The sequence below is a fragment of the Haemaphysalis longicornis genome, unplaced genomic scaffold (assembly GCF_048455015.1).
Source record: "Haemaphysalis longicornis isolate Haplotype H1 unplaced genomic scaffold, Haemaphysalis longicornis Haplotype H1 scaffold_13, whole genome shotgun sequence".
Lineage (NCBI taxonomy): Eukaryota > Metazoa > Arthropoda > Arachnida > Ixodida > Ixodidae > Haemaphysalis > Haemaphysalis longicornis.
This window is the reverse complement of record NW_027526233.1, coordinates 12,850,700-12,922,556: the sequence shown is the minus strand read 5'-3', so window position 1 is coordinate 12,922,556 and position 71,857 is coordinate 12,850,700. Positions and strand designations below refer to the sequence as shown.

The following is a 71,857-nucleotide window of genomic DNA, read 5'->3' as shown; positions in this document are numbered from 1 at the left end:
CTCCGCAGATGACACCGTTCGAGTTTGTCTACGGAAGACAGCCGACTACGATGCTTGAAGCCATGTTTCCCAGCGTGGAAGACGACGACCTCAACGCCAACGTCCAAGGATACCTTCAGCGTGCGGAGGAGGCCCGCCAGCTCGCTCGAGTTTGCAAATCGGACCAGAAGCTCGTGGATGCCGGCCGCTACGACCTCTCACGCCGAGACGCCGAGTACCACCCAGGGGATCGTGGGGGGGTTTGGACTCCCGTCCGACAATATGGATTGAGTGAGAAACTTCTACGAAGGTATTTAGGACCCTACCGGATTCTACAATGTGTTGGCCACCTTACCTACGAGGTTATCCGCGATGGTGATTCCGGAACATCCCGACGACGCACGCGGCCCGAGGTCGTCCACGTGTTTCGCTTAAAACCTTTCTACGCACGATGACGACTTCTATTTTTTATCTGTTCAGACTGTCGCTTGTGTTAGCATAGGGTTGATGCACTCTTAGAGGGGGGAGGTAATGCCGCGAACCATGCATTTGGTTTGTATATTTGTTTTGCTTTTACCGTCCGGCTGGGCCGGTCTGTGTTATCTGTGTGCCAAGGGAAGCGCGTGTTTCATTATTTCTTTCTATGCCGCATGTGTTATCTCTTCTGATAGGGAGAGCGTTCCGAACTAAAGTGAACAGCGTAGTTGATCTGCAGTGTTCTGGATATAATTCGACTATTCGAGAAAATTTCCGCAGAGCAGATGCCACGGCATCCGCATTGTCGACGCTCACCTTCGCACGTCACATGGTTGACTGCCACTTTACCGCCTGAATGCTTTGAGTTGTTAGGGGAGCACAAGTTCGCTACAATAATTTTGATTTCCTTGAAGACAACTGCGTCATCTTTGGCTTCGTCACACTATATTGTGTAAGGTCTTTCGGGGTTTGGACTCTTGGAAGGGGTTTTTTGACCTTCTCTAATGACCTGGACGTCGCAGCCCGTGCCTTTCGCTGTGGTGCACGCCGGAGCGGCTCGACGTTCATGTCGTCATCTGCAGGCAAGGGGGTTCACAGCGGACTGGGCCCCCTGGACTTGATACCCTTTCGGGTGTCCTTTGCCTGCGCTGCCAGTGCCGAGGCCGTGGGGAGCACCACAGGCAGCACTGTCAGCGAGGTGGAGGAGGAGGTCGCTGCGGCTGCCTCCATCTCCATCTCCTCCGTGCCCTCGCGTATGCTTTGGGCCAGTGGAGAGAAGGCCGTGTATGCAGCGGAATCCCCAACCAACGTGCTTGCCACCATAGCCGCAGCTGGCTCAGCGAGTGGTGCGGAGGCCGGTTGGGCTGCCCGACGCAGCCCGCTAGGGGGTGGGGGCGGGACCAAGTCCGACTCGCGGTACTGGGTCACCGCCGATACCAGACGCCGCTCTGCCGCCCGGAGAGCAGTGTCAGCGTACCTTCCCAGAGGGAAAGAGGCGAACCTCTTCCGCGCCTCTGGGTAGGTGATGTTCTCGGTGATCATAACATTGATTATCTGCTTCGCCTCTTTGAAGTTTTCACATTTTCGCGGGTACGCTGCATGGGGTCCCTGGCAGTTGGCCCAGGTGAAATTTTCGGATTCACAGTTTTCTGAAGGATGGTCATGTTGGCCGCACTTCGCGCAGGTGTGTTGGCCACGGCCATGCCATGCCTGAACCGTTGGCACTTGAAGCAGCACCGTGGGTTCGCGATGTACGGGCGGATAGAACAATGTATAAAACAGGCAATTATAGATTATGGAAAGGTGGATCGATCGAAGGTCCGAATAATGTTTAGTTGCTATTTTTTTGTCATCGCGGCGTATGAATATGCGCTTTACAGCCGTGACGCCCTGATGCCTTAAGCCTTCCAAAAGGTCAGCATCCGTTCCGGAAATGAGATCTGCCTCAGAGATCACACCCTGAGAGCTGTTGAGGCTGTGATGGGGTGTGACCCTGATCTCCAGATCTGCCATGCGGGTTTGTTTCAGGAGGATTGTGGATTGCGGCTGAGTTTTCACTTCAACTAGCACTTCACAAGTTCTGAGCTTTTTGGCGTCGTAGGTTTTGCTGATACCATCATGGAATTTCGAAAGAATACGGATTGAGAGGAAACCGGCTTCGATTTGTACACAGATTAAATGATCAAAAAACAACGGTAGTTATCTGTCTTTGGGAGCGAGATAGAAGGAACAGCAGGAAAAGAAACTTCGGTGCGGCCCCTTTTCAGGCACCGATCTCGTTTGGGGGGCGGATTTGTAAATACCATATGCTATAGTATAAAAGCAGGAGACGGGGGTACTTCCTTCGCTCGGGTTTCCCTGATACCGAGAGGGGTCCCCGAGCTCCCTGCCTGGTAAACAGACAGGGAGTCCATCCACCGGAGCTTGACCTGGGCTCCGACGGCCACCGTTCCTGATTTCTCACCCTCCACCTATAAACACTTCGCCACGGTTGAATACAGCTTATGTTTGGGGGCTCGGGGTCCGCGGTATCGCCAATACTGTCACCAACATTACTCAAGGTGCCCCATGCGGGGTCGTTTCGGTGTTAAGGCAGTACCACTGGCTGCGCCATTTTCCGCTCTTTCCAAGTGGGCGGCTCCTCCGTCGCGAAGGCGATTTGGAGTGATAGACACGGCAAATGTTGGGCTGCCTTGTGACAAATATATTTTTCCGGAGTGTCCTCAGTTCCCAAGGGAGTTTGCAGACAGCAAGTATACATCATGACGTTCATTAGCAGAACTTTCGCTTTAAATGTGCAGTTGCCTATTTAGTTTAGAGTAACAGGGAGACAAAATACAACTTTGGCGCACTTTCCCCTTTGTGCCGATGATGATGAGGCCATTTTTATCGCCAACTTTGAACCAATAATCGAGATGTTGTCCACGTGTGAAGGCCAGATGTCCAGATGACAAAATTAACAAAAGTGCAGTGGCAACTCCAAAGCCACTTGCCGGCAATTTTTCTCAGAAGTAACAAAATCTTGTTGGTTCTGTAGTCGGACGCCGACATAAGCCACTTCGAAGAAAAATGTCAGAGGGAGAGTGTAATAGGGCCTCTCGCTTTTTTTATTGTGCAACTCATTAGGGAGCGTGTCATTAACGAAACTTACAAAATGTTGTTGATTCCTCTTCCATATATGGAAGAGGAATCAACAACATTTACCGGTTCATAGGAACCGGTAAAACACGAAAGTGACATGTGTGTTCCCAGGAGCACATGAATGTTTATTATGCATAGATATCAACTTGCACATTGATATTTATGTTTCATCGGTATGCCACCATAAGATGCATCAACATTAGACACTGGATTACACGCGCTGGAGCATTGCGTAAACCCAAGGCGATCGCAAACCGTGTTACCGAAACCGAACGGGTTGTCAGCGAGTCGTTTGGTGAAGTCACAGTTCGCTATAGCGAAAGGAGCGCGACTTGCGGCTCGGCAGCAGTCTTGTTGGTGTGGTCGGCGAGCGACGTTCTGCTCGTGTCGTTCCACAAGCTGAGCGGCGTTCCTCATAGGCGGCGGAAGGATAAACATAGCAGCTTCCGCTGCTATACGCTGCCCTATCGAGGCGCCGACTATCGGCACTCATTAGCGTCGTGACGCACTACTTCGCTTCATCTCTCATAGATGGCAGCACCATATGAATGGAGAAATTATAGGGAAAGGTATAAGGTGCGTTAGTACAGCTATCGGGGCATGACTACATGGCTCAGTTGCCGCAGCGCTACACACCTCCCGGTCGGCCTGACTGATCGTGGGAGGGACTCCCAGCGATGCCGCGTCAATAGAACTTTTTCTAGTGATGTCATTTTCGTAACGGATATGACGTCGGCGAGGAATGTACACCCCGGCGTAAAACACATTCGTGTTAAATTGTTTTATTGCCAGAGTACTATTGGCCTGGTCCAGGGAGTTTTGCCGTGTGAAAGATTTTGACCTTCGAGTCATACCATTTGACACACTGTAGCCGCAGCGCCGGGAACCAGCAACACCGGCCGACAACTTTACAAGGAAGACGAGCGACTGGTTCGAGTGGTGGAAAGGTACGTCACATGAGGACGAATGTTTGAGGCGTAAAGACGCGCTTGCCGACTTCTGATAATGCGATCTGCTTCCTTCCCTGGCAAATCCTGTTTTCCGCCGCTGCACCGACAGCCGCCTTGGTGCGTTGGACCAATCTGCAGATATCGCTATGCTGGCTGATGAGTTAAAGCGAAAACGCGAGCCCGAGTGCGCCGAGCAGCAGGTTGGAACGAGTGAACAACGGGAACTTCAGCGAGCCAAGCAAGCGTCGGGGGAATGATGGACGAAAAATATATCTACGAACTTTAGAGGCGCTAATGCACGCCTCACCCACGACTTTGACGACGGCTTCGGAAACTGGAAAATCGACGCAAGTGAGGGATCGCTGTGCGCAATGTTATCATATACACATCGTTCGGATGGCAGACTGTGCTTCGGCTGCTCTTGCTAGCATATCCGTCCTAGCCTAGCTAAGCCGCTGCCATTTTTATAAAGGGATCATCCAGACAAAATAAAAGATTGTTTTAATCGTAAGCTTTCGTGTTTAACAGTGCCCTGAGCGCTACTCTGGTAGAAAACGGCGCCTTATTCACTGAAAAATAAAACATATAAGCCAAAATTCGGCATCCCTTTTTGCTTTGTGTGTTTCATGACGTCGGCAATGTCCGACTCAGGAACGTACGTAAAAAATGTATGATGCTGACTAAGGCTGACCCGGGTATTTTGTAACGTCGGCAATGTCTTATTCAGGGCACATACTTAAAAGGAATTGCTCTACACTGACCACGGCTACTGACAACGATAAAAAATATCTTTTATTAGCCTGGTTACCATATGCCTTCAATGATGGTGCGGCCATAGCGCTCGACGACCGCTGTCCGCTCATGGTATTTCCGTAGTGGACTTGTATATGGCTTAGTATTGTTAGGGTTGATAGCCATCGTGTCGTGAAACAGTGGGTAGGAACTGACAGGCAGGGTCACGTAGGGGCGGTGCCACTTGTGCCCATTGCGCAGTGTCGCGACCGGCAAATGGGCCTACTGCTGTGCGGCGTCGGCGGCATAGCGCGTGCCGTTCACATTAGCGCTTCTTAGTTGATATCTTCGTTCGTGAGCTCCGCTGTTTATCATATATTGCTATAAAAAGAAGGTACATTTAATTTAAGTACGCATAGCTCTCATAATCCGTTTGACTTGCGTTCTATTTCATGGGCCTCAACCAATGGCAACAACTTGCCCACAATAGCTTATGAGCCAACTGCAGAAAAGTCGCGAGTTATTCGCAGTACTTTTCGGTGTTTTCTCATTATACAGACTATGTGAGTGAAGTCTGCGTAGTTGTGACAAATCACTCGTTTCACATAATCAAACTGCATTTTGTCTTTCGAAAAAGAGGTGTCAGCGTGTTTCTAGCGAGTCAACCTTTCGAAAAAAGCAAACTTAATGAATGTGCACTAAATATAACCGAAAATGCAAGCTTTTAATGCCTGCTTGTTTTTCCGTAGGATTTTCTTGGCTCAGCTAATCGCAAAAATACTGCTCACTATAGGTTACGAGCTCACTGCACAAAAGACGGATATTAGTCACATGGCTTTTCGACATTTTCACAATTATACAGACTCTTTGAATAAAGTTAGAGTTGTAAATGCTGTTAGTGAGGTTCTAACGAGTCAATATATCCACTAAATTTAAGATATAAGGTATATATAGCTAAGTTATATACACAGTTATGTTAAAATATATCGCTACATTATATATAAGCTATACGTTTCATGTAATCACTGATTACAGGTACGTTTGTTGGCGGAAGGCTAGCACGTGGACGTCAAAACAGCCGAATAAGACCTATCTGAGGCCTTCATTGATCGAGCGGATTCTGCTGTGTGTTACGTAAACTGTAGGATGCCTACGATGCGGGAGGGATACAGACAGTCCAATGTTTGCTGGCTAGAATACAGATCAAATGCGTCCAAGTTACATTGAGGAAAACGGCTGGTATGTATGCTTCATCGTAAATTACAAAGAAGCGCGGTTTGTTTAGTGCAGTCCATCGACTGTTTCCATCTTAGTCAGATGGAAAGCCATTGATGTTTCAATCACCGGAAAGCCGGTGATGTTTCAATTATAGTAAGATATTTGCTGTAGCAAGATCCAAGGACTGCACAAAAGAGTAAACACCTCGGGACTATAAAATACGTCGGTCTGGGTGCCGTTAAAAATAGAAATAAGGGGTTGTCAATACCAATGACCCTTGTTGTACTGTGTATTCGCCGAACTACAACAAAATTTTCTAACGCCCTTCAATATAATGCAACTGAAGTTAGCTGCAAGCAAAGGTTTCGTTTCAACTCAAGGAAACAACGCAAAATTTAAGAAAAGACTTTGTGTGAACTCAACTGAAACAACAGGAAATAAAGTAAAGATTTTGTTTAGACTCAAGTGAAACAAAGGGAAATTCAAGAAAATATTTTGTTTGAACTCAAGTGAAACAAAGGGAAATTAAATGTATCAAGTCGCTGCACAAAAGCGACACTGCTTCCTCGTACACACGAGGATTTGTTGGCGAAAATATCAAAGTGGATTCTACAATTTTAGTTGACCACAAAAGCCCACGCTTATTCCGGTCACAACGCTTACACTACAAGACACAAGTCTCGTAATAGCATTTGTTCAACATTCAATGCTAACGGCGATGCTTGCACATCGACTAGTCAGCATTCCAAGAACACATGTGCATGAAAGCATCATCCACGTGATATCTATGTTATTCTCGGTGAAGGTTGTGAAATTTCTTGCAGCACTCAATCTCTTGAGTAGAGATTTCCGGACATTCAAGATTTCCAGTGCGATCTAGACTAGTTACTCCTTCTTAAATAACAAGCGATAGGGGAACTTGAGAGCTTGCTCGAGTTTGTACTCCATTGCATTAATGCTAACTGCACGAACAATTACACGAAGGCCGAAAAAGAGTGGCTACACCGGCAAGCGCTTGTGCGTGTAGCCATTCTCTGCAGTACTTCGTCTAACTGTTCGCGCTGTTAGCATTTTTCGATGGAGAACTCGACATTTGGTTTATTGGGGAATCTCGTCTTGGTCGAGTTTTCGGACCTACGTACCATGAATATAAAAGCAAAACACGTTGCAGCTCCAAAAGTGTACAACCGAAAATAAGAATACATATTCCAGGCACTTCGAAATAGTTAAACACAAAATTGGCACTGAACTTCCTGTACGCCCTTTATTGCTCTCCAGGAGTGTGCAAGCCAAAGTTTAAAAAACGTTATAAACCTAAACACTTCAAAAAACAATGCGGTAAAATGAGTCTCCCGTGACTGCCGTGTTTTTTCAAGAAAATTATTTCCGACATTTATGTTCGCACGGTGGCTAGAGCACCGCACGAAGGGCCCTAAATGCATGCATGTCCTAACGATCCCTTCCCCTCCATAGCGTGTAACGAGCAGTGGGAGGGGGCGCTGGGTAGCTCGGATCGAGGGATCCAAATCTTCTTGGCGAACCAAGCCACCGCTGTGGACGTCAGGGTCATGCCACCGGCCACCCCGCCCTCTTAACTGCATTGCACGGTAAACTCTCTCTCTCTCTCTCTCTCTCTCTCTCTCTCTCTCTCTCTCTCTCTCTCTCTCTCTCTCTCTCTCTCTCTCTCATGTTCGATAGCATTGGAAATTATTCCTATGCCAACAACACTGCTCTGAAGGGTACGCTAGGCTAAACGAATAATTCTGTCTCTTACCATGTGTGGCTCGAGGTCTGCAAGGCCAAAGAAGTCTCCGCATGGCAGGAATGGCTGGAAAAATGACCCGCCGGTTCCAGAGATATTTTTGGGCTTGTAAAAGTGACCCCTCATTGTGAATGATATGGCTGCTGTCACATTGATGCCACGGTTCTGCATGTCGCTTATGTAGGCCATCACCTCGAACTGCAACGTTTCAAGACGCGCAAGAAGAACATGTTTAGCAATTGCTTGCAAAATTAAAGGTATTGAGGCAGGGTGTCTTGCGGATCTTTCAGCAGGTGTTTGACCAACAGACGCATATTTGTGCACGCTGAATTGTAGGAATAATTGAAGTTCAAGTTTGGTTCCTGGAAGAGTTTACGAGGACTAAGCCAGAAGTATTGAACCCACTTAAACAAGCCCATAGAACCGCGCATACGCCAGACCAGGCGGGGAACAAAGACGTAACATGCGGATCCTCTATACGGAAGTGCGTTTTTTTTTTTCAGACGGGCCGTAATAAGTAAATGAGAGCGGTAGAAATACGCGCCCAAGTGAACTTTCACTGGCAGTAAAAGTAGCGTGAATTGATCCAAACTCAGCGTATATAAAGTACACAGATCGTTTGTTTTCTGACGGGATGTAAGGCATGCTACGGAATTTTCTTTAGATTGTTGCATAAATAAGCTCAATGCACATGTCGTTTGAAACAGAAAACTCCAACGGCGCGAAACATAATGTTGCGCAAATTGCTTCTGAATTGTTTGTAATTGATATATAAAAGACAGGTCGCTTTTGGCTTTTATGGTACACTTTTTTTTTGGATTTCAGGGTATACATGCCCCAATGGCCCGTGTACCCCAAAGGCTGAATTTGCAGCCGCCACAGTGCACCAGGGCGGCATTTTATTTCCTGTTATATTGGCGTGTATCTCTGCAAACGGATTGCTGAATACCAAGAAGAAACTATTCGGGCACACCGTCTCCGCACGTCCTGGCGGACTTCTAATGCGCACCATCGCGTATGGGAAAGCAAGAAACCACGCCAATGGATGTCGCCTTTTGGACAATCTGGACCGCCTTGGTTTGCGTGTAGGGGTCCCAACATTTGATCGTAGACCCACCGGGACCCAATATTTTATCGTGGAAAGACGTCAAGCGTCCTCGAAGTCCACATGGTTTCCTCGATATCACTAACGACCACGGCCTGGTTTGCAGAGATTGGCTCTTGCGAAAGCTACCAACGTACAATATTAACACCAGAGCTGTTGTAGCTGGCCGTAATGTGTGGCACGTAACGTGTAACGCGTTAAAAACACCAAGAAAACGCTGAGCGCTGATCAGCGAGTGCCTCTATGTGGCCGCCGAGCGTCCCCAAAACACGGAGTGGTGATGTTTCCTTTACTGCTCACATACAAAAGACGCCTGCAGCTTCGCAGTTTTTGACACGTGGCGGACGAGGAAATTGCACACGCCCGAGGAAGAAGCGGCCCACCGAGAGGCGCATCCTTCTGCTAACCGAGAAGGACAGCGTCGACGGCGATCCTACACAGCGCAGCGGTTAGCCACAAAAACTGTTGCCAAGAGACAACCACTAGCCGAAGTCACCGAATATCACCAGCGACGTAGAGACAGTCATCGTATGTGCCCTTCACCGCTGACGTAGAAAGAAATCCTGCAACTTTGTTACGGTTCAGGCCTTGCGCGACTTAGTACACGCTTCTCCAGTTTTATTCAGGGTGTTTTACCTGCTGGTCGTGATAAACATGCGGTTCCGTTTGTTTTCTGGAAAGGTTTTACCACCGAATTCGAAGACTGTGGTGGCACTCTGTCGTCCTATGATGAAGCTATCAATAGCATCACTGAAACCCGGAGTTAGTGTAGCAAAGCCTGGTGTCTGCCGAAGAATACATTGTGGCTGACACCGAATATAAAAATCTTAAGGTGATTTGTAGAAGGCCGGAAGGACGCGCGCGGAAAACCTTACTGGTAGATGAACTCTTTTTTAATGATATAGACGCCGTCAGTGAAGGCCTCCTCCGATTCAGCATCTAAACACTGACTCCATTCTCCAAATGGACATTTATAAGGCTAAAGCGCCTGCGGGCCAATATACTGAATTCTGTCTGCTTTCCAAAGGCTACATATACTGTGGCAATATTGGCAGAAAGTAGGCGACTCTCGCCTCCAAGCTTTGCAGGCGCTGGAACTCCGTCGCACGCAATTGTGTGCTGCTACGAGGCAGCCTGTGCATACACTAGTGTCAATGCCGCAGAACATACTACCTTAGCATTAAAAGATCCTAGAAAATCTCCCAAAACTACTCTGAGTGTTTTCACCGAAAATGCCACAAACAGTCTGCTTGGCTTCAAACCACCGCACACATACCGGCCCCAGCTGTGAAATGTTTTTCATTAGAGCACATTTTTAAACAAATAATTTGTTGATCAATTGTGGGGGCTCTACACAGGCGATGAGGCGCGCAGTAGCGGGCTGCTGCAGATTAATTTTCACAATCTGGAGTGGATCTTTATTGTGGGCTGAAATATCGAACACACGGGCGTTCTCGCTTTTCGCCTCCATCAACAAAGCGGCCGCCATGGCTGGGAATCGAACCGGCTTCCTTGTGTAATCATTAAAAAATTATAAACCCGATACGCATATCTTCACATGAGTCGGTGAAGGGCACCTCAGCGGCTATGGGAATTGGAATCTCTTCGCCGCGAACTACCATTTCGGCCAAACTTGTAAAAAGACATCAACGATGGCTACCGAACCCGCTGTGTTGCGGTCTCTTTTTAGCAATGTCCTAAAGTACTCAGCCAATAAATGTGCATTTTATTGACTCTCGGTCCGAACTTTTGCACTTAGCATCACTGGCGAAAGCACTGACGATATGAATATATTCCCTGCACCTCCAAGCTACACGAAAGCGGCAAAGCGCAAAGCTTCCAAAGCTTTACGATCACTGCGGAGTCACCTTTAATGTTGCCAGTTGATAATGCAGCCTCATCGGACCCCTGCCGCCATGTCCCACAGGTACTAGTTCTTTTTAAAAGAAAGTACGCGGCAACCTTCCATCCTGGAATGCCTGAAGAATGCAGCTGTGCATTTGGACTGACACAAGAGTTGAGTATCTGCTTCTGCCTCTAACCGAAGGCACATTTAGCTTGAAGATGCCTTTTGGGCTGAGCAAGTGTGACGAAGCCATACTACTTGGACTACATCTGAACATAGCGCACTCAATGCATTTTCTGCTCGAAATATGGCAGGAATCTTCACAACTTTGTTCAAATAGCACGTAAGAAAAGATATCGAACGCGTCATGTGCCTATACTCAAAATGCAGAGTTCCATGGCAGGCTCTTCTGATTTCTCCGTGTGTGCCGCACCACGTAGGCCTTTAATTGGGGGCAGTTTTGGGCCCGTGGGGGGACCCACGACAGGAGGCATAGGCTTACAAATCTCTCTTTGTGTCCTTGGTGGCCGGTGTCTTGGACGAATCTTCCCAAACTTCTCTGCCAAACTCTGACGATGTGTCCCAAAATTCGTGCACATCACCTCTCGTTTTTAATACATAGACTTGTTTTTTTTCTCTTACGGTGTATCAAGCTGAACAATTTGGTAGGCGAACCTCGCATTTAGCGTTAAACGCAGTCTCTACCTCTTCGAAGGGAAGTCCGTGTTCCATCTGCTTGAAAACAACGTCACATTTACTCACTGTCATTCGGGTCCGTGCAACCCATAAGGCGGTTTTATTTTTTGCGGGGCAAAATTTACCAAGCGGAGTACGAGCGCAAACCGTGTTTTACCCCATCAAGGGTAAAACAGTTGTGTGGAGGACGACAAAATTCCGCAGGCGTAACTTCCCCCACACCCTGGCTAGAACCGGTTCCGCAGCCGTCAGGATCCCCCAGGAAGTCTGTCAGGCGGGTTTCAGGAAGAAAACAAACGCGAGGGAAAACGCTTCATTCGCCGCACAATTAAACGCCTTTATCCTTCCGATCCTTCTTCGGCAGACCTGTAGTGGCCTTCCTTTGAGTGCATTGACGTCTCTGACTAAGAAATACCTAATATCCATGCGAACGTCTCAGGGGTCTAAACATGCCGCAAATAAATATTTGAAAGAAGCATAGGTGTTGACTAGTAGAAACGAAATGTGCCTACAATGGAAAGTCCGTATTTGAAGGCAGACCGAGGAATGTTTTCCGGAAACTCGATCATGGACGTGGGTAAGATGCGGCAATCTTCGTGGCGCCTGTCCTCGAAGGCGACGTGTGTCAGGAAGATGACAAGGGACGGAGGGGTTTCGTGCCTGCGTAGCGCAAAACATAGACGCAGGAAGCAATAGCATTGAGTTAGTCTAGTGGGTTTCGGATCGGGCTCGCATCATTAAAGATACTATGAATATAAAGAACGTTTTGTTGATTAAAGTATTACTGTCTTCGACGTCTTTATACCAGGCTTTATCCGAAACTTCAATTAAAGTTCTTCAATAACTGAGATCTAGAGTAAATACATGACTCAGCGTCAAGTCCTCAGCCGCTTGGAGATTTCTCTAGGATGCTGCAAAACCTGGTCTGTGTCATATGCCGCCGCTGATTTAGGGCACCACCTGGAAAAACGTATGGGCGGTTGTAGTGTGGCCTCTAGTTTTGTTTGATCGCATCCCTTGAACGCTAACTAGAAGTTACAACTGAAATAAAAGTTTGTGTACTGCCCAGTACTTCGTCCCTCCTGACCATATTACTTCACTGTGGCGTGAAGATTAAGAAATTTTTAAGGTTTTTCTGTTTTTTTCTGTTAAAAACATAAGTCGTTAGAGTACTGAAGCTGAGTGAGCTATAAAGGAAAATTAACATAAGAAACAATGTGTATTTTACTTTCTTCGTCAATTAGAAAGAAAAATATTTGCATGGAGATGACGTTTTACAGGGCATGTGGTGACTACAGAATGTGAGAACCGGTCGTTAGTACGCAAAAAATGATGCTTTCACAAAAACCGATCTGTCCCCTAGAATTAGGAAAACCACGAATGACGCGCGAATGTTCCTCGGTGTACTGACTCCTTTCATGAGGAACGAATGTGTGAAAACATTCATGGATAGGTATATGAACTGACTCATTAACGGGGAAAGCAGCCACATAATACCACTCTACAGCTGTACTCTGCTCTACTGTACTGCCCTCTAGTCCACTGACCCCGCCACTCCACTCCTCTATATTGCGCCACTCACTGTAATAAACTAAACGCTCCTCTCCTCTCTTCTACAATGTTCTCATCCGAATTCTTGTACTACACTCTGGCATTCTCTGCTCTCCCATACATACTGCCATACACGCATAGATCTGCTCTGCCATACTCTGACATAGTGTACTATACTACACAATGCTTTACTATACTCAACTCTGTTCTATTCTACTCTATTATACTCTATATTCCATTTTACTCTATTCGCTCTGCCGTACCGCACAATTACCGTAAATAGGGGTAATGTTGTTGAACAATTCGTGGTCTTGACACGCCAGGTTAAGAAACAGCGTAGCATTTGGATGACGACGCAACCACGATAATCATCGAATCATCAGCAGCTGCCGGAGGAAGGTAATTGAAAAGGATACGTAGATAATCAAGGGAAACAAAGTACTTCATCGAGAAGAAGTTGCACGGGAGCTGTTAAGAACAGCGGCATAGTTTTACCGCCCAATATCTATGGCTGTGTATTTATATGCTTGCTAAAGGCTTCTCACGAAGGATTTTTGTAGTCTTACAAGCCAATAAAAATTGTCATTACCTTTATATGCCGATCATATTCGTCGTATGAAATAAGTACAGAAGTATACTGTTATATTTTACTCATACGAACAACCCACGCTAGTCGGGAAGATGGTTCAACAGGGAAGGCTTGTGATCATGTCCTACTGTAAAAAACATTGCTCGCCTTTGCCGGTCCAGATCAACATTTTTCCTTATTAACTCCACCTCTACGCTGAGCTAAGGGCAGTGAGAGCATTTAATTACATGCATGTCGGCATTAAAAAGTCCACGAAACGATTATAATCGTACATAATAACTACAAATCAAAGTTTCTCCTTAGACTCAAAGAAAGCGGCTTTTTTTCTTAATAGAACTAAGAACCATACTGTAGGCTTTTCCGACTTCCATTCAATCAACCGGCGTTTCGAAGCGTCTCCTATAAACCCTGCCCTTCCGCCTACCCCGATACTGCATGACCGGGTCGTTGTTGGAAAAATTGTGCGTTATAACACATATAGGGCTCCTGAAAAACTGCGCAATAATTTCAATGCTGTGGAAAACTGCCACATGATTGGAAGCCTCGCGGTGTGCGAAATGATCGTGTTGATAGCCGCTATCTGAATCGTCATTACGCATTCACCGGGACACTTTTTGCAGCTCGGCTGAAACACTCGCATGCGCACTGAAGACACCACATGAAGTTTCTTCGAACTTTAAATGGCACAATTTTTGAATTTTCGGAAGGTTCAGAATGCTGGCAAGGACGATTACAATAAATTCATTCATCAATTCATTCTCCAGAAACATTGCCGAACCCGTAAGTAATGACGCCCACTGCAGCATTGTTTAGGTTCATTAAAATGAAATGATTACCCCGACGTAACGACATCCTCAGGAAAGATGTATTCGTTAAAAGCAGTACCTCTTTAAACCGAAGATAATTTGTTCTCTCGGCGTAGCATTAGGTATCCGAAAACACGGCGAAAGAGTAAGATTTCGAATAAAGAGGCTTGGTTAAACGAGAGGATATCGCAAGCCGAATTAACACCTTTGTCCTTAAGGCCAAAAGCACCAACGACCTGGTGCCCAGATTGTGCTACAATAATTGAAAGTCTTGTTGTACAGAACTTTTACCTAACGCTTCACTACGGTATGCCTCACAACCAATTGCATATTCGGCACTTTCAACCCCAAATGAGTTCCCGCTGTCTTGTACAAGTTCGCAGACAGAACCGAGGGCTCTGACACTCTGTGTAGATGCACAGTGGACAAAACTCAGGACATTCATGAATAAGATAAGAGACGTTTACTTACAAAGAATCGGCAATGTGGTTGTCGAGTGGATATTGGGGAGCCATGCCAAGGACCGTGTAAATTTTACGGCGGTAGGAGAAATATCTTATGGTGGCCTTGTATACAACCTGCAAATAAATACTTCAGCAAATGCACCATAATGTTTAGCCGGAAAGCCGGCGCCAGAACTTGCTGAGAACCAATAGAGTGAACTTGAAAATCATAAACAACAATTCAGCCTTGGTGACCATAATGAGCGGCGCGGGCTGAAGAGACAGTGCTGAAGAGAGAGTTCGGCAGGACCAGTCCCATCAAGTGCTGGAATAATAAAGTGCGCTCGCTTTTTGGGAACCCTCCAGCGCTTGTGTCCCGCAGACATATGTCCAGGGCGTCGATTATTGGGGCCCTATGCCGCTTACCTTAAGGGTGGCCAGGCAACGCCTTATATTCTCCAATGTGGCGTAAGGGCTGTGCACATTCAACATGCCGAAATGATAGATTTTATCTTCCCACAGAACTGGGAAGTTCTCTTTGACAAACTGCGATGTCAGGGGGGGGTGTAACGTCTGTTCCCTGTAATTGTAGGGGGGGAATATTAGCGAAGCCCCATGACTATTGTTTTTCAGTGTAACTGCACGCACACACACACACACACACACACACACACACACGCACGCAAGCACGCACGCAAAAACACGCGCGCACACACACACGCACACTAGCACACACGCACACACACACCCGCACACACACACCCGCACACACGCAAGCATGCACGCACGCTCACACACCCACACACGCACAAGCATGCACGCACGAACACGCACAGACACGCACACACGCACGCACACACACACGCACACACACAGAGGAAGAAGACGACGATGACGAAGGTGGCATCGCCACACAGTGAACAGGCCCGTTTATTTTCGCACTGTGCGCGAAAATACCCTCTTTTTGCGTGCATGTTTTGTATCTTTTTGTTCGTGATTATGTGTTGCATCGACTGACACAAAGATTGCGCCCATCAAGGCCACCAGACCATCGTAAGTGCCACAAACAGTCCCCTACGAGACAGCGGGACACCCATCAGGCCTAAAGTTCCGGCTACTGCGCTATCAGGCCTAAAGTTCCGGCTACCATTCCGCCCACCTCACCGCGAAGAAATTTCGCATTATCACGGATTCTAACGTTGCTGTCCGTGAATTGAATCGTCCGTTTTTTTTCGAACGCTAACGGTGACAAATATCCTGACCACAGTACGAGACATACAAATGGAAGGATTAAAAATCCGCATTGTTTGAACTCCGGGACATACTTCCAGCGCAAGGCAACCGCATGGCTCATGACGCTGCCAGGGAGAGGCTTCAATCACCTCCCAAGTTGCCTGCCACGCCCGTCCGCCCCCCCCCCCCCCCCCCCCCCCCCCCTCCAAGCAGATTGGCAACTTCAGCTACGGCTCCTCAAGAAAGGAAGCAAAAATCGTTTGCAACATGAAACACCGGCTTGCATCCTAGCACCGATCAAGCTCTTCTCGCGTCCGGGTGAGGTATTCACGAATAACGTGCATGCAAATGCAGCGTATACACCGCACATTATACATAAGTGGTCAGCCCCAGCAGGCTCTCAATTGCACCGATGCCCCCACTGTAAGAGTGATGCCATACCAAATCTCTTCCACTTAATTTGGATCTGTCCTGTATTCGTCTGTAACTGCCATCAGCTGCTACCTGTAGGTCCTGCACCTGTGACTGAACTGGAGCACGTTATTCGTGTCCGTGACAACCCCACTACTTTAGAAATAATAACGCAATACGCCCTTGAAAACGGCCTCCACAAATTGGTGTAGCGGTCTTAGACTGTCTCGGACCGTCCAATGTCACCAGCGACATTTCCACTGACTGAGTGAACTGTGCCTTCTGTGAATTGGACCTCAAGACTAGAACACTGTACATTGTGTTAATTGTGACCGTTCCCTTTCTCCTCTCCCTCCTCATCCTCATTTCTCCACAGGCCATCATGGCCTCTCATCTTTAATAAAGTGATTCACTCACTCACTCACACGCACACACACGCAAGCACACGCGCACACCCACACACAGACACACACACACACACACACACACACACATATATATATATATATATATATATATATATATATATATATATATATACAGTCGAACACGGATATATCGAACTCCAAGGGGATCGCGAAATAGTTCGATATATGAGAAATTCGATATAAAAATATGGGCTCTGAGACCTCACCTATGGCGGAGGATCACTTATCGATCGTCACATTCAAGAATGACAACTAATTCCGCACTCACGACGCAACAGGTCGCTTTATTTCGGTGAAAAAAAAATCGCTGATCTTGGCCTGCTTCTTCGTACTGGAAATGAAATTAAAGACGCTGGTCTCAATCTTCTCGAGGCTGCACAACTAGAAAATTCCAGCAGTACGCTGCGCCTTCGCACACCATGCACAACACGTACGCAAAAGAACAGCGCGCACGTACCACAAGAACTTTGAAGGTAAAAATTCCAAGGCTCTCTGAACGGACTCCAACAAAGCGCTCGCGATGGTCATCTCCGAGAGAAACAGTGATCTCCGAAAGGTGCGGGACAACTCGCCAAACAGCAGCAACAGCAGCAAAATGCAAAAGAAAGAGTATGCCGTCAGCGCCTTCGTTCCCTCTTCCCTTTCCCGAGACGACATCGGGGGAAGACAGACCCAGAGAGAGAGAAAAAAAAAAACTCTTTCGGCAAGCCGGGAACGTACGCAGCCGAAAAAAAAAAAAAAGGACATGCGCAGTCGGGGCATCCCTACGGGCTTGTGTGCCTACAGAGATTTAGCATACCGGGCTCCGTGCGCTAACGCTACGGCGGCCGGTAGCGGGGCCCGACTGGGCAAACGCAAATTCGTTCCGGTAGGGGGGATTAGTTCCGCGAGCCAGTCTTCGCCATGCCCGCGCATTCCTCCACATCCTCCTCAACCTCAATCGGGGGTGCAGTGACCGCCGAAAAGCACCTTCCAGCTCCCGCGGCGTTCGATATACCCAATCTCGGGAAAAATACGGTTCGATATAAACGTACGAATTCCTATACTTTTACACAGAATTTTCAAGGGGATAATTTATGAGTTCGATATAGACAATAATTCGATATACCCGTGTTCGATATATCCGTGTTCGACTGTATATATATATATATATATATATATATATATATATATATATATATATATATATATATAGACTGAAAAGATAAAAACTCACACAGAGCGCGACAAAAATAAGGTTAGTAGAGACAGAGACAAACGAGAAAGACTTAGAAAATAAAAATAAGGTTACTGACGTTTCAGGGAGAGGACTCCCTTTCTTCAGAGTACCTTCAGGGTACTCTGAAGAAAGGGAGTCCTCTCCCTGAAACGTCAGTAAACTTATTTTTATTTTCTAAGTCTTTCTCGTTTGTCTCTGTCTCTACTAACCTTATATATATATATATATATAAATATATATATATATATATATATATATATATATATATATATATATATATATATATATATATATATACATGAGCGGGTAGACACGTAGGAAAACGATGATTCAAGTAACGTTTCGACTGGGTCCGGTCTTCGTCGGAGTAAACTTCGCTAATTAAGCGCGCTGAATATATAGGCACGAAATGATAAGCTGACGAATAGTTTTGCCACTTTGCAGGTAGAAATCAACACACGTAAAAAAATAATAATAAAATATTAAAAAATACAGAACTTTTACTGAATATCAAATGGGATCAAGGGGGATCAACACCTGCCTTTTTGAAACAAAATGACAACGTTCGGGGATTGCAGCTTAGCACTTTATAGGCAAACACATCAGGAGCGGTATATAGATATAAAAAAGCAAAGATGTCATTGTTACTGGAAACATTTCATATCGGTTCCGTAAGCGCAATCAAGCCAATAAATCGGTAAAGCCGCTTTAAAACTGGTGGCGCTGCTTCTACTTTTCCAATAGGGATAATGCAATGACGCCCGCATATCACGGCAAGAGGCACGTTAACTTTCCTACACTTTCATTAATGCCGCGTTTAACTGCATTAAATTTATGAATTAAAAAAGACTCACATACTTCTCTTTCGTGATGCGAACGGAAACCTGATTCCAGTATAGTAGCCCTAATTTTTTTCGAAAGAGTGACCGGGAATATTTACATTCTGAGACAAAGGATGCCCAGGAGGGGAACATGCGTGCGTCCGGTGGTTATAAAAGCGGAGCCTGGAAGACGTCTGTGATGTAATACAGGCTCTTCTAACGATCCCCAGCGTTACGGACGAGAGAATAACGAGACAGGACACCGGAACATGGAGAAAAACTGAAGATGGCACGCTTTATAGGGTTTGGTAGTCGCAGAAACACGCGGAGTAAGAAGCGATGGAAAAAAAACTAAACAGGGCTGCTAACTAAAAAGAAGCACGAGTCCGTTTGAACGGAAGTCAAGTTGGCCAACTGCAACAGTCTCACGTGTTGGATGAGCTGTTCGGGAGGGTGCAGATTGGCTGGAGCGTCTTCGGCGCGCCGGCGGAACTTCCTCGAACGTGGGCAGGTCGTGGGGCGCTGGTCCGTGCTGTCGTTCCCTGGCCGTCGCCTTCCAGGCCGTCGCAGGGGAACCACGGTCGCGCACCCGGTACTGGAGCAGCGGCGTCCGGTCCGAAGGCTGCCCTCTCGCTCACGATCACCGCCGAGCAATCCGGAACACACCGTCCCCTTCGTCGGGATCCTCTCGCACCCCCCCTCTTCCTCTTCGTGGCACATTAGATCGTTAGAAGAGCCTGTATTACATCACAACGTCTCTATTTGGCCGATATACTAGAATGCGCAGACTTAGCAATCTAGGAGATATACTACATTCGAGGTATCGAATTAATTTTGCCTTTAATTTTTAAGGAAACGTTAGAAGCTGTGCTGTTTACTGTTACTGATGCGGTCATATGAGCGCACACTTTGCAACGACCTTTTTTGGCAAGGAGAACATCCGTGCGAAAATGGCGATGCAATCGTGGAAGAGGTTAGCATGTCCCGTATATTTTTTGAACGGTGATAACCTACGCACGGTGTCTCTTTAAAAGCTTCTAATTTGCTGCCTTTGCATAAGGATATTATGATGCGTCTTTAAAACAGCTGTGACTTTCCGCGCAGACGCATAGTGGGTGAGTACGAGATTAGGTTGTGAATTAACAAAATCTGCTCACAGCATATTTTTCTGAAACGATCAGTTGGTTTTATAATATACAAGTTTCAACGGTGTTTAACATGGCAGCTTTCGAAGGGCAGATACTGATGTCTGTCGGTGGGCTTTCTATAGAGCTTAGTCGACAATTTTCCATTAACTAGGGACACGGTTACGTCGAGAAAGTCAATTGTAGATACTGAGATATTGTGCGAGAAGTTAGTAGAGGAGTGGGCGTTATTAAAATAAGCGATAAAGGAATAGAGCTCAGATTCCCCATGTTGCCAAATTACGAAGATATCATCGATAAAACGCTTGTAGAAAAATGGTTGAAGGGAGCGGTCAGCAAAAATTGTCTTCTAGGACACTAATAAAGATATTTGCATGGTTAGGGCCTATATTTGTGCCCATAGAAGTTCCACTTACTTGAAGGTAGTGTTCATTGGAAAATTGAAAATTGTTTCGTTCAAGTATTAATTTGAGCATGGTTGTTAGCGCGCAACTTTGAATCGCCTTGTCGTCATCCGAGCGTTCATATCAGTGAAGAACAGCCATTATACCGTCTGCGTGCGGGATGTTAGTGTAAAGCGATACCATATCAAGAGGTACAAGAAGCCAACCATGGCGAATGTTGAGATCGGCTATATCAGATAGGAAGTGATTCGTGTCTTTAATGAAAGACGCCAGAGTTGGGGGTATTTTGTTAATGAGGCTATCAACAATCTCTGTCGCAGTGCCTATTCCAGAAATAATGGGACGCCCCGGGTTGTCATTTTTATGGGTTTTGGGTAACAGATAAACGACCAGCAACAGGGCTGAGTGGAAGGAGCTATTTAGCAAGATACGAAGTTGCAATCCTTGCCTCTAAGAGATCAGAATACAACCTGCTACTTTCGAACTTTCCCCGTCCAACGTGAAAAAGAGGAAACAGGTACTCGATAAGGCATCTTTACAATTAGATGAAATAATCCTCAATCACTACGAAACAACGGCCTGTTCTCTCCGAAAGAAAGAGAAACTACTCAGTCAGGAACTAAGCAAAAGAGACTAAAACCTCTTAAGAAACTACGAATCCAAGAAGTCATCCGCCATATCTCGAACAAAAGCCCGCAAATTTTACTGAGATAAGATTTCTAACACTGGCCACACGCGTAAGAATCTAACAAGCTACAGCACTAGTAACTTCCCCTATTCTGACAATACAACCGATAATACCCCTATGACTGTAATTCATGCTTCGACTACTGCACCCCAACAAGTTCAGTTGAACACCAGTACAAATAATTTTCCCTCGTCTGCCTTCACAAAAGAAAATCTTACCGGGAATGTAATGAACCTTTCAAGTATAGCCCTTTCACCAGTTCAGATGAACGTATTGTCAAAGGGCCTAAACTTTTGCCCGGCTACTGGTGGTCTTGATGAATTTCAACTTTTTAAGGACTTGGATAACTTCGCCAGAAACTTGAGGCTACGAGAATACTTCTACGACAGAAGAGGCCCCGATTACGATTACCCTGCGACGGAAGGAGCCCGCAGCACCCTACCTAGCTATAAGCACTGGACCCCTCTCACACAGCGTGATAACTGCCTCGACATGTACATCAAAGCTGTCCAACGCGATGTGCGAAAAGCATACCAAACACAAATTTCTTTCCGCCATAGCATGACTACCAACGAAAAGAAAGCCCCAGGGCAACTCGCAAGCTGCCCCGACATAATTATTAAACCTGTCGATACGGGAGGCGCCATCGTAATCCTTGACAAAACCGACTATGTTAACGAGGCCTATAAGCAACTATCGGTATCGACTTTCTACAAAGCACTACCCAATGATCCCACTCAAGACTATAAACAAATCGTCAAAGATAAACTAGCTGAGCTTGTTAAAAATAAAAAATAAATGAAACCACGACTCGTTTCTTGATCCCTTTAAGCCCAGTAGCCGGTAAATTCTATCTTCTGCCTAAAATTCACAAGGTGAACAACCCAGGGCGCCCCATTGTTTCTGGCATTGGCACTGTTGCCGGAAACATCTCGCGCTATGTCGATAATCTCATCTGCGACATTCCGCCCAGCTTTCCCTCCTTCATTAAGGATACCAATGACTTTCTCTCAGACATCTCAACAACTGAAATTGCTGATAACTGCGTCCTAGTCACCCTCACTAGATGTTGCGTCCCTGTATACTAACATCCCCATGAAGATGGCATCACCGCTGTATCGCTTGCGTATGAGCAGCCATCGTGCGACAAACCTATCGATTCTTCTACTCTCCAAACTTTCCTTAGGATCATTCTTGAACTTAACAATTTTGAGTTTGACGGAGTTCATTACGTGCAAGTCAGCGGAACGTCAATGGGAACTCGAATCGGACCCAACTACGCCAATATCTTTATGGCTCACCTGGAATCAAACTTTCTTGACACTCAAAACCTAAAGCCACTGTACTATAAAAGGTATATTGACGACATAGTCATGATCTGGCAGCAGGGTGACGCGGAGCTCCTCACCTTCATTGAGGAATTTAACCTAGCCAACCCTACTATTTTCCTTGCTCATTCCTATTCGGAACACAGTGTACACTTTCTGGACGTCCCCGTTACTGCTTCCGAAGGTCGACTTCAAACTAAACTGCATAGAAAACCGACAAACACGCGGCAGTATTTGCACTTCCAAAGTAGCCATGTCAGACACTGTAAGACAGCAATACCGTGCAGCCAACTCTCCAAATAGAGCAGCTTTATTAGCCTAATGTGACTTAACAATGTGATTTGTCCTTGGGAAGGAGGTCGCGTTCCCCAAACCACGTAGAAATGGTTAACCCTCTGTGATCTATGATCCTACCTATTTCCTGTTCAGTTGCTAGCTCCTGTGCAATGCTCTTTTGTGCACTGTATCTATTCTTTTCATCTGCGGGGGGCACACCCAAAACACAATCTTCGTTCATGCCTGTATGGATACCCCGAACCAGTCTCACATGCCACTGAATACCTCATTCTATACTTTTCCTTCCTTACTGAAACCGCGATTGTCCAGTCTTCCGCATTCTCCGAGCACGCGTTCCGAACTTGCAGCCCACGCCACGTACGTTTCCCCGTCTTGGTGCAACCTTGAGAGCTGCCTTATTATATGAACTTTTCGTCTCCCTCTTCCTTTCTCCTTTCTCTTTTTTTTTTTTTTCTTGTTGTAACACAGGCATAACGCGACTGCATGCTACTCTACCTTTCCGAAACATCTTCCACTCCTCACAGTTTTCTGCAAAGCTATATAAGGATTATGTTCCAGATTACGTTCCAGATACTATTTCTGCTCGCTTCGTGAGTTTTATCTTTCTCTAGATTTATATATCTATGTGCGTGCGTGCGTGCGTGTGCGTGTGCGTGTGCGTGTGCGTGTGCGTGCGTGCGTGCGTGCGTGTGTGTGTGTGTGTGTGTGTGTGCGTGCGTGCGTGCGTGTGTGTGTGTGTGTGTGTGTGTGTGTGTGTGTGTGTGTGTGTGTGTGTGTGTGTGTGTGTGTGTGTGTGTGTGTGTGTGTGTGTGTGTGTGTGTGAAAACACAAATAGCGCGTAGAAATAGTATGAATAAAAAGACGGACGTACACACGGGGAGATTAATAACAAGGACGTTTATATACTCCCAGGGGAAGCTGCCTTCATTAGCGTAAAGTTGCATATTTAGATGACAACTTGATCTAAAGTAGTAAGTGACACTTAAAGGCCTCTCTTTTTTTTCCGATCACCGATCCCGCTCTTCCTTGTTGTCTTGCAATTTACACGATAAACACGGCTTTTTTTGCAATATTTGAATTTTATCGGGTTCATTTCAACGCGCACCGTCTACTAGGACCTTCTGTTACTTTTCGAGTTCTGGGAATGCCGCGCGAGTCATTCGATGTCTTGTTACGGCCATGGCGATGTGGCACCATGACAACATCACGTGTGACGGCCTTTTGTGTATTTCGGTCAAACAATTTTTTCAATGAGTGTTTTCTCAAATTCGTATCGCATAAAGCACGCGACCATTTATTTTTAATTCAAAAATAACTGCATATATAAGTTCTGTATTGATGGTTTGCCTCAAATATGCCTAATGTTTTCTTATTGGCCTACAATTTGAGAAAGAATGAACGTTGCAGCCACATTTAGTAGTTCGGAAATCTTGTGCCTATATAAACATTGCGTCAGAGAACTGTTCTAACTTTTGGTCGGGCGGCTAAATCAAGAGACTCACAAAGAGACGTACACACAGACCAAAATTTTCATGTTTAAATAGCCCACGTAAGACTATCGTCTTTAAAATTCTGTCCCCTTCCTCTTTGTGGCGAAGGATTATCGGTGACTGTAAGCATTAAAAGGCGCGCACGAAATAAAACACGTGCTGGCAAACTGTAATTGGGCATAATTCCTACCTAACCAGCTGAATAAAACTTGCAAGGACGACTTGAATAAACAAACCACCTGGCGAAGGTCTCACAGCCAGTTGAAACAAAACACGAGGACGCCATTGGTGACTTCCTTGTGTTTGGTTTCTTCTTTGGGCGAGCGTCCTGATTATCACTGTGTTGCTGACTTCCACACTGGAAGGATTAGAGTTTTCTTCTGGCGGACATACATGGGGGTGCTGGCTTTCCTTTCACGTGGTAGGCATCTTGATGTGTGTAGCAAGGCAACCTAAAACTCTCGGCCCCGGAGGACCGGTGCCGGTTAGCATCCGGCCCAAGGGCTTGCACGTTAAAACCTCCCACTACAATAACAAGCGTGTCATTAGAGCAAGAAGCGTGGCTGCGCAGGCACGGCACTCCATCTTCACATAAAAAGGCAACCGATTATGTGCGGGAAAAACATCGGCCTCAGCATCACTCTACAAGCCCATGAAAATAAAATACAGGATGACTGCATTTGGAGGTGAAAAATGTCGTTGTACGTCATTTGCTTCCGCAGACGACATATGGAAACCAAACCATAGACACATGCGCTGTGAAACAAAGAGTACGGGACGGTCGTCGCACAGCGGTTCATCATGCGCCCCTTGCTATAATGTCCGTTCGTAACAGCAGAAATTTCGCCGTAGCCTGTTTCGAGAACTGGGAAAGTTCGTCGGATTTCATCTAAGGTGCGAATAATGAACTACCCACGCCGTTTTTTAAATGCGGAGCATTTTTTAGGCTCGCCTGGTCCTGCGTCGTTGATGGCGGCGCCGTCCACACGCTCACTGCGCATGCGCAACTCTCCTCCTTACACCCACAGCTGCGCGATACTACACTATAAATAAAAGAAATAGTTAGAGGCGCCCTGTTTCGATCCCATGACTTTCTGGCCGCAACGGGAGGTACGCGGTGCTCTTCCCACTACGCTACAAATCCGGGACAGGAGCAAGTGCTACGAACGCGCCTTATGTCCTTGGCTCATTCAAACTACGTCAAGAAGCTACTGATACAACGGAGACACGCGAAGCGGAACGTCAACGGAAACGACGAACTGAAAACTTTAGAGGGGGATGCTGAATTTCCCATGGGAAAGCTGTGGCGGGAAGCGCCACGCGCCTTGCAGCTCAACCAGCCCCGTCCGCAGCGCCTCTGATGCTGATTGTGGCAGGATGCCCCTAGGGATTGGCCAACCAAAGAATCCATCACGAGATAGGTTCGCGTTCAACCACCGTCGTCATCTTCCCGTAGGGGAACCGCCGAACAAGAAGAAGAACGAGAAGACAAAGCTGCGAAGAGGAGGGCGTGTACATTGCTCTCAGCCGGTCCACCAATGTCAACAACCTTTACCTCACCAAAGCTGACGGAGACTACCTATTCTACCACAGGGACAACATCGACAAGAACATGATGGACGAGTTTCGGCGCCTCGAGAACCACCGCCTACTCACCGTAACACAACAGCACTTGCGTGCCTTTGCCACTGGTGTGGCCCTGGACGCGGAATTCCCTATGGCGCTAGTAAAAACCAGATCACTCAACATAACGGCAACACAATGGAACCACACGGAACCGCCATGATGCTTCGCCTCCTCATCAGGGTTCCCCACGGGAAGATGGTGTAATTTTTTTGAAGTGCTAATGGGCCGTAGCGAAATAGAACAGTTATCGAATCAAAGGTTGGAGGCGAAACAGGCAGGTAGCGCAATGAAGAGAACGTCTTAGAAGCAGGTCATCCTCATCAGGTTCCCCACGGGAAGATGGTGTAATTTTTTTGAAGTTCATATGGGCCGTAGCGAAATAGAACAGTTATCGAATCAAAGGTGGGAGGCGAAACAGGCAGGTAGCGTAATGAAGAAAACGTCTTACAAGCAGGGCAACGAAGAACATGCGCCCCTGTCCTCATGGTTGCGGCTGCTCTGTGGGTCCTTGAGCACCATACGAGGACGGAAAGTTGCAGTAGGAGACTTTCTAGATATACGAGTGTGAGAGTCACGTGATTTCAGCAAAACGCTTTTTTTTCCTTTCTCCTGTACATTTGGGGAATTTCAGCAAAGAATTCAAGTTACACCGGACAATTAGGCTAATGTATTTCGCACCTTACATAAATACACCAGGTTAATGACCCTAGACAAAAAGTGAGGACGGGATGTAGCAGAATAACGAAAACATCTTGTAGGAGAGGCCATGAAGCACCCACGCCCCTTTTTTCATAGTTGCGACGGGCTTGTGCGTCTTTGAACGTTTTCTTGAACGCGACAGGCGGATGCAAAGATATAACCTGAAACTTTCTAACACTCAATGCTATATAGAGAGGTTTCAGAGAGTGACGTGATTTCATGGTAAACTGCCCTCGTCTTTTTTCTTTCAAGTCATCTACACATCCGCATCTCTCCAGCAGTGAATGCCAATCAGAGAGGACAAGAATGGCAACGTGGTTCGAGCCAAACATTCTTTCCTCTTTCTCGCATTGTTTGCTTTTTAAGGGTAAAGTGCCTGCGCGGTGAAAACGAGTGGTCATTTTGCACGTGATTTTATTCTCCCTTTCGACATGTCAATAAAAAGCACCAGGATAGGTGCTGAAATGTTTTTTTACGATGGGTGTTCCTACACTCGGATAGAAGGCCATGAACGAGGCCTCTCGAAGCCGAAACTTCGGTTCATCTGCTTGCTTACGCAGGAACGATTGAGCAGCACATACAACGGGTAATGCATTCTTTCACTACAAACACACAGCTAACTCCGTTTTAACACTGCTATGACAAACATTACTCAATGACAAGCTGGCCTATGACGAATATTCTTGGGACCAAACGCCCTACTACAGACCTGCCTATGACGAAACACCGTGTGATGAACGACCCTTCACCCGTAAGGGAAACAGTGGCATTTTTACAGCGGTGTTAGCTAGTCTAGGTTCCCGTATATATTTGCAAAAAAAAATTGCGGCAGACCCAACGTTGTGCCATTTCTTTGAATCGCGAAGCATTGAAGAATCCGAGGCGCCTACATGTGCGCGTTTGCTTGCTTGCTTGCCTGCTTTAAAGTTGGCTAAAACTCCCAATGCTTCAGGTAGCTTCGAAGCGCGAGCCGTTCCATAGCGCAATGTGTTTCACAACAGCCGTTTTAACCTGGAAACGTTTTAAGCCGTTTTAACCAGGAAGCTACAGGAAACGGGTAGCGGTGAGTCGCGTAGAAGACAGATTGAAGGCATTAAAAATCGTAAAGCCAAAGCACGTTGCGATCGTCAAAAGATGCAAGAGGGCGAAGCCCTCCGGATACCCGGTCCAGAAGCGAACACTGCCAGACGTTACTGCTTTCGCAATAAATACCCTCACTAATTTCTTAGGTTTTCCCGTGCTGCCATCGAAACGTGGTTCGTTACGACGGCATTACCCTTGTGGTCCCAGTCGTTGATGTCTATGCGGATGTGAAGGGGACCGAAAAGAGAGTGTTTTACGCGGTTTGCGATTTCGGTTTGCTTGCCGTGCCACACCCATCAATCCCCCAAAATGAACGGCGTATATGCATTGGTTCCGCAATACACAAGACAGTGTTTGCAGTTGCGGGAGTGCCGGGCAGTGCATATCAGTGCGACAATAAAGTCATTCTGACCACTTGTTCTCCTTTAAAATGATTTGCCAGTTCCACTGGTCATCGACATTCCCAAGGGGAACTTTAGTTCCCTTGAATTCGTTACCAGTGCCTAGCTTTACCGTTGTTCTTTCCGCCTGGTAGCCCTTCGGGTGAAAGTTGTGCGTTGTACTCATCGTTACCTTGTAATGGGTGATGCGTAACACGTTTATCGTGAAGAACAGTTGGGCACTTTTGTAAACATCTCAAATTAGAAAGCACAGAAAAACATAGCAGCGTAAAAAAGACTACTTACACTCCCGATAAGGACATCCCGAGCTCCGTGACGCGAACGTTTTCGGCGTAGTCAATAATGGGTTGGAGCTTATCCTTCAAACCATAAGGCAGGCGGAGTATGTCGTCGTTTGAGAGTGAATCGTAAAACAGATAGCCGCACACTCCGTCCCCGGGGAGAATCGTGTACGGCCCAATCTTGGTGTTCGTCGTGCACAGCAGTTTGTCGTGTGGGAATGCAGGTGCATCTCCAGGGGCTGGAACCGAGAAAAGAAATAAGTGCCTTTCCACTCTGTGAAGAAGGATGGCCTGCAAAGCTCGACGCAGTCCAAGGAGTGCACGAAACAAAACACGTTTATCGTAATTTGCGATGGAGCATACTTCCCAGCCCATTAGCTGTATGAACCCCTGAAGGATCCAAGCTTTGTTGTTGCAGATAAACGTGGAACTGCCTGTGGTCCTCCCGCGTCGTAAGCATCTTACTGTTTGTGTAAGGTCGGGTTCAGAATGTTGCCGCAACTGTCGTAATACCTTTAAAGAATGACTTCATTTCACGTCTCAGCCAACCGAACTGCGTGACATGCCATTTTTTACGTCTAAGATCAATTTTTCCGTCGGTAGTCTGAACATAGCCTAACACACAAACCCGATACCCTCTACCACTGACTCCGGACAGGTCCCATTGGGCCGTTTAACGTCCGCGTTTAAACCTCGTACCAGCACAACGTACGTGCCATCCATCAGTACGGACATTGAAGCTATAGCTGCGCGTGCACGCCCCTCCTCCGCCCTCGCAATATTCTCCACTACAAACCTGCGCCCGCATAAACCAGCAACCGGTCAGGTGCGAGTGCTTTGAAGTGACAGACGCCGTCGAAAATATTCCCTGAATGCCCTCTGAAGTGACATTGGCTCACGCCGGCGTTCCAAGCGTGCAAGTTGCTGTTCATCCGGGAGGGATTCGCCGCTACTCGATGAGCTGTACTTCAGGCGTTAACGGTGGCGCCAGCAGCTCACCGTTGTTTTTGCGCCCACTCGCGTTTGTGTTCGGGCCAACGTTTGAATTCTTGCTCTTCTTCCTCCAAACGAACGGCCTGTATCAGTCCCATAAAGATTCAAAAATTGGAATCCCTTGAGCTTCATTCTCGCGTACAAACATGTGGCTGTCTGTTTTCATTCCCCCTCGTATGCATCTTACTGTGTGTGTAGGATGTCTGTGTAGCACAAAAACCCACACCCAAACCACTCGATTAAGGAGGAAAGCTGACTAACCACATTGAGCCACGTAATTTCGACATCTACATCTTCCACCAGCACAACCAGCATTTCATCGCTGGCGGAATGCAGCCTAGCTGTGCGTGCACGCCCCCCTCTTTGTACCCGCAAACCATGCACGCATAAACCAGCAACCGGTGATGGCGCATACTAAGGCGTGAAAGACACCGGCGAAAATGTCGCTCGGAAGGCTAAGCTGAAAAAGAAATATAGGCTCAAGCCTGCGTTCCAGCTGGGGAAGTTTCTCTTCTAACGGGAGGGATTCGCAGCTACTTGGAGAAGTGAATTTGACCGAAAACGGCGACGGTCGGTTTCGGTAGTTTTATAGAGGAAGCCACAGGGCTTCCCCCTAAAAGGGGGAAGCCCTGTGGCTTCCGGTACCTGTGATTCCCCCTAAAACAGGGAAGCCCCGGCAGCCGGTACCTGTGATTCACGCGACCGGCGTTTTATGTCTGCGCGCCCCAGTGAGCGAACGCAGAAGCGACGAAAGAAAGAAAACAGAGAGGAGCGTCTAGCGAAGTGTGAAGTAGAGTACCACACGAGCGGCTACGGCGTTATCTCTCTCACTGCCTATCCCTCACACATGTCTCATTCGTCGCCATCAAGGAGCGCCCTCCCCCTGACACTTTCACCAGACGCTGTTCCATCCTATGCTAATCCAAACCATGCGACGTTTGCGCGGGAGGTTCAAACACAATATGCAATAACACCCTTGCTGCTGCCTTGTCCGGGGCTAATCCGAACCAAGTGACATTTGTGCGGGAAGTTCGAACACGATTTGCAGCATGGTGGCCGCATGCGGCGTCGCACGCGAGGTATTAGCAGAGTAGCGCACGCCGCCGTACGTTCGCTGTTCACGCGAACACTTCCTGGGACGCAGCAGAAATGCGCCGTGACCGAGAAGACTGCGCACAAATTTCCTATCAGGAAGTGTGGTAATCCTCAGTGCATTTTTAAATGCAGAGCATTTCTTTAACTCACGTGTAGCGTCCGCCGTCCGTCCGCAACAGCTCAGCGCGCAGGTGCGCCCTCTCCCCCGCTCCTCCTCTCCCGCATCATGCTACCCTCGTCGCTTTTAACAACAGGTCCGCACCCCTCCCCCTACACTATATACAAAAAATAATAGTTATCGGCGCCTGGTTTCGATCCCACGACCCTGTGGGCGGAATGCGAGGTACATGGTGCTCTTCAGACTGCGCCACAAAAGCGACACAGAATCAAAGGGTACGAACGCGCCTTATATCCTTGACTCATTCAAACTACGTCAAGAAGCTGCTGATACACGGCAGCAGTTGCATCGATCTCGTCTTCACCAGTTGCTGCAACGCACGACCACTGCTTAAAGACCCCTTAACAGTACACTTTAGCGACCACGAAGCCGTCGTTCTCCGCGTCCAATACAACGACAACAGCAACAAATAAATAAATAACGACTTACAACAACCTACTCCTTGCCTTCACTTCTTGCGTCACAAAAAAAAGAAAAATTGGGCCCATCTCTCCACGAGGGGGGACTCGAGTCGCAAAATCACGAAAGTAATAATTAATATATTGTAGTGGGGTTTATTTAGACAGCCAAGGAACCGAAGGGCTCAAGCGACGGAGACCGAATGAGCTCGAGGAGCCGAAGAAGCAGGGGCAGCCAGAACTGAACTCGATCACGCTACGTATGCTGCGCACTTGATGCGTGGGAATTGTCCGTGGGGATTGCCCTGCTTCAGCTTGAATTTCGGCCTGAGCTTTAATCCCTTGACCCGGACCTTTCTTCTTCGTTACAATCACCCCCGGGTGGCAAGGAGCCATCCTGGCGACTTCATGGCGAGGGCGAGACGATGGGCTCGTGGTAGGGCTTCAAACGGTTGGCGTGGACAGTCTCGCGGCCACGGCGACGAAGGTCGTCAGATGGTGTGAGCGGCTCGACGACGTAGTTTACCGGTGATGCGCGCTCTATGATGCGATATGGGCCATGATATTTGGCGAGGAACTTCGAAGACAGGCCAGGCGTTGTGAGCGGTATCCATAGCCAAACAAGAGATCCAGGGGGGAAAGAGGGCGGAGATGACCCACCAAGGTCATGTTGGTACTTTTGGCGACTTTGTTCACTGGACGTGAAGGCACGAGCTAACTGGCGACATTCTTCAGCGTGTCGCGCTATCTCGGAGACGGGCTTGCCTTCCGAGGCATCGGGGCTGTATGGGAGGATGGCGTCCATGGTGCATGAGGGCTCGCGTCCGTAAAGAAGGAAAAAGGGAGAAAACCCGGTGGTGGTTTGCGTTGCGGTATTATACGCGAAAGTCACGAATGGAAGCACCACGTCCCAGTTAGAGTGGTCGGAAGCTATGTACATGGCAAGCATGTCACCAAGCGTGCGATTGAATCGTTCCGTCAAACCATTGGTCTGCGGGTGGTAGGCAGTACATGTCCGGTGAACGATCTTGCACTCACTGAGGAGAGCTTCCAGGACTTCGGATAGAAATACTCGTCCTCTGTCGCTCAGAAGCTCCTTGGGGGAACCATGACGTAGGATGAAGTGATGAAGAAGGAACAGGGCGACGTCGCGTGCCGTAGCGCTGGGAAGCGCGGACGTTTCCGCGTAGCGCGTAAGGTGGTCTACGGCGACGATAATCCACCTGTTCCCAGAAGGCGTGAATGGTAAAGGTCCGTAAAGGTCAATTCCAACCCGGTCAAAGGGGCGTGAAGGGCACGGTAGAGGTTGCAAGTCTGCTTCAGGCTTTGGATGGGGTTGCTTGCGTCGTTGGCAGGCCTCACAGCCACGGATGTACTTGCGCACAAAACTATACATTCCCTTCCAGTAATACCGCTGACGAAGCCTAGTGTAAGTTTTCAAGACGCCAGCGTGGGCGGATTGGGGGTCAGCGTGGAAAGCTGCACATATTTCGGCTCGTAGATGGCATGGTATTACGAGCAGCCATTTCCTTCCGTCGGTCATATAGTTGCGACGGTATAGAAGACCCTCCCGCACAGCGAAATGAGCTGCTTGCCGTCGTAGTGCTCGAGGTTGGGAGGTGGCCGTCGGGGCGGTAAGGTACTTTATAATAAAAGAGACCCAAGGGTCTTGTTGCTGGTGAAGGGTCAGGTCAGTAAGCGTGAGCGCAGAGACGATGGACTCCGGTGAATCGGGGCACGTCGTCGAATCTGGCAGAGGCGAGCGAGATAGGGCATCGGCGTCAGAGTGTTTGCGCCCTGATCTGTAAACGACGCGAATGTCGTATTCTTGAATACGTAGGGCCCAACGTGCAAGCCGTCCCGTGGGGTCTTTGAGAGACGACAACCAACATAGGGCGTGGTGGTCGGTAACAACGTCGAATGCGCGGCCGTATAAGTAAGGCCGAAATTTTCCCAAGGCCCAAACAATGGCCAAGCACTCTTTTTCCGTTACGGAATAATTGGACTCCGCTTTCGTGAGGGTCCGGCTGGCATATGCAACGACGTATTCCGGGTAGCCAGACTTCCGCTGTGCGAGAACAGCACCGAGGCCGACACCACTGGCGTCCGTGTGCACTTCGGTTGGGGCGCTGGGGTCGTAGTGGCGCAAAATGGGTGGTGATGTCAGCAAGCGCCGTAAAGTAGAAAAAGCCTCGCCACAGTCTAGTGACCACGAAGTTATTCCATTGTCGCTGCCGAGTAGTCTTGTTAGGGGCGCTATGATGGAAGCGAAATTTCGGACAAACCGGCGGAAATAGGAGCAGAGGCCAATGAAGCTGCGGAGGGCCTTGAGTGACGTCGGCTTGGGAAACTCCGCGACTGCCTGCAGCTTGTTCGGGTCAGGTAGAACACCCTCCTTGGACACCACATGGCCTAAGATTGTCAATTTTCGGGCCCCGAAACGACACTTTTTCAAGTTTAGCTGTAGTACAGCGGCCGTCAGGCAGGTCAGAATTTGTTTGAGCCGGATGAGGTGTGTCTCGAAATCTGGAGAAAACACGACAACATCGTCTAAATAACAGAGACACGTGTTCCACTTGAGACCTCTTAAGATGTTGTCCATCATCCGTTCAAACGTTGCGGGCGCGTTGCAAAGGCCAAATGGCATTACATTAAACTCATATAAGCCGTCGGGAGTAACAAAGGCTGTTTTCGGTCGGTCAGATTCGGCCATCGGAACCTGCCAATAGCCGGATCGCAAATCTAATGAAGAGAAAAATTCCGCACCGTGCAAGCAGTCAAGGGCATCGTCAATGCGGGGCAAAGGGTAGACATCTTTGAGGGTCACGTTGTTAAGCCTCCGATAGTCAACGCAAAAACGTATGGAGCCGTCTTTTTTAGTGACGAGCACTACCGGCGATGACCACGGGCTTTGCGACGGTCGGATGACACCTCGCCGAAGCATGTCTTCCACTTGCTCACCAATGACGCGGCGTTCAGACGGTGATACGCGATACGGACGCTGGCGCAAACGTGGCTGTGCGCCAGTGTCGATGTGATGGGCGACAGTTGACGTACGGCCCAAGGCAGTTTGGTTCGAGTCAAAGGACGAATGGAAGGCGCTTAGCAGTGCGAGCAATTGTGTGCGCTGCGTTAAGGTCAAGCTGCTGTCTAATGAAGAGGCGAAAGCGTCGGCCGGTAGCGGATGGACATGGCAGGACGGAGTGGTGAGAGCGTTGATGTCCAGGGCAGATGTACTGAATTCGGCATCGTCGAAGTAGAGAATGGAGGCTATGGGTTCAATATTGCCGAGGGATTCGCCGCACAGCAAACTCAAAGGGCAGGGGGTAGGATTCGTAATCCACATTGACGTGCCGCCAGACTGGAGCTCCAAAACGGCGAAAGGAAGGGGTAGGTTTTTCCGGCGGAGGAATACTTCGGAAGGAGTAAACAGAACCGTGTCATCGGAGATAGAGTAGCAAGACAGAGGTACAAGAATAGAGCTGTACGGCGGAATATGAGCGTCTTCGGAGATGATGATTTTGTCGCTGGAAGAGGACGAACCGGAAACATCGCACAAAGTCTCATCATATTGAGCAGATAACTCGACCTCGGCACGGGCACAATCGACGATCGCGTGATGGCGAGACAGGAAATCCCAGCCCAGGATAATGTCGTGGGAACACGAGGCCAGGACGACGAGCTCAATGGGGTAAATGGCGTCTTGAATAATTACACGCGCTGTACACGTCGCATAAGGTTCGATTTGTTCAGCGCTTGCGGTACGAAGCGAAAGGCCTGTGAGGGGTGTGGTAACTTTTTTCAATAAGCGACAAAGTTTTTCACTTATGACAGAAATAGCGGCTCCTGTATCTACGAGGGCGACTGTGCGTATACCGTCAATTGTTACGTCGATGACATTTCTTGGGGGCGATCGAGGTCTTGTGCATTTCGATCGGTGCGCAGTTCGTGCCTTGTGAACTGCGCACGTTGGTTTCCCTCTTGGACATCTTCGGGGCGGCGACGCATGGGCGACAGTGAGCGGCGGCGTGGTGACTGTGAACGGCGGCTGGCGTCAACGGCACGATTGGGCGGAAACTGATCAGGAGTTGGACCAGGATGTGCGCCACGACGAAGCGGCGGCGGCTCATACATCGACATGGGATGGGGTGAGTAGGCAGGTGCACGAAGTGCGTCGGGACGAGATAGTGGCATACGGCGGCAATAACGTGCAACATGGCCCGGTATGCGGCAGGCGAAGCAGATAGGCCGGTTGTCAGGTGTTCGCCAAGGAGTGGTGACTGGCGGCGTCATCTGAGAAGGAGGCGGAGAAAACGTTTGCCCCAGACGACGAATTGCGGGGAACTGGCGTGGAGCTCGGGCCGCTAATTGAGCGTAAGTGAGCGGTGCGGCATCTTCAGCAGAAAGTTCAGGCGTCGGAAGCGCTTCGGCGATTTGCTCCTTAATAACAGTTTGAAGAGCAGGAGCTAGAGATGATGACGTCTCCTGAACGTGGGGCACGCAAGATATTTGGCGCGCCACCTCTTCTCGTACAAAAGCTTGTATTTTTGCCCAAAAGGACGGGCTTTCCGAAGGGAGAGCGAGGCCCGACACGGTATTCACCGGTCCCAAAGATTGACGGGCCACGACCCGGCGCCTGCGCAGCTCGTCATAGCTCTGGCATAGACTTATAACTTGAGTCACCGTGGTCGGATCTTTCGCAATGAGCATCTTAAAAGCACCGTCGTCGATGCCTTTCAAGATGTGCCGGATCTTCTCGGCGTCAGTCATTGCGGGGTCGACCCGCCTACACAAGTCCACGAAGTCTTCGATGTAGCTGGTGAAATTTTCTCCCAGCTGCTGGGCTCGTCCACGAAGGCGCTGTTCGGCGAGAATTTTACGCACGGCAGGGCGATCAAACGCTTCTAAAAAGCGCGTTTTGAAGTCCGTCCAGGTATGAATGTCGGACTTGTTGTTGTTGTACCACAGCTCTGAGACCTTCTCGAGGGAAAAACTCACGTTCTTGAGTTTCATCGGGTCGTCCCATCTGTTGTAGTTGCTGACGCGCTCGTATGACGAAAGCCAATCGTCAGCGTCATAGTCGCCAGTGCCGGTGAACTTGGCAGGATCCCGTTCCCGGAGCGCGCCAGAGCAGATCACAGGCGAGGGCGTCGGCTGCGGTTGAGTGGTGTTGTCGTTACCGGGCATGGTTGGGGTTGGAAGCCGCCGATTTCGAAGTTCCAGGGTGATGGGAGCCGAGCTCGAACCCGCACACTCCACCAAAATGTAGTGGGGTTTATTTAGACAGCCAAGGAACCGAAGGGCTCAAGCGACGGAGACCGAAGGAGCTCGAGGAGCCGAAGAAGCAGGGGCAGCCAGAACTGAACTCGATCACGCTGCGTATGCTGCGCACTTGATGCGTGGGAATTGTCCGTGGGGATTGCCCTGCTTCAGCTTGAATTTCGGCCTGAGCTTTAATCCCTTGACCCGGACCTCTCTTCTTGGTTACAATATGAAAGAAATAATAATAATTAATAGCAATAAGCAATAATAGTTAACACATTCACTACCACCCCACCACCACCCCCAAACACTAACGTTAACGCAATACACCCACCCCCTACGCGTAGCATTCACTCGCATCCCCCCCCAATTTTTTATCGCCCATCCGTGCTTCTGTTTATTTTCCCCAATCATCTGATAACCGTACTACCGCCGTTAGCTGGCGACTGCGCAACTTGAGAGATCGTCGTTGGAGGCGGGGGTGAAAATAGTTGTGGAAGGTGTGTCAGCGGGCGTGAGGAGGAACCCCGGAGCAGCGCAGAGTAAATTGATGACACCGGAATGAAAACAGGGGGGGAGCGGGGGGGTTACACATATACCGCTTTGCAGTAAAAATGCAGAGATACTTGTTGTGTTGTGTAACTCCCTGTGGTCTACAGCGTGAATGTCGTTGGCTCAAAACCGAAGCTTGAATTTACAACGCTAGACATATGAATGAACTTGCGATTAAAGCTGGAGCTGTACCGACCCCTAAGGAAGAGAGCGCTGTAAACTTTATTCGAGAGCTCCAGTCCGAGCCGCGCAGTTGTGCGTCCTCGGAGGAAGGAGTGTTCCAGGGTTCCCCGACCGCGGCGGGCTTGGGCGGAGGTGCACAAAGTGTTTAAATGCGGGCAGCAGTAGGGACGACAAGGCTGCCTGTAGATTTTGGGTGGGAGGGGGCCAGCTAGATCACGAGCAGGGAATATCTGGGGGAGAGGGTTCACGGAAAAAAAATGGGAGGCGAGGTGGCCTTCCATTCAGCGCCAATATGCGTGTTCATTGCCCAGATAGCCACCGCACACTTGGCAGTGCGCACAGCCTGTAGGCTCCTCTATGTAGTGGAGAATAGCCCTGCGTTACGCGTTTGTGGAAAGTGAATTAACGGAATCTGAGCGCGTTAAGACAGATGAAAAACAGCTTCTGAAGAGGGTAGCGGTGCACAGCGGAGACGACTTTCTGCGGAGGTCAATATTGTAGATGATATTTAGAAGGCACTATGTTCAAATCGCAAGCTTTAGCCAGCTGCTTTTCTGATCTGGTGTGCAACCCATGGAGATGCAGGTAGTAGTTCAAGATATCCCCTGCAACGAAGTGATGTCTACCTTCTGTGCCTTGCCAGGGTCAATTTGTTCGTTATCCTCTCATTGTCCCCGTGCTGTAGTCAGCAGTTGTGGCCAGGCTCCACTTCACAAATTACATACCCTAAAGCCTAAGGACCTTCAAGAACCCGGCTCGCTTCTAACAATGAAGGTTACTGCGCAGAAGCCAAAAATTGTCCGCAACTATCCTTCGTATCTAACTTTAGGCAAATAAATCTGCTTGGCACGCCTGTTCCCGATTCCCAAGGGTACCTCGAGGTCACCGGAAACTTCCGTGGTGACTTTTGTGGCTGTGGATGCACCCTAGTGATACCAAAGAGTTACTGTTCTCACGAAACTGTTTCCAGGAATTTAAAAGTGAGCTTCAAAGCCGCACGGCCGAGACTTTCAAACTTTAGGGTCAAGTCTACACAACTTCGCTTGGTTATACACATTATTCACGTCACTAGTTAGCATAATTATTCACGATAACAAGAAATATAGCCATCGCCCTAAGTAGCTATTTTAGCTAGCTATCTAATTATTTTGCCGTAATTCGCTTTTACTCGCTGGATGCGTCAAGCGGCTTCACGTGTGTTTGAAGCGCGAGACACTACACAGCGCGATAGCTCCATTGTACGTGCTTTTGTTGACTTTACGATAGGTGGACGCCAGAGACATTGAAGTAATCATGGTGTCTAGTACCGCTTATTAGAAGCAGATTTAGGCCTCTCTTTTCGGCTAGTCACTTTCAGTTTTTTTTTTTTTTTTCAACCAACTTGATGCGTGTTTTTCGGGGTCTGATGGGGGGGGATCCATTCGCATTTCTCGTGAAACCGTCCTTATTGCAGTGCTCGCAACGTTCTCTGGCGGCTTGGCCGTAAAGAAATAGTTGCGGCTTCGCTCAGCTAACCTTGGATATGCCAAGGAAAAGCTTGGGTTAGTCTGGTTGACGTTTGGTTTCGCTTGGTTACCCTTTGATGTGGCTGTATTGGCGACCACGGCTGAAACGCAACGCACACGGGAGGAGGCCCGGCCTCGCTTTCGTTCCCGGCGAACGCGGCGTTCCTCTTTCACGGCGAACGCTGCGAAAGATGAGTCGCATAAGCCGAAGACGACCCAGCGGCGCATGCGTGGGAGTCTGCGGGTTGGCTGCGTTCTGCCTGTTGCGGCCGCCGCCGCTGCGTGAGCAGAACGACTTTAAATGGTGCCTTGTCCGCAGCACCGACAGCGCACCCGGCGAACTGAAAGCCGTGACGAAGAAATAGCCGAGTTCCTCCCGTCGCTCGGTAGCTATCCACAACGCCGACGTCGAGCGATAAAGCTCGTGACGTCACAATTCCAAAACAGAACAAAGAACCCGATGTTGAGCATCCTCCTGCACGTTCGGTACGGCTTTATTAAGAGGTGTCCTTGATCGGGGCGTTCAAGTTACCGCAAGGATGTTGCAGCTTTTCCACTGGAAAAACGCGCTCGATTTAGTCGGAGTGGAAGTTGAGGATTTATCAGGCGAGTGGAACACAAGCCACAATGAGTATTTTGTTCTTGAATGAAACGAAACCCACGTTAGCAATCAACAACTAACACAATCACGCGCCAGCGTCGTTAAATTGCTGACAAACACGCATTGAACACTGCAAAGAATAGAAGACCACCTCGGACACTGCGATAAAAACTGCCCATGAACGCTCGCTATTGGGATAAAAACATTTCGCGATACAAAATATTTATGGTTAGGTATTTACTTTCAAATAATAATTCAGTTAGAGTTTTTCATATTATAACTAGTCATTTCCACAGCTGTAAACTTTAATAAAACTAACGCCTGTTTTGGGCTTCCTCACAAAATCGCGCCCGTCTTTCAGCTTTTTTTGAACTACAGTAGTCTCCGGTTAAGACGAACGAAGATAAGCGAACTCTGTGGGAAAGTAACAGAACGCTTTTGCTCTCCTGTAACGTCCACAATGCAAAAAACTGCGGCCTAATATGAATTCCTTAATGAAAATTGCATAATACATTGCCTAAAATGCAAATCGCTTAGTACAAATTTTCGCTGTTCTTTCGAGTCTGTCCTAACGAAATTCTACCATAATATTTTTTGCTTCCTTGGTTAACTAAATGACGAAGCGTAATACTCTTCGAGCCTGAATAAACAAAACCACGTGCACTGTCAATTGCTACCCTGAAATGTACCTGGAATGCCTGTTGCTAACGACCACGTCATGCCGTCCTGATATCTTGCTCTTATCGATGTCATGACGTCTTGAATTTGATGAGGAATGCGTTCGTCATGTGAATACCCAAAAAGGAATGGGTGATCCCCTATTTTACGCACAAATGATGACATTGCCTCGGGTGTTCAAGACTTGATTTAAATCGATTTGCAGAACTAAAGTTACGGCACCTCTCCAGAAAACAGACAAGTTTAGCTGCGCTTACGTTCCGGTTTTTCTTTTGACTTAGTCGTAGTTTTCTTTCTCGGCGTTTTCTCCATGGAAGTCGCACTGTCCGTTACTGCAGTTAGATCTGAAAAAAAGTACACAAATTCTCATCCAACCAGGCCAAATATTCCGGGCTTACTCTAAGTTGGGTAAAATAGAGGCATACGAAATTACGACTGGAGACAATTTATAACCCTTTCACGCCTCAAATTTTTATCTTGAGCAATAATTGTTTTTTTGCTTCTTTATCTACAGTTGTTTACCTCAGAAGCGTAAAAACGACAAATTCAGCTTGTATTTCAAATATCTAATAATTCACAGGCATAACAAATATTTACGCACATACACAATTGAAATTTGTACTCTTTCGAGTACAAAAAAAAGTGTTTTTCTAAAAGCTACACCACCCACAGCCTACAAGAAAAGACTAAACTGGTAGGGCAAGTATTTACAGATTTACGGGTAGTTTATTATTCCAGGATTTCAGCTCCCTTACTCGCCCCATCGTCATAAGGTGGGTCCACTGGAGGTGCTGCTCCGTCATAGGACCCGGCTCCGCAAAATGCAACACTGGTGATGTCTATCGCAAGAGGAACCCTCGGAGAACTCTCCCAGAAAGCAGGCAGTCCTGGTTTTGTTCACAAGGCGCTCGATCATAAATTTTGCGGTGTCACCAGAGTGCAAAGGGATAAAGGGAACTTTATTCTACTCTTTGGCGGGCTTTCACGGGGTTGATGTTGGGCACGGCATTTCCTGGCCGAAGGCGCCGGTCACTGCCCGGCGGCATTCTCTCGCCAGCCGCTGCGGTGGCGACAAGGATCATTCTGGGTTGCTCACAAAAACGCTGGATGCGAATGAAATTGCGCAGTCATTACCCTTGCGTGACGGCTATGTAGCTGTTCCTTGGGAGGTGGAGTTCGAAGGGCGTACTGGCAGAGTATGCGTTGAGGCACGTGAACACGCGCCAGGAATATAGCTCAAAAACGCTCGAGCAGAAACCAGGACATCCACAAGGATAGGGCAAGGGGAAATAAGAAAGGGGGAGGAGCCGGTTGAATCGCCATTGTTGTTTCCGGTTACTTGCCTTGCAATACCGCGACACCCTGTACCGGTTAAGAGGTTAAACATACGACCGGCAGAATTGCGCGGCTTCATGCGTTTGAAACTACAAGAACAAAGCCGAGAGAGCGAAGCACCCACGTTGTACAAGTTTGGGCGCTTTTAGCATCTCTAATTCGCAGCGTGATATGTGGTGGCTTCTAAGTGCACCGTCTCCCGATTGTCGCCACGTAGAGCTTAAGAGCAGTGCGTGCCCCAACCCCAAAAACGCCTATCAACAGAAAGCCTGCTTGCAAACATTCTGTCGTTCATTGCCCAGTCTTTGTTAAGCAACGATAGTCTTTCCTGGGCTACTTAAACTCGAAAATGTTGGCCTGTGTGTTTGTCGGTCCACAGAAGCAGCCATCGGAACAACAGTTAAAACAATTCTTGAAGAAAAATTTCATACAGAGCAAAAAGCCTTCCGCGGATATAAATCTGGAGACATACCGTTCGCCACAAAATAAAGCGGATAAGCCAGCTGTGCCCAAGAACTATCGGGGCGCCCCCTCCCGGCCCTGCGACTTCTGTCGCTACAGCTGAATGCGCTTACGCGTCCTTCGTGTATGATCACATATCAAGGTTCTTCATTTCGTCTGTAGAACACCGTCTTTCTTCGATGTAGCAACCGACGACGCCCTGCATGGCAGGAAAAGCCAGCGGCAGGATTCCTGGCAGCGTTCGGAACGTGCTTACAACACGCAACGCTCCCGTTTAGCGCCGAAATACGTTCGTGTGGCACTTTTTTTAAAGCATTCTTTGATGAGTAGCCCACATCACAAACACGGTAATGCCTTGCATCATCATAAAAATGCATAATTGCTGAACTTAACATATTTACCCGTTATTACTGGCGCAAATGAACATAATTATAGAAGGTATTTTTTAAGAACAAAAATGTACATATTATTTAAAAAAATAACTAACAAATTACACCCCCGTAACCTGAAGAAGACGAAAAGAAAAAAGCCCAGAAAATACAAACGGAAACAAGACGAAAAAAATTCCGATAGTGGTCCCAACTGGGAAACGCCCTGCATTCGAAGAAAAATGCACAATTGGCGAAGTGAAGTCTTTTAATGGTTGCAATATACTGTAGGCGCCGATGCGGTAGTGCGGCAGGGCCTAGATTTACTTGCTTACGAGTTTCTGTGGCAGCATGAGCCCGCGAGACGAGAAGCGCCCGTTGACTGCGGCCGAGCACCGCAGAAGCCTGGGTGTTCTTTTCTGTCGCGTGGCTCGTCCTGCGGACCCAAACCACGCGCTGCTGCCGATGGTAGCAGCCCATGATGATGATGGTAGGCACTTGTTGCCGATGATGAAGTGGCCGCTACTGGGCTCCCCCCCCCCGCCCCCTCCAAGCGCGTAGCCGCCCTGTAGCGACACCATCGTCATCGTCACCATGATCGCCAGATCATCATCAGCGGTGCCTGGGCAGCGTAAGCAGGGCCACGCGCTACTTGTGAGATCGAACACGACTGCGCAGCTGGGCGGCTGCTTATACACGCCGCTGTCCAAGTTCCGGCAGGGCCTACGCACACTCAATAAATGTAGGAAGCCTCGTCAACATCACCAACCGAGTCCGTGCTCCCTACATTTGGTGACCCTTGTAGAGCGCCGATCAGATAAGAGAGACGGCACCAGACATCTGGCCGCAACCTGAACCTGATTTTTAGATCGGAGCATCTTATGGTCTCGGCATGTCCCGCGCCGGCGTCCGCACTCACACTGCGCATGCGCAACTCTCCTCCTTACACCCACAGCTGCGCGATACTACACTATAAATAAAAGAAATAGTTTCCGGCGCCCGGTTTTGATCCCATGACTTTCTGGCCGCAACGGGAGGTACGTGGTGCTCTTCCCACTACGCTACAAATCCGGGACAGGAGCAAGTGCTACGAAAGCGCCTTATGTCCTTGACTCATTCAAACTACGTCATGAAGCTACTGATACAACGAAGGCACGCGAAGTTGAACGTCAACGGAAACAACGAACTGAAAACTTTAGAGGAGGATGTTGAATTTCCCGTGGGAAAGCTGTGGCGGGAAGCGCCACGCGCCTTGCAGCTCAACCAGCCCCGTCCGCAGCGCCTCTGATGCTGATTGTGGCAGGATGCCCCTAGGGAATGGCCAACCAATTGATTTGATTGATTGATTGTGGGGTTTTAACGCGCCGACGCAACGCAGGCGATGAGGCGCGCCGTAGTGGAGGGCTCCGGATTAATTTTGACCACCTGGGGATCTTTAACGTGCGCCGAAATCTCGTACACACGGGCGTTTTTGCTTTTCGCCTCCATCAGAAAAGCGGCCGCCGCGGCCGGGAATCGAACCCGTGACCTCGTGCTCAGCAGCGCAACGCCTTAGCCACTGAGCCCCCGCGGCGGGTGGATTGGCCAACCTATCACGAGATAGGTTCGCGTTCAACCACCGTCGTCATCTTCCCGTAGGGGAACCGCCGAAGGAGGAGGAGAAGACAGAGCTGCGAAGAGGAGGGCGTGTACATTGCTATCAGCCAGTGCACCAATGTCAACAACCTTTACCTCACCAACGCTGATGGAGACTACCGATTCTACCACAGAGACAACATCGACAAGAACATGATGGACGAGTTTCGGCGCCTCGAGAACCACCGTCTGCTCACCGTAACACAACCGTACTCGCGTGCCTTTGCCACCGGTGTGGACCCGGACGCGGAATTTCCTCTGGCGCTAGTAAAAACCAGATCACTCAACATAACGCAACACAATGCAACCACACGGAACCGCCACGATGCTTCGCAATCTCATCAGGGTTCCCCACGGGAAGATGGTGTAATTTTTATTCTCTCCGCGTGGCTCCGACTGCTCACGCAAGCACCCGCGCTAGATTATGATGATGATGATGATGATGGAGGGCGCTGCTCTGGTGATGATGATGTCGCTACAGGGGTCCCCCTAGCACGGGGCGCGATAGAGAAATTCGAGACACAACCCGTGATGATGATGATGGTAGGTGCTTGTTGTCGATGATAAAGTGGCCGCTACTAATCCAAATATAAGAAATTGGTTCGAAGTAAAAAAAAAGCTGTAGTGAAGAGAAGCTGCGCAGTTGCCTGATATTATCTGCCGGTTCGTGACGTACCGACTGCAAACCGTTCAGAAACACAGGAAGCTTTATCGTCTAGTTGTTGCAACGCCAATGTTCTGGAGAGCCACAAATGACGCTAACCGAGCTCCCGGTGCACAGAATATCTAGAAAGCGAACACGTATCATCACACGGCCTCCGCCCATGGCGCACGCTTCTGGCCGCTGCAGAGAATCGTGCCGCTAGCTAGGCGCGTTGCGCAAGACACCGTTCTGTTTCGAGAACAACGAGGCTTTGCCGCTGAAGACGACAAAATTGATATGCAAGAAATGCCCAGCGATCGAAGATGGAACCGCATGCGCTTTCAGCTATCTCTACAGCAGGCGGTGGCCAAAAATGTTTCGCGCCAAGTATTTTCGCGCAATGCTACACTGGTCTTTTTTTAGTTTGTGGCTTCCTGTACATCATACTTGACAACATTATTGAGAATCTCGCAAATATTAGGTAGTTTCCAGTCCTATGTTATTGCACAACTGGTAATCATATTGCTGTTTTAATTGAATATAAATGTGGTCTTCATTTTTGCGACTGCGTATAAAATGTCCACATTGAAAATATATTCTGACCCGAAAATAAAAAAAGGCCTCGGGAACCTTCTGGCACTGTTCGAAGCATGGCTTCCGAGATCACTCCGCGCGAGATCAAAACGCGCGTGGGGTAATCTTGGAGGCTGTAGTTCGAAGTTAAAAAGCGTCCAAAGGCTCCAGTAGATGGCGCGAGCAGTGCAGCGAGGGAAAATTGAATTTACTTTTGGGGGGATTCACACGAGGGATTAAATCCACCTACGTATTCCCTGCTCTGCCGATCAGGTGACCGCCCCTCCCATGAACATGAAGGGGCAGCCGGCACATGCGCACCCGCCGCGGAGGCTCAGTGGCTAAGGTGTTGCGCTGGTGAGCACGAGGTCGCGCGTTCGATTCCCGGCCGCGGCGGCCGCTTTTCTGATGGAGGCGAAAAGCAAAAACGCCCGTGTGTACGAGATTTCGGCGCACGTTAAATATAACCTGGTGGTCAAAATTAATCCGGAGCCCTCCATTACGGCGCGCCTCATCGCCTGCGTTGCGTCGCCGCGTTAAATCCCATAATCAATCAATCAAATGCGCGGGCGGCTGGACCTCCAAACCAGGGGCGGCCTCGGGGGGTGAATTTTCGCCGCTCGCGTAATGCTCCACGTTCGTCTGGCAGCTTGCTTCTATCGCTTTTCGTGACTCTGTGCCCTGTTTTCAACAGCACAAATTCACAGTGAGCTGTAAAGCCTTTGCTGATTGCCTTGCAATTTTGTGCACGTGCTTTTGTTCACGTGACAGAGCGGTTGCGTGTGCTGTCGTCATTTTGACGTTTCGTAACGTTTACGGACACAGTTCAATTGTTTGCCTTATTTCTCTTTACTGAAAGCGCATAATTCCTGGCCGGCCATGAAAAACTAGACTAAATGTAGCGGAGATGACAACGTGCGCCTGTCTTTGCAATTCAACAGCAATATGGCTTGTATGTCACCCCCTCTTTGTGAGCGGCTGAGAAGGGAGGGACGTAATTTAAACAGCCGGCGGGAACGATCACGCCTCACATTGGCAACTTCAGCCTGCGTAAATGTGACGTAATGTAACGTAACAGCTTGAAAATGGCGACCGTAAAATAGGGAAAAAATTTAACCGACCTATGGCGCTGTGAAAACCCCGTGAATTTCCAGCAGGCTCCGTGTCGCATGACGCGCGGTTTACAGCATGTTTTCTACCCAAAAAATAGTTTTGACCGTGTATAAGTCAGCGATGACGAAACGTACAAATAACGTGCCGTAGTTTGCTTTTATATTAAGCAATAAAATAAAAGTTATTTATTTATCGTAACCACAATATAAGAGGGCAGTGCAAACCTCTTCATGACAAAGAGCGCCCAATGCATGGCATTTGTCCACACTCCTCCTAGTAAGCTGCTGAGTGAGACGATCGAACTCTAAAAAAAATAATGTAAAGTGACTGTTTTATGCATTACTGCGCTCATTGAGGTCGATCTTGACGAATGAGTGAATCGGCAATATCTGTACTCTCCGCGGTTAAGAGGCGTAGCGCTTCGCTGCCCTTATCTGTCACACAAGCAATGATCCCCACCACGTTTTTCTGCGATCACGCCATAAACTTGTAACAGTAGCAAACGATGGCCTGGTAGCGGTGACGGCGGAAGGGTGATAACGCGGCAAAACTCGCATTTAAACAGGGAGCTCAATTATATTACTAGATGGTGTAGGCGGAACGCGAAAACGCCCGTCTATACGAGATTTCGGTGGTCAAATCCCCAGGTGGTCAAAATTAATCAGGAATCCTCCACTATCGCGCGCCTCATCGCGTGCATTGCGCCGGTGTGTTAATTACCTACAATCAATCAATCAATCAATCAATCAATATGCGACTGAGAGAAATAAATGGATTCGGTAAAAAAAGATGAGCTGTTTAGTGCTGTTCTCTAGTTCTACGCCAGCCTTTCGCTCGCTTTTGTATCAACGTTAGGGGTTAGCAGCTAAGAAGAACAATATATATGCGAAGCCGATTGAAAATAAAGAAAACGCCTCCTTTAATGGAATTGAACCATCGTGCCTCGCGTCAGATAACCTGAGTCTATCCGATAGCTAAAATCGCCTTCCGGGCGCACAGTGTTTCCTTTGGTTCAAATACCGTAATTACTCGATTCTAACGCGCACCTTTTTTCCGGAAAAATAGGTGGAAAAATCGCATGCGCGTTAGAATCGGATACGAAACCGAAACTGCCGAAACAACGGAAATTTCGTCTCGGCCATCGCCATCTCAAGATGGCGCCAAAGCTTTTAGCAACAATTTTTCGGACGCAGGAAGCATAGGCGCCCAGGCTTTTCTATCGGCGTTCACACAAATCGTCAAATCGTTCCACTTGCGCACTTGATAACAGCAATGGCAGCAGCGGCTCTCGCACGTTCAAAACGAGTGGTCGGCTGAAGCGTGCACCTCTGAAGAAGCTCGCAGGATGGGCGTGCGAGGCGTGGGCCACGATCCCATCGATCATGGTTGAACGTTCGTTATGAAGTGTGGCATCGCGAACGCGCTTGACGGCACCAAGGACGAGATGTTGTGGTCAGCGGAGAGCGACGAGGGGGGAGATGGGGGAGATTACTTCGAGAAATAAATCGCCCGTTTATCTCGCATTCGTTTTTCTTGCTCACAAGGTTCCGTGCGCATTACAATCGGAAGTGCACGTTTTTTCGCTTTTTTTTTCCAGGAAAATAGGGTGCGCGTTAGAATCGGGTAATTACGGTACATATCGCGCGGCTGCTGGCTTTGGACTTCGCTGCGGGTTCTAGCGGGCGCTGCCGCAGTCCATAGCTTTGCGCAGTCCGTTGGTTTGCCATTGGTTTGTCGATTGCTTAGCCTATGTATTGTTTTGCCCACTCACCTTCACAATGCCTTGGTTTCTGAGGGTATGTTAACTAAATAAATAAATAAAGGTTACTTGATCGCCTTATGGCGTTGACGCAATATTTGACCTAGAGAAATTTGTTTATCTTGCCAACTTAAGCAGCCGTCGTAATTTTTATAACACATGCCAAATATTTTCATTTCTTTTATGCGCAAAATTTCATACCTTGGTATGAAATATCTTTATAAGCTAAGCGTGAAATTATACTGCAGGCCATCAAAGCTATACGTACAACACGTCACTGATTGATTACGTGTTGCTTAAGCAAAAAAAAAACAGGGCGAACTCACTGTGAATTTATGCAGTCGAGGATAGGGCCCTCGTTCTTATCTGAGCTGCTGCAGATGACTGATGCAGTCAGCCATCTGCTGCCATTCGCAGCCATTCGCTGACTACTGCCGACGCGCCTAGCCACGGTACCGCATATTTCCGGTATATAAGACTCAGATAAAAGTGAGTCGAAGCAGAGCTGATAGACTGGCGAGCAGCGTTCCGCCAACAGCGAAGGATTCTCCATCCAGGCGGAGATCGTACAGTACAACGAACCGACAAGTCATCCCCGTTCCCGTTGCGCCGCTCCCGAGAGCCCGACGGGTGCGCTTGAGCCGGCTGCCTCGCACGTTTACAGGCGGAGGCGTCCCGTGCCTATTGAATTGCACTACGCATAAAAAGACCAATGGAACGCTAACAGGACTTTGATGAGGCGTAAACTTGCAACTGTTTATTAATAAATACTACAGAAATGGGGGACACCAAACGATATATACAAGAGCGAAACACTCAGCTTGCGCGCCAGAAACATAAAGACAAAAAGAAACCCAACGTGAAAGTGAACAAACAGATATACTCACATGACAGCAGTGCACGTGAACACTGGCAGGAAAATGTGGAAACGACTAGCTTGCATTATGCTATATTTCTCGTCGTGCTCACTCTTTCTGAAAGAAGAGTCGTTCCTCATTGGACATCAGGATTGGCGGAGTGCTAACGGACCCTTCCGCATCTATGATTGTGTGGTAGGCTTCTGTGATCTCGTGCAGTCTCCTGATCCGCGGCGCAGGTTGGGGGCGGATCGATTTCCCCCCGTGTGAATCCCTTTTAAGCAAACCTCTACCGCCTATATCATGGGATGATCTAAAGAGAGGGAAATGTATTGAGAAGCAAGTAGTGGAAAAAAGAGAGGCTTTTACGTGGCAGAGGGTGCCAAAGACTATCGTCTCTGAACGATATTTCCAGTGTTGCGGGCAGACACGAGTCCAATTTTTTCTAACAGTGGAGCTCTAAGGACGAGGCAAATTTAGCCGCCACCCCAAAAGCCTCGATGCCTAGAAAGTGTGGTAGGCACGTCCCGGGACTTTAACCTGGGACATTTACGACGTCGAAACGCCAACCACACCACGGGGCCGCCCCCAAGGCCCGAGAGGTACGTGGTTAGCAGCTGCGAACACCAATAGTATGTACAGCCGATTGAAAAGAAAGAAACCGCTTCCCGTGATTGTAAGTGAACCTCCGTCCCTCGTGTTAGAAAACCGGCGGCTATCCGATAGGTATAATAATATTCTGGGAGCACAGCGTTTCCTTTGGTTTCGTATACATATATCGGAAGAGTTGGGTTTGGACTTTGCTGCGGGTTCTACCAGGTGCTAATGCGGTCCACTTTCGGAGACATATACGACAGCCTGCTGACGGAAGGCTCCGGAACCGACAGTCATGCAGAATACTCAGCTGCAAGTTTGGAAATGAATGACAGATACAGGGCGGAAACTTGGCGCCTTACTAAAACACTCGAGAGCAAACATCGGTACGCTCAATGGCTCATGGAACGGATAACGATTGGAGAAATTCTAATTGACCGGAACTGAGCTCCCTGAATCAGAGAACAAAATAGAAAAGATATCTTAGTGAAAAGACAGAGAAAGAAACTGACCCTGGCTGGTCACGTAATTAGGCGAAATGAAAATCGGTGGACTACCAGGGTGACAGATTGCTCAGCGAAAGACGGGTCTAAAAAAACAGTAAGGCCAATTATTCGTCGGAGTTACGAAATAAGGAAATTCGGAGGGAGGCCAAGAATGCACTCGAGGGGCGAGGCACAGGAACGGTTGGAGGTCGACGGGAGAGGCCTTGGTCCTGCAGTGCACCTAGTGGGCGGCTGCTGGTGAGGATGATGATGATGATGCAGCCACGTCTCCGACAAAAAGACGAGGGCCCGAGCTCTGCTGTTTCTCCTGCCTTGCATCTCTTGTGGAAGCTGCGCCAATTTTTTTGTTTAGTTATCTTTTTCTAGCTCTGATATGGTCTCCTCTCACACTACGTCACACGTACTAGAACAATGTGTTCTCGTGAATGAAGAAACACTGCCAGCCTATTTTTATGTACCGAGTTTGAACGTAATTGCGTCCAATGCTCCGCTTCAGCTAAATTTAGTTATGTGTTAAAGGAGTGCGCATATTTCCGCCAATAAAAGTTGTTCTTCTACATCATCTTCGCACGAGATCTCCCTGGCATACAAAAGGCGTATTTTGTACTGAAGCAAGGCGTAGGCGTAATGTAGGCATATAAGGAAATCGTGTAGGGAATGATTAAGTAATTCAGCATCACCACCACACCGTAAAGCCCTGCACGAGGAGGGTTTGAATTGGCGAAAGAAATTCTTGGCCCGGCTGAGAGGCTGAAACCGCAAGCAATTTTCGAGATCTCACCGATTAGAGTATAAAAACAAAAAGAAGTGAACCCATTCCGGCTATTGCGTAACATTTTTTTATGTACCTGATGTTATTAAAGTTTTTCCTTTTCCGAGGTTTCGTGGAAATGTCTGAAATTAAGTTTCACCATGTTAAGTCCTAACGAATTTACATAATTCCCCCACCATCCGCCTGCATCACTGCAAATAATGTCGAAAGACGGCGGTCTTCTGCCGTCTCCGCCACGTAAGCATCCCTTCGGCCTTATCTTCCCACCTCTCACACTGTTCCCATTGTAGCCATTGGAGTTTTTCCAACCTCAATGTTTCCATATTCGCACTGCGACGCTATCTGTTCTGGCTTTTGCGATTTCCCGCTTGAGCCACGAGCGCGATGTTTGGTGCCATTTTTGCTTTAAGCGCTTTCGTTCATATTTTCCCTCGACGAAATGGAGCACAAACCTACTTTTACTAAACAGCACTCTAAACATCAGTTAGATAGGGTTATTCGCCTCAAAAAAGCCTAATATAACCGTTTTGTTGAAGGATGATGAAACATTCCAAAGCATATTTTTAATTTACCATCTAGAAAATGCCTTGCCTATATAAAGCTGTACCTACAGTTACTTCTCGCTTCTGGCAAGATAGTGAATTAAGGGACGGGCAGACACACGCACAGACAAAGACCAACATTTTCCAGTTGGGGTAAATCAAGGACTTTTGCCTTTAAAACCGAGTAGCATTTGCTCTTCTTAATAATGCTACTTGGTGCCGAACAAATATACTCGGCCCATCAGCTGGCGTTCCGAGATATGCAACATCTTCGCGTATGTAGTTTGTGAGGTTTTATGGCGTCGCAACACTTCTTATGCTAGCCAAACGAAAGATCAGCCAGCGTAATGTCTCAACCCGCTAACATATGCTCGTTTGTGAACAAGTGCGACATGCGCAAGTACAGTTGCTTGCAGTTCTGGCAGTTGCTCACCCAATGGACGGACGCGGGTGCGATCCCATCCGCGACGGCTGCTTTTTAGGAAAAGGTGAAGAACAAACACTCGCGTTTGGCGAGATTTTGGCACACGCTGACGTTCCCCAGGTAACCAAAATTCACCCGGAGCCCGCCACTACTACGCGTTGTAATAGAAATATAGCTTCGGCACGCTGCCACCAACAATTGAAATTTCTCTCAACAGCTACTTTTCAGGATATCAGATAGCCGTGGGAACGAGTCCCTATAACAGCTGAAAAAGTCTGACATCTGATCATTAGGAGGACGTGCCATATCCAGTACCTTCCCTCACTCAATCTTACGGAGTGCGGCCTTGCTGAATGTCCCGGTGCGTGACGAGGTACTCTGGATCATCTCATGAAACCTCCGTACAAAACAGCAGCATTGGCGCGCACTTACCCGTCGCGGGCTGGCTGGGTGGCCCAGAGGAATTGGTGCCTCCTCCGTCGCCATCCGGGACTTCATCTAAAGAAAGGACGTATAAAGTCGTTGCTTAGCCAGTCCAAATTTTCGAGCTTATGTTAGATGCCGTAAACTCGAAGGGTGCGAAATTCGCGTAACGCTATTATGTGCCCAAGTAGCACGTCTTTCCTCACACGAATGAATTGGAGGAAACCTAGATTTCCCGTTCATGATGCAAGCTGTACTTCTCGACTCTCTTTAGCGTTTCTCGGAAACGTTGTTTAGAGGATGGCCGTCCTTGGTGGACTATTAATGAAGAATAAATGTTTATTTTATTGAGAATTCTGCTTTCTTCTAGTAAAATTGCACCACTTTTACCGCGAACTTCAAACAAATAATGGAGACAACCGGGAAAACAGTTGAACCACTGGTGGCTGCCACGCCATTTTTTGGCGATTTATATGTGCCCTAACTGAATATTGTTTCTGCATTTGGTTACCTACAGCCTAATTTACCGCCACAAAACACGACTGGGCGATTGTATAGGACCATCTAGTTAGGCTTGATTGCATCACTTCAAACACGACTGGGCGATTGTATAGGACCATCTAGTTAGGCTTGATTGCATCACTTCAATGCTAACCCGCAGTTAACACACCGACAATGTTTTTAGTGCTGGCACATAAAACGTCCCTCCTTCCTCTCGTACTTCAATATAGGGCTAAGTTTGATCTTTTACAGTGTTTATCTTCTTTCCATTAAAAATATTTCCCATTCACTCAATTGAGGCGTATGGCCAGCAAAGCTGTGGTAACCAACCGCAGCGTGAGTAGCAATTCGCTTTGACCGGGCCGTAGTCCAAGGGGCGTACCATGCCCTGGGAGTTTGCAATTTGCGAGTGAACATACGTCGTGGTTAATTACCTGAATAAAAGTGTGACAAAATTCAGTTTTATTCCACTGGATAAACATAGTGCGGTCCGTCTCCCTCTAGTGGAAGCCCATGGTGGGCAGCAGACGAGAGTTCTCCAACATTTACAAACTCACTGTGAACTATGCGACTTCGAAAAGTAAAAAAAGCTCGGTCAAATTTTATAGGCGCCTGTGGCTAATTGTCATATAATTTGTTCATGATAGTTGCAATAAGTCAAGAGATATGGCCATTTCTGGAATTTTACTTTCTCCATCTTATGAAGACACGAAGCTTACAACAGTGCCCTTAAAGTTGGTGCCGGAGCCTAACGTACGTTAGTTGTATATATCTATACACACACACATATATATATGTGTGTGTGTGTGTGCGTGCGTGTTTACATATATATATATATATATATATATATATATATAGAATAGATCAGTAGAGACAGAGACACACGAGAAAACCAAAACCATTCAAATTAAAAATAATAGTTCACTGACGTTTCAGGAAGAGGACTTCCTTTCTTCCTCTTCCTGAAACGTCAGTACACTTTTATTTTTATTTTTTAATGTTTTTGTCCTGTGTCTCTGTCTCTACTTACCAAATTTGTTCGCGCTTCGTGTGAGCTTTTATGTTTAATAACTATATATATATATATATATATAGATATTATAGGAACAAAGGAAGTCGTCTTCCTGAAACGTCAGTGAACTTTTTATGTTGATTTTTTTTAGTTTTTCTCGTGTGTCTCTGTCTCTACTTACCTTATTTTTTCGCGCTTTGCGTGAGTTTTTACGTTTGAAGACTATATATATATATATATATATATATATATATATATATATATATATATATATATATATATATATATATATATATATATATATATATATATATATTGTGGGGATTGTGGCTGCCCGCGATCCCGACTCGGTACGCGGCAGCGCTCGAGGGGCCGCGCGGCCTGCGCGGGATTGCGCAACAAGACGGCAAGAACGTGGCCTCGGCACCTCTATGCTCGGCACGGCCACGGCAAGAATAGAGGGGTTCGCTTGCGCGTCGCGAGATGGCGCCACCGGCGCGCGTGGAGTGGCTTCGGCGGAGAGGCGGCTGCGGAGAGCGGGGGGACTTGGACTGCGGCGCTCGGCCGGCTCGGTTGCTGCGGGCGGCCGCTCCGGACGAGGACGAGACCACGAGGCGGCGGCGGCGGAGCGACCTGGCGACTTCCCCTTCGAGCCTGGACCGACCATCGTCCACCGGTAGCGGCGGAGTCAAACGACTCCGGCCGCTCGAGCAACGCGGGACCCATCGATGACCGAGAAGATGGGGCCAGCTAAGGGAGGTTTTGGGAATAAACCCCCCTTGGAGGTTGGCGTCGGTTGCCTTTGTGTCTTGCCTGCCTCTCACGCCGGCGCCGTCTACACGGCAGCCGCGTGCGGAGTATCGTCGGAGTATGACCCACACCACAAATTGGCGCACCAACGTGGGGCCTCGACTGCAAACGCAGTTGAGGCGCATACAGGCAAGATGGCAAGCAACGCAACGAGCGGAGCGACGGGAGGAGGCTGGAGGCACGTAGGCCTACTGTCAACATGGCGACGGGTCGGCTCCCCCGCCGCGCCGTGCCCGCGCACATGCGGCGGCGGGAGCGATGAATTGACCCCCCAAGCACCGAATGGTGCGGTGGACTATGCCTACAAGGATGCAGCGGTTGGGAGTACGCAAATGCGCACCATAAACCCGTGACTACAGCCACTACAGCGCTTCGACTTGGCCGATGCGACGTTGACAAAGAGCGAGGAGGACGTTGAAGGTCAGTCTTTTCCTTTTGCTACGGGTGGTGCGAAGGGAGACGAAACCGTCTCCACGCCAGTGGGTGCTTGCGTCTCGCTGTCGGAAAGGTGGAGAAAGTACCGCCCGAGATTGCATTCAGGCAGTAAGAGCTTCGCGTGGCTCGGCAGGGGGCTCGTTATTGTTCGGGAGGTGATCGTCAGTGTTCGTAAGAGACGGACCTCAGGCGACTATCACCGGAGAGCCGCGCCCGTAAGCCGCTTGTAACGCGGTGGGCGCTGGCGTTACGACAGCCTGTATGCTGCGATCGGGGATAGTTCGTGTGTGTGGGCGAGCGTTACTGTGGGAGTGAATGTGTGCGTGTGTGTGCGACCGCCCGTAAGCCGCTCAGATTGCGGCGGGCGCTGGGTCTAGTGCAGCTGGTAATGTTGCGACCTAGGGTGTTTGAGAATGCGTGCGGGAGTGCGCGCCTGTAAGCCGCTAATATGGCGGTTGGCGCCGGCAGCTGATATTGCTGCAAGTGAGTTGTAGGAGCCCTGCCTGCTTGACGCTAACGCAGCTTTGCCGAGTAACGCACCCAGGCAAAGAAAACTTGAACGGGTATTTCTAAGCCACCACCCGTGTTATGTCAGACGAGCTGCATCCGAGTAGGCTGTCTCGCCAGTGACAGGAGTTGGCGGAAATCCACTGCTCCCTTCCTCGGTAATCGGAATCGCTCGCATTGAGGGGTGAGAGCGGAGCCCTCGGCACACGCACGGCGGCGGGAGTCACGCCAGTTGCCAGTCGCCACCGCCATGGACAGCGAGGGCGGACCAGCTGAACCACCCGGCGGGGCCGGCCAGTGAAGGTGGCACCGAGCGCAGCGTGTTGAGCTGTCGCCAGTTGCTGCTCCGGCCCCACCCCCGGGCGAGCGCCCTGCGGGGCAACCATTCAGCCGTTCGGGAGGACCAGCCGCCGAAGCAGCCACGGAGCCCAGGAGGCCGAGGGACCCGCCATTGGGGAGAACGCCTTGCACTGGGAGCAGAGGTCGCGTCAGCAAGCGACCTCCGCATTCTTCGGCTGCGGCTGCCGGCTTCTTCTGGACCTGCCAACCTGCTGTGCTTCCCAACCGTGAGAGACTCGGACCAGTGCAACGCGTGGCACGCTCATCAGGCCGAGCTTCGCGGTTACGGCATCATATGGCGAACATTGGGGGTGAACTGGCATGGGGGTGACGTTTGTTGGCGTATTTCGTAACTTGAGGTTTTGGGATTGACTCTTGTGCTTCGCGGCGCCGTTTCGGTGCGAGTGGCGTCGACTATTTAGGGAGGAGGAGTGTGGGGATTGTGGCTGCCCGCGATCCCGACTCGGTACGCGGCAGCGCTCGAGGGGCCGCGCGGCTTGCGCGGGATTGCGCAACAAGACGGCAAGAACGTGGCCTCGGCACCTCTATGCTCGGCACGGCCACGGCAAGAATAGAGGGGTTCGCTTGCGCGTCGCGAGATGGCGCCACCGGCGCGCGCGGAGTGGTTTCGGCGGTGAGGCGGCTGCGGAGAGCGGGGGACTTGGTCCGCGGCGCTCGGCGAGCACGGCGGCGGCGGCGGGCGGCCGCTCCGAGCGAGGACGACGAGACGGCGGCGGCGGAGCGACCTGGCGCCTTCCCCTTCGAGCCTGGACCGACCATCGTCCAACGGTAGCGGCGGAGTCGAACGACTCCGGCCGCACGAGCAACGCGGGATCCGAGAAGACGGAGCCAGCTAAGGGAGGCTTTGGGAATAAACCCCCCCTTGGAGGTTGGCGTCGGTTGCCTTTGTCTCTTGCCTGCCTCTCACGCCGGCCCGTATACACGGAAGCCGCGTGCGGAGGACCGTCCGAGCCAAACCCACACCACAATATATATATATATATATATATATATATATATATATATATATATATATATATATATATATATATATATATATATATATATATATATATATATAACTGGCATGCTGGCGATGGGGCCGAAGGCGTGGTGAACACAAAGTAAGAAACCTCGGTAACAGCAACAGCGGAGGGTTTATTTCGACGTTTCGACTTCGAGACAAGTCTTCTACAGGAATGATGGCTTCGGTCGTTTCGGAAGAGAGCATATATGTCGAAAGTGGAAAGCGGATTTACGAATGGCCAACGATACCACACACAAACATACGTGAACAACACAAACACGAAGCGGGAATCTTCCTTATTGGAAGAATGAACAAAAAATGAACAACGAAGACAGAGACGCCAAGATAGTTGGAGAGAAAAAAAAAAAAAAAAAGGAAGAAAGGGAGATGAAAGAGCACTGAACAGGAATTCGAGTGGTGGCGGAAACGCGAAAAGCTCAACAGCGTCCGAAAGTGGGGTTGTAGAACAAAGGAGAGAAGGCAATATATCTTCCGCCGCTAGCCGTCACTATGCTAACGCCCAGACGCTCCGAGGGATCGCGTTTCCGTTGATTGAAAGCGAGTGTCCCGCCATATGTTCGGAAAGTGCAAACAAGGCATTTTACAGCCCGTTTATGGGCCCGTTCCCGGAGCTGAGACAATTAAAGGACGTTTTGTGTTCGTGCAGAAGGAAACGGTCCGCCACCATTCCACCGTTCCCTCGCCGGACGGACGCCTTCCGAGAACGGGGCGCTAGGCCGAGTTTTCAGGTCTTTGTTAAGAGCTGCCACTTTGCAGTTCAGCGACAACCCGTGCGTCGTCGGTGTCTCCCCTCCGCTGAGTGGGGGATGGGGGGGGGGGGGGGGGGAAACAGTCAAACCAGGACGCAAGCTGCTCAACGGGATGGGGGGGGGGGGGGGGGGGGAGCGGGGAAACGGAGAAAATAAACCCCGATGGTTCGGTAGCCGGGCTTAGAAGACGACTGTAGGTGCAAGGGAGGGAGAAATAGATTTGCAAGCAGTCAAAAATGTAACCAGTACGCGGGGGCGAATAGTGATAACAGCGGCAAAGATATGTGCGCTCGAGTAATAACGCAGACCCCAAAACTGTATTGCTTATCTTCCGGGTTATGCGCCATATCCAAACGTTTAAATCTCCCAACCAATTTTCGAACACGTGTTTTGGGGAGAAGGTAAACAGAAGTTATTGCTGAAACAGCACCGACACTAAGCAACATTACTTAATTGTAAGATTGTGACGGAGATTTAGAAAAAGTTTCCAAAGTTATAACACAAGATTATAAAAGAGAGAATTAAGAAGAAAAAAAAAGGATAGGAGTGAACACGAAGAGCGGAAAAGGAGAGAAGGAATAAAAATGAAAACAAAAACGGAAAGACATCAGCAATGTGGGAAAAATCCACTGAACAAACGCTCACGTGCATGTGATTTCGAGAGTCCGGCTCCGGCTACACCCACAGCGCCACTGATACGGTTAGGTAGATGACAATGTTTTAATCGCTGCAAGTGTGCCTGGGTCCTCATTTATACCTTTTTTGATTGTATTGAATCGGTATATGAGGTATGATTCACGTTGTTCTCGTTCCCGGTTTGACCTGAACCCCGTCTCTAAGAGCGTGACGCTTAGTTTATCGAAAGAATGATCTGGAAGGCTGAGGTGTCTGGAGAGAGGCAGGGTCGGGCGCGTTTTGGCGTGCGGTTTGTGATTATTGAACCGGAGCCTGAAAGAGGTCCCCGTCTGCCCTATATATTGCATTCGACACACATTGCATTCAATCAAATAAATCACATTGGAAGTGTCGCACGTCATGTTCCCGCGAATTTTTAAAGAGTACTCTGAGTTGGAGCTTTGAGCAATGCCTGTCTGTTGCATTGCCTTGCAGACAAGGCACCGCGGTTTCAGGCATGGCCGGCATTCATTATGCGCGGACAATGAATTTGTCCTTGCGTTCACGAGTGTGTCTTTGAGGTTCCGGGATCGTCGGTAGACGACGCCTGGAACGGACGGAAACGCCCGTTTGAGGCGTTCACTTTGTTCCAGAATGTTGTAGTGCCGCTTCAAGATGTTTTTTACGTTAGGAAAGTTGGTGCTGTACGTTAAGCATAGGTCTGTTCGTTGTAAGTCGCGTTGTGGGGGACGGTTCGCAATTAGGTCCACGCGGTTGAGTGCTTCGGCCTTTTTTATGGCGTCATCAGTTACACGCGCTGGGTACCCCTGCCCCTCCAGCATGGTTTTTAAATTTTTGGCGTTGGTAGTGAAGTCTTCCGATTTTGAGCAGATTCGTTTGAAACGGTGGGCCTGGCTATAAGGAATGCTATTCTTACAGTGACGTGGGTGATCGCTTTGGTAATGTAGATATTGCTGGCGATCTGTTGGCTTCCGATACAGCTTTGTCGTGAGTTCACCGTCTTCAATTGTCACGGTCACATCCAGGAAGTTTATGCTCTCTTGAGAGTAGGTGTGAGTAAAATTGATGTTCGGGTGTGCAGAATTGTAACAGTCGATGAAGTGGAGGAGCTCATCCTCGTTGTAGGTCCAAATAAAAAAGATATCGTCAATGTACCTTTTGTACAGGAGGGGTTTTAAGTGGGATTCAGACAGGAATGTGGCCTCTAACTTCCCCATAAACAGATTGGCGTAGCTTGGTGCCATCTTGGTTCCCATGGCGGTTACACTAACTTGCCGAAAGAACTCATTGTTGAATTCAAATGAATTCAAATGAATTGTTGAATTCATTGTTGAATTCAAATGAATGAATATAGGTGTGCGTGTGTGCTCATATGTGCATGTATATATTGTAATTTTTTTGTACGTAGCCCCTATGCCTACATCGGAACAATTTGTATCAAACTATTAGTGTCATGTCTGCTATGTGTACGCCTTCTCTTTATTACGGCTCCTTAAGCCAACGATTTTCTCTTTGTTGTGCTATTATTCGTTATAATTGTATACCATATATCCAAAGCGCTGTTTATTACATTCTCTGCTGCGAGTGCTATGCCAATCCCTGTAGCCAGAAGGGGAGAGGGAACCTGTCAAGCTGTTCACAAAGCTTTTTCCCTTCCTCCTCCTCTGCCGACGGAAACATTGAACCAAAAATACAAAATCGTCGCTGGGAAAACATTTCTTCAAGGAAATGTAAGAGCATTTCTATTAAAGTATGAAGGTTCTGGAAGTCCTGTTTTATTTTTAGCAGTTTTTCCATAGGCTGGAAATGTGGCGCAGTTTTACCCTTCCCGAGATATTAGCGGACGCCGACACGTGGCGCTACGTTGGCGTGGGACTGCTGTCTACATCCCGTTGTTGAAGAGACGATCTTCTAGATCCTAGCCATCGCCAGATTTGCTGTAAAACGTCTTTTGGGGCATAAATGGAGATGAGAGAGTTAGCAAACGCAGGTTGTTGCAAAATGAAGAGAGTTGTATTTTATCTACAACCCCATTAGTGCAGCATGTTTGTAAAGCCCGTTGGGCGTTTTCTTATTTAGCCTTTTACCCCTCTCTAAATCATTAGTTTCACTTCGGGAGTTCTGCCTTCTCAGTCTCAACGGAATAAAAGCTAAATTTACACACAGTTTTCTAATGTGAATGTCAGATACGAAGATCTGAATAAAACCCGGTCGTAGCACTTTGTGGCACTGATTCTAGATTAGCCACCCCGGCCGGTTCCCAGTTTACAAAACCGGAATACTCCTGCGGGGGACGCCAACATTAAAGGAACTCTGACGGGATTTCTATATATCCCGGGATTACTTCGGCAAATTGTTATTTTGAGACACTAGGCAATGTTTCGACTACTTTCCCTCTGTTTACACGACATTATTTAGAATAAGTATTTCGAAATAGCTCCACTCCGCTCTGCATCCTCTTTGCCGATTTCCCACGACGCTTCCTATGAAGCTCAATAAAGATGGCTTGGCTTGACTGTGCTACTGCAGCATGGCTCCCTAATGTTTAAACGACCTGCCGCCAGAGGGTCGTCTGAATTCGTTCGCTCAGTTGAAACTAAGCCACGACACGATTTGTGCATGGAAAATGTGACTTTTGTTGTACGCTAGTTTGTAGACTGTACCAAGCTTTAAGTCCAAGAAGCTCCATACAAAGTCACATGGGACACTGACTAGGTATACGCTAGTAGAGAAATGAGATCTGGGAAAAATGTAGGAACTAAGGAATAAAAATCAACCGAAACTTTCATATCAGCACGTAAAACCAAGGTGCGGGACGACCTTTTTGCGCTGGGTGAACTAACCCAGTGGTCGGCAGTACGACCACAGACCTGCGATTGCTTTTCGCGTTAGGAATGCAGTCGCTAGACACCAGATCTTTCTTGAAACTTGGGGGATGTCTTTCCGCATGATCTTTATTCAAGATTGTTTACCCTAAGCTACTTGGAATGCTAAAGTCAATGCAACTGTAAACGAGCTACACATACTTTATAATCCCGTACCTGATAGCGCTGGTCTGGGGCATTGTGCCCATTGTTTGAAATTCTGAAGTTCGCACCATTATTAGCTCATGTTTTTTTTAATTGATTTATTTGTTTTTGGGTAACCTTTTCTATACTGAATTTCTCAATTTGCGCGCTAACGTTTGGTTTACGGCGAGCGAGTTCGCAGGACACGTGCACACTGACACTGACACGCTGGCGAGTTGGGGTTGGCGTGCTCTTGCCATGAGCGCCGACTGCTTGCGCACAGAGCACGGCCCAGGCAAACCCGAAAGGTGAAGGCAAAGCGCATCGACTTTGACAGACTCCGGTGACGCAGAGGGCGTGAATCCCCTGCGTACGCTTCGGTTAGTGATCGTTAGGGTTCCAAGCCGTGCTGGCAGGTGTATCTGACGCATTTTCAGCCGACAACATGGCAGAATAGCGGCATGCCGATTACTAAGATATCGAGAATTCCCAGCCAAGGAGATCCTCGGTTGCCAAGCACGTGGTTTCAAAGAACCGAAATCGAATCTTGTTTGAAGTTTATTCTTGGACACCGTCCAATCATATGCGATATCAAAGATGTAGTGCTTTGCAGAGACATTTGTCAGAAATAAATAAATTCGTAAGTCCATAAAAACGATTAGATTAATAAAACATAAGTGAATATTTGAGTCAACACTGCACACTGGGCCGGCCAGGCTGTGGCACCGGCGAGGGAAGTGAAAAACCACTGTACCAATTGGAACCAGGATGGCAATGGTGGCCGCAGTGATGAGGGCGCCCAAGATGCAGAAGAGGCAGACAAGAATGCTTCCCCTAGCCAAGCCACCACTGTCACTTTCCCTGTAAGAAAGAGCAGACCGCGCTGCCACTGTTCTCACTTTCTTGCTTGCTTACATGGCGTCGACTCTTACTATTGCGACATCGTTTAAATGTGCTTTATACGTTGATTTCAGGACATTCATTGGTACCTTCAATGTATAAAGTTGTGTTCGTGTGCATCTGCTTGTGCGTGTGTGTTTGTGGTCCCGCGCGTTCGCGTATGCCTGCGCATGCAGGTGCGTGTGTGCGTATGCGTGTACGTGCTTAGCTTGGTAAGAATTTTAAAAATGCAGGCCGTGATTGCCTGGGTACAAGGTATATCAAATACTGGAACATCTTCAACAGGCGCCAAAATTCTAGGAGGTAGTTTTTATGCCTTAGTTGGTGCAGACAATAAGTTATTTATAAATAACAGCGTACTCCAAATACAAAGGAGCAGAGTGATTGACTATTATTTGCCTATACCTTTGTGCCAGTGTTTTAAGCACTTCATTTTGGCTCCAATTAGCATCCAAATAGTTCTTAATCCGAACTACCAGCATTTTACAAAATGTGGGAACTGTTTCGTTAGAATAACAAAGTAATTTTTCAATGTAACGCCAATCAATATACGCAAATTTGAACCATTTCTGAATTTTAGTGTGCTCTAATGCGTGCCCAAACTGACGAAGCTCATTTATATTTTTAAATTGGACCAACTATAAATAGTGACTCCTGAAAGAGCTAAATGCTCTACCTGTTTGGGTAGATGCATAAAGCTCACGGCATATCTCCGAGTAGATGCTTACATACGCAAAAGACGACAAATAACCATGAGTTACATAGACATGAGAGCCACTTGGAGGTAGCGTCAACCTTTGCCGAATGTTATACCGCATGCAAGCGCCCTACCATCGTGTTTCATGGCGCTGACTGCACCGTAATCCAATTCTGTTGCACCCAGAAGGATCTCTTCATCCAGGACTTGTATGCACGATATGGTTCTTCGAGATAACAATTATTTCTATTAGGTCCGACCAGCGTTACCTTCGAATCAATTACATTTTAGTGGACTGATGGCCTATGTTTTTGGCAAGGTTTAGGTTTTCTTCGAGCGAAAAACATACAGCGTAAGGCGAGTAACTTTTTCCTGGTGTTTTGACTGTTCCATCGTTACCTCGTTTCCTCCAGTGCGAATGCCGATGTCGACGTCTCAATAAGATTCAATGTGGCCCCATTGAATGGTATATAACTAACCTCGTCACTTCGCTATAGTTATTTCCCCTCTTAAACAGAATAGTGAATGCTCCGTAGCCCTCTCAGCATTTGTTCGACAGCCAACCATTACTTGTTTTTGAGAAAGAAATAATTAGACGTGTAATCCATGTTTCTGTTTCCCTGTCATTTTTTAATGACGTTTCAAAAATGTCACGAACAGCCGGCTCCGATATTACTCTATCGTCGCCATCTTCCTGAAAGCCTGTCCTCTTTGTCATTCAGTTTTGTCGCAGACATTCAGGAAAGGCCTATTTGAAACAACGCTAGTGTGACGCCGTCCAGCAATTTCGGTATCCAAGACCCCGTGATTTCTTCGCGGGAAACCATTACGTCACTGAAGCTTCCCTGGGAACATTTCGAGGACGTGCCTCTAACTGGGAGCTGGTGTCAAATATACGTTCCTTCTTCTTCATCATCATCATCATCATCATCGTCGCCGTCGTCATCACCATCGTCCCGGGACCATCTACGCCCACTGCAGGGCAAACGGCTCTCCCATTAATCTCCAATAATCCCGGTCCTGGGCTTACTGCGACCAATTTATCCCCGCAAACTTCTTGATCTCATCTGCCCATCTGACTTTCAGCCGCCCCCTGCCACGCTTGCCTTCTCTAGGGATCCACTCTGTTACCCTTAATGACCAGCGGTTATCTTGCCTTCGCATTACATGCCCTGCCCACGTCCATTTCTTCGTCTTAATTTCTACTAATATATCCTTAACACGCGTTTGTTCCCTTACCCACTCCACTCTCTTCTTGTCCCTTAATGTTACACCTATCATCTTCCATTCCCTTGCTCGCTGTGTCGTCCTCAATTTAAGCTGAACCCTCTTGGTTAGCCTCCATTTTTTTGCCGCATAGGTAAGTACTGGTAAAATGCAGCTGTCCTGCACTTTTTTCTTCAGGGACAATGGTAGGCTGCAATTCATTATCTGAGAATTCCTGCCGAATGCATGCGTTTACACGTGACCAAACAATTTCACGGCCGTCTCGTTTCTGCCTGATCAGGCTAACAAAATCTGGTTTTGTCGCTGGCTGTTTTATTTATGCATGCGCTAGTGGTGAGTAAGTGCAGCAGCCCTTCGCGTTCACCAGTATTCAAGCATCTTTTGACTGCGCCTGCACGTAAAGCAAGAAAAAGATTTCCACAAAAACACAACTGAAGCCGAGCCTAATGCATTGGATATCACATGATATTTTATGACGCCTACACTCTGAGGTTTGTGTCTTTTCAAGAGCATGTCACCATCAGAAACACCAGCGTACGTTTATTTTTATTTGTACGTTTCTTTTACATGTGTGTTTGTGTCAGGAAAATGCTTAGGCAAGTCCAACTAACCCCATTCCACTATACGTTTGCGGTTTGTAAGGTCACAAAGTATAGCGCGGAGGAGTGGAGGGGGCGTCTACACCTGTTTAACATTTTTTAAAATTTTCGTTGTTACTACGAAACTGCTGCTCCTGCGAGTGGTATATTTTTGTTTCCAATACCCTTAGCTGCCGATATAGGTCAACTTGTATCGGCACTTTATTGTCATGTCAAAGAAAAACACCCTGTGCTCTAGACACGGGGACGTATAAGCACACAAAATGGCTGTTCGCGCCTGAAAAGGTCCTGTCGTGTTCTTGTCCATCCTCGTCTTCTCAGCGCCTCACATATCTTATTTCATGATGATTCGATTGCGTGCGACCGCGGCCGATATTACTCCTACTTACCATAGTGATGTTCGTTCTGAAAAAAATAGCAAAAGGCGCTAATATGCGATAAAACGATTCTTTCGGATTAGGGGTTCCCACACAAAGCAAAGTGAGGAAAATGCGTTGATCTGTTTATCGATGTGCTTCCATCTCCAACACCACAGTGAACTTTTGGAGCAATACCACACGACAGTGAGTTGTAGACAACCTTCATACCCGTATATACTCGCATACATTCGCAAGGACATACATACATACGAATATGTATGTAGATACATACATACATACATTTATACGTACGCACGAACACACGTACGTACGTACGTACGTACATATATACATACATACATCCGTACGTACATACATACATACATACATACATACATACATACATACATACATACATACATACATACATACATACATACATACATACATACATACATACATGCATGCATGCATGCATGCATGCATGCATGCATGCATACATACATACATACATACATACATACATACATACATACATACATACATGCATGCATGCATGCATGCATACATACATACATGCATGCATGCTTGTACGCGCGTACAATACCACATGTCAAAAGTTGCATTGTGTAAGCATGGTATTACTTTTATAACCGCATCAATGTGCAATAGCCGGTTACTTGAGCTGCTAAACTTATCTACAACAACTCATTATGGACTGGACAACGGGTGGAGGACACACAGGATGACTGCGGGGTATAAGCTCGAAGCACGCAAAAAAGGATACAGGAACAGCGCAGGCGCAAAGACAGAAGATATAATCAGCAGGTGTTAAGCGAAGAAGGGAGGGTGGATCAGGGTTACGCACGTGGCAAGTGCTCACGCAGATCTGCAAAGCCATCTTACGGGCGTACAACGGCGTCTTGCTGGCACGCTCATAAACTCCTCAGAAGTATCGCCGCGCCGCCGTTGATTACACTCGCTCCAATGCCATCAGGCCGCAATCGCATCGCCTTTAATAAAGACCGTAAACTTTCTTGGGCTTCCCAAAAAAATGGCGTGTCGTAATTTCTGCCATTCTTTCCTCCTCCTGTCTGTCCCCCTATTCAGCCATCCGGCCAAAATTCAAAAATATTCTTGAGAGAGAACTTTAAAAAGCCATAATGTTCCCGAATCCCTATATCCGGTACAATACTCCATACTTTACAACATTGTTGACCGAAAAGAAAATATTAGGCATATTAGGGCGGCTTCACTTGTAAACACAAACGCATTGATGAAAATACAGTATCCAGCGGCAAAATAAACGACCTCATCCCCAGAATATGGAGGCGACAGGACGTTATAGATGTAAGCTTTGTCCTAATCGGGGTTGCCCACATTGCATTTTCCGCGAAGACACTAGAAAATTCCGCATCCTAGTAAGAGGCAGCTTGGCAATCTGGCGGAAGCTCACAAGGTTGATTGGGAACAGTGACATCACTTGGTTCTGTCATTTTCCTGGTGTTGCCTTTCACCCCCCACGCACAAATTTTGGACGTCCGGGAGGTTAGAAAAAGCGGAAAAGCAAACAAAGAGCAAACCTTTTGCTCACTTCCGGCCACTGAGAGAATTCCGCGAACCTTTATTTGAACCATGTACCTATACCACAGCCCGTACGTCTCCATAAGCGGTCGAGTTAGATGGCGAGGACTTACCTTCTGGAGGCGACCCGGCTGGAAATGAGCGGATAGAACCTCGAGTGAGATAATGGTTGGCATTCCAGTCTCATTCTAGCATTTCGCGGGTGGTAAGGCAACGGCAACGGAGTTTATCACGGGCGAGAAACAGGAAATCGTAGCATAGTGCACAAAATAGGGCGTAAAATACCTTTCAAAACAGAATACAATAGTCTATACATTTATTCTACGAGCACAAGATTCGATTTCAACAAGGGACAAACCTAGGACTGATACGTCAGTTTGATCTGTTGCACCTCTGATAACTGCGGCAATGCCATTTCTTGGCGATACAACCAGTTTGAAACACGAAAACCAGCAAGAACGCGGAATAAATACGTTTAGCTGACGTGAAATAGCCTACCTTTGTCATCCGGGCCTTCCAATGAGCTAACTGAAAGAGAAGGTTACAATTTGCATCATAAAACGCAATAAACCATAATGAAGCAAGAAGTTGTGCCCTGGTAAGAGTCTCATACGCATGAAACATCACGTAACGCAGTCATTCAATTGATATTAACTTTACTCTCACAGATCTATTTCGCAGAAACCGAAAACTTCCGCAAGGTACACAGCGGTGCTGCACTGGCTCGTCCTGGCACCGCAAATATTACAGGCACTAAACAATGCTCTCCCCTTACCGGATATATCAGTCTCAGCCATCGCTCCTTGCCTCTTCCTCTGTTCAGGACGGCGATATTCGTCGGCCTGTAGATTCCTTTGAAAACAAGAAATGGCGAGATGCGTCCCCGGCTTCTTCTTTGTCGTCGACGTTTTCCTTTTCTTCGTCCGCTCTTATATTGTTGGATGCAGCTGGTAGTTTCAAACTGTCTCTCTACCATCATCCACGCATAGTTTTTTCTTGTGTGTTTTATCACTCATTCGTAATGTCTAGTTGGAGTGTACTGAGGCTTTCTGGTTCTCTACTACAAATTAGTCGATATCTACTGTTATTATAGCTATTATGGGGGATTGCCGAAAGCAGGATGTATTCGTTCATTTGTTACTTACTGCATACCTGGCTTACGTCATTACCTTGCATACGCACGAACCCAAGCAAACAATTGCATGAACAGAATAACGGGTTCAACTAAGAGCGCTCGTAATAAGCGTGCACAGATTGAATGGCATCGCTGCACGATAAGAACGCCTGAGGGGAAAGCAGCGGACGGCACCTAGATCCGATTATGTGCGTTGAGAGAAATCTAAAAACGGGCGTCCTAGAGACATGAAACGAGCCGATGTAGCGGCGCAAAGAAGCAGAAGATGCTGGATGGCACGAGCACACATAATGCGTGCTATCCTTGATCCGGTGCCTAGCCGTCTTCACAGCCACCAGGCACGTTAGTTCGGAATATTCCCGCGTGCGCTCGCACATACCTAATGCGTGTAGGAAACCATTCCCTGTAAATAGGGATTTTTATCGAAACCAATTTTTCGGGTTCTATCATTTTCTAATGTTTGAGAAGAGAAACTACAATGGTGCCACGTGTCTTCGAAGTGTGAAGCTTTCTTATAGCACTAGGCGTCGGAAAATGAACGCCCCTGTGTGTGTGCTATGAGCACCGTCGCGAGCAAACTCGGACGCCGCTCGTGGGCCGATTTTGTCCTTAAACTATGTCTCGCATGACATGAAAATGCATGAGTAGTTTAGGTAACAATAGGCACCATGCTCACAATCAAAACACCGCTTACTCCTGAAACGCACGTTGAATCACTCAGATGGGCACTTTGAGTGGGTCATAATGAATGAACCCTGTGATGCAAATAACAGTGGAATTGTACCTCGTTCTCCTGTAAGCTTTAACTCCGCTAGCTCATCTCTCGGGTGCAATAGTCAAACTCGGGTAAAAAAAAGGACGCCCTGGCTTTTTAAGTGCAATGCACTTCTTAAACGACCCTGAACCTGCGTCCACCGGCGATGTCCGCGCACGTGGAGATGGGCGCGCGCAGCCTGGCCGGTGACATAGCACATACCCACGTGGGGGATTGGCCAGGAATCTCCTCGTCATCCTTGGCAACGGGGGGAGATGGGCGCGCGCTGCCTGGCCGCTGACATGGCACATACCCACGTGGGGGATTGGCTAAGAATCGGGCGTGAGAAGGGCTAATGCACCTGCTTAAAGGAGTACTGACACGAAATTTCAAAGCTGAGATCCGCTCTAACAATCAAGTGAAACGACAACACAAATAGGTGTCTGTGAATAAATGCATCTTTCTTTCTTTGTAGTTGTGTGTGTGTGTGTGTGTGATCTCTCTTTCGCGAACATTACCGAACCGCGCAAATTCAACTCGTGCATTCGCACTTTCACATTCTTCCCCTCGGGGAAATGCGGGGATTTTTTTTAAATGAGATCGCGTCCCATCCTGGAGGTGAAACTAGGTCCTCTCATCCATAGTTTTCTAGGGGCTCTGGCGACAAGCTAATCATTCATCAAGCTAATCATTCAAGTGCATCAAGCTAATCATTCTGTAAAGTAGCCGGCCAGGTAGGCCGTTTTTGGTCATTGGTCGCGCAATCCGGAACTCATGAGTTTAGTCTCCACACACCACGTGTCTTTGAGTCCACTTTCTGTTCCATCATATGAAGAAGGTGTCATTTCAATTCTTAACACACAATGAAATTCCTTGTCTGCTTTTTTAGGGTGATGGACATACGCCTCTTTTCCGGTTTGTTCAAAGTTGTTTACAGAAATGTTCCACAGCAAGCTTGTGCTTGGACCGTGTACAGCTATACCACTGAAGATTTTCGATTTGAACCTGTCTTTCCATAGCTTTTACTTAGTGAAGACCTGAAGAAGTTTTGAGATCTATTGGAGGACCCTTAAAAGTGCGTGAGCGTGTCGTCCCTCTCCCTCGCCAGGCCAGGCTCTGCCTGACGCGGAAGCATTGATAAAAGGGTTGAAAGTTGGGCGAGTTGGTATTGATGGATCTCGGAAAACAAACTGCGCGCAAATTAACGGGGACAAGAACGCATGAATACAGCACAAGTGCAGACTCGCAACTATTTTAATATTGCACTCTTTAAAGCCTTAGATGCCCAAACGCCCAATCGACACGCCCCACAGGCGTCACAGTTCTCGGCGCACTCAGCCGCAAGTACAAAAAAACCGTAACAACAAAACCACAGAACAAACCCTGAGGCGCATGAATGGCGAATGGGTGGGATGGGCTCTTAACCCATGTGTGATGCGATTATCTTTGCTGTATTTCGCCATTGAACATGTCGAACGCGAGGACAGGGACCGCGCGAGGGCTGTTGGTTTATTTGGGCTCAAAACACTACTTTCAACGCGTAGATTTCATTTCCCATTGCAAAGCTCAGACAGCCATGTGGTATTATTTAGAAGAATAGTGCGAATACCACTTCTAAATTGACGTATTTCTTCCCACGTGCCTATTTTTTTATTTTTTCTATGCAATGTTGACAAGCCTGAAGTGTGTTTCCATATGTAGTAGTTTGGGAAAGTTCTGCCCATATAAACCTTCCGTGCAAATAATATTTTACCTTTTGGCCGCGCGGTTGAATCGAGGAAGAGATAGCGAGACACAGAAAACAGAGAGACAGACATATATACAGGAAGATACACTTAAGAATAAAATAAATTTACGCACACACACGCTTGCAATCTAGGTCTTGCGAGACCTTGAGGCTGTGGCAATTTGGCAAGAAACACAAGAGGGGTACATTGCCTAGCTATGATGTTACAATCACTTAGCATCACCATACGAGGGTATTCAAAGCATATAGACCAGAACTTGTCCGGTCGGCCATTTTTCGACGACCGGTGCGCCGTCTGGCGGGCATTTCTTGGGGACTGCGTCGCGAGCAGACGACCCCGCAGTCACACGTTGTTTCTCCGTACCGTGCGTGGAATCGGACTTCCAAGCGGCACCAAAAATCGGTAAGTTTCGTTTGTTCGGTATGTAAGTAGCGCTAAGTTCAACCGAGCTTTAAGGAAAACGTTTTGAGCGTCCGAGAGCTGTCAGGTTTGCTCACAAATTCCGTTCTCACCCCGCTAAGGCGGCCTGCCACCCCACGCGTGCTTTGTCCTGACGGGGGCTGCCCGTGAGGCTACGCAAACCTGACAGCTCTCGGACGCTCTGAACGTTTTCCTTAAAGCACGGTTGAACTTGGCGCTACTTACTTACCGAACAAATGACACTTGCCGTCAGGACAAAGCACGCCAGCAGTGCGCCCGACTTCTTATCACGAATTGATGTTTATTTTCTTAAATATGCGCAGGTTCACTTGGCCGTCATTGCGCCGTTGTTGGCTGCACGAACAACCAGCGTAAGAGAAAAGGACTCATGCAAGAAACGTGGGAGGTGCACTATCACAAAAGAAGTATCTGCACGTGCGAAATCTATTCGCTGCACAAATTCCCTGCCTCCCTTGAGTCCCGCCACGTATCGGTCGTCGCGCTAAATTGAAAAGACTTCGAACCCAGCAAATTTGCGAGAGTAAGTAAGCGGTTGTACGCTGCTTTTTGAAGCGCTGTCTATTCACCCTCATGGCCAATCCTTATCGCACGTTTGTGCTCCCTGCAGGTATGTTCTGTTCATTTCATCGACGGAAAGCCGACGAAAATCAACCCGGCACCTATGCTGCAGCGAAAAAGGTGAGTCGAAAGTGAAATAGGAGCGTCACGTTGGCGGAGCACTCCCGGTCCGAGAAAACGCTGTTCGCGGTTCCGACCCACCGCTAAAACGCAAAAGTTATTTTATGCAACCCAACGGGCATTAAATCTTGATGTATCGAATAAATTGTTGTTGTTTTCGTAGCAGAAAATAGTGTTATGCGGCGGAAGTTTTAAAAGATATATATTTTTTTTTTACTTTTATGAGCATGTAACACGTCTACGACCTGCCCAGCTAAAGCAAATATGTGAGGGCCTTGTTAAACAACCAACTCAGTAGGAGGTTTTTATTACTAATTATAAACCACTATTAAGAAACAACTCATTATTCATTGCATAATTTTGACGTAATGCTGTGCATGTTTCATTCGGGGTTGGGTTAGAACTGTAAGAAATGCATTTTCGTTTTTTCTGAGCAAAGAATGATGGTTGGATGTTAATAGCGCAAGGCCAACTGGCAGCAGGGAACAAGTTATTCAGATGACCTCTGGAAATCTTCAGTGTGCCCTGATTTCGTACATGCTTGTGTACTACATAAAATGCCAAACGTATGTGTTTGCATTTTCATAAGTGCTTGTTTTCATGCAGCAAATTTATATGCCAGGAGAACTTTCATCGAAAAGACAGATTGCAATTCACCAAAAAGCTTGTTGGTGCTGCAGAAAAAGGATAACTTAGTGTGGGAATCTACAACTGGGATGTAATTGTAAAGACAAACCTAAGAACGAAGTGTAAAGTGGATTCGTAAAGACGAATGAATTCCGTAGGGACAGCTAAAGAACGAATCTTGCTTCTGCCAAGTCTCGACGGGTCGAACGGCACGCCGTAACGGAGTGGCTGCTCGAGTGAGTTCGCACCCCCTTAGTCACCACA

General features: G+C 48.0%; 1 long non-coding RNA gene across 1 annotated transcript; it reads right to left on the bottom strand.

Annotated features, from left to right (window-relative positions):
- Nucleotides 1–11,923: 11,923 nt before the first annotated feature.
- LOC144164002 (uncharacterized) lies at nt 11,924–40,227 on the bottom strand. Its single transcript, XR_013320989.1, has 4 exons — nt 40,051–40,227; nt 28,353–28,587; nt 14,823–14,929; nt 11,924–12,065 (listed from the first exon to the last, which is right to left on the bottom strand). It is a non-coding gene; the product is annotated as an uncharacterized LOC144164002 (long non-coding RNA).
- Between the last annotated feature and the right edge of the window lie 31,630 nt (nt 40,228–71,857).